The following is a 72,089-nucleotide window of genomic DNA, read 5'->3' as shown; positions in this document are numbered from 1 at the left end:
TTCTCTAGGATCTTTAAAATCCCATGACGCCAAGTTGGACCAGCACTGTCAAGAGATCATTATGCTTATTTATGAGCGCTTTGATTTTCAGGGAGGCTATCATGGTGCTGATGATAAACCTGATCTTGTTGATAGAGCACACTCTCAGGTACACTCAGGAGACAGGACTGCTATGGTGTCAGCTTGCTCATGGTGTTTTGTGAGCAGTCTGATCCCAAGACTGGAAGATTATGAGTTGTTCAGCAGATCAAGCAATCTCTTTCATCTATCATTGACATACCAGAGAACACTGAGACTATTACTCTTCAGGTGACTGATCAGTCTACAGACTGACAAATGACCTCTGCCTAGATTCCACAAGGAAAGTAATTCTTTCTTAGTTGTGGAGTCAGCCACCATTGCTTCCTAGATAGCATTATGGCTTGATCCATGATTAAACACACTAACTTCACTACTATTAAGGTAGTATCTCATTTGAGGAAGAGAAGACAAAGTTCCAAAGGTTGTTTTTGTCAGGAGAAAAGCTGTGAACCAACTATGTCTGGAAAAGATATGACCAGCCATGAATAGGAAAGTGGAAACATCTGTTGAAAAGAGGCATACAGTGGACCCACGTATTCACGGATTTCCCTATGAACCATATATACCCATTATTCGCGGGAAATTTATATATTCGCTGTATTTTCCTATGAGAAATATCCACAAATTACTGTATTTTCATATTAATTTAATGGTTAAATGCACTTTTTGCGATAAACCTATTTAAAAAACCAGGCAAAAGTATTTTTAGTGGGTTTTTCTTGAGTTTGAACTAACAAAATGGGCAGTTTGAATTGTTTTGATAGGGGTTCTAAGTATATTCACAGATTCTAGCTATTTGTGGTCCACTGTACTGTGCTTATAGCAGGGACACCTTAACTCCAGTCTCCAAGTTCATATCACTGAAGGGAACTGTGGCTAAGACTTTGTAGGTGACCATGCCATCTGTGCCTGGTCTAAGGGAGACGGTTCAGACCTCCTTGAAACCAAGGCAAGGACTAACAGTTCTTCAGCCTGAGAAAGGGCCATGAGTTCCAGCTAGAAGAAAGCTGTGACTAGTTTTGTGTCCTTCAGGATAGTCACAGATTACCTTTCATGGACCATCCCCTTTCATCTCTCGTAATCTCCCAAACCTCTGGCCTTATCAGCATAGGTGAGGTTAGTGATGGGGAGGAATGCACTGTTAGTCAAAGATGACATATCTCCTGACTTTTACAGTCTGCTTTTCCTGATAGAGAAGTTGACTGGGGTCTGGAGAATAGTCATTGCCTTCACCTTGTAGAATGAATTTGTACTGTAGGCACAGTTCATAATGGAAACAACATGCTCTCTGTTGGATTTCATCAGAGAACAATCCATTCTTATGATTTATCTGAAGGAAGTGTATTTTCAGTCATCCAGGAAGCTCCTGTTTTTTCTTTCTTTTGTTTAATGTATATATGTTTAAACTTTGGTGCTTTGGACTGAGTATTCCTCTTGGTTCACAGGAGTGTTCACCTTGATGTCAGCTTGGGGCCCACTTAGTGGGATCATGTTTTGTAATATCTGAGCAGTTGGGTAGTTCTCTCCAGAACAGAGGACACATTTGCCTTTGTTGCTATCTGATGTGTGAACATGGAACCACTCCAACTGCAAATCAAAGCTATTCCTGCAGTTGTTCTTAGATTATGTGTTGGGACCTTTTATGTTGATAAGCGTCAACATTACCCAAGTAACATACATCAGTAAGGAGGGGGAACAGCATCCTTTTACTTAAGTCAGTCAGGAAACTGGGCAGTTTGCCAAGCTGGTAAACTGTCAGCCAGGTACATTCTTGGTAGGAGGAATATTTTTGTGGGCCAGTTCAGCCTTGTATGGGGGATAGAGTGGTCCGTACACCCTTATGTGGCAGAAAGGTTTATCAAACTTTTGGAAACACCAGTGACTTGTTTGCACATGGCTCAGCAGGAAATTCCCATTGTACTTCTGCCTTGTTCCTGACCCCTGGGCTGCTCTGGAGGACATTTTCCAACACCTTTGGATAATCTGGATGTTTGTTTCTGTCTGCCATTCAAGTCTGATTTGCCAAATAACTAGCCAAGTTTTGTACAATTATGGTCACAGAAAGACATTGGTCTTGCAACCCCATCTTTAGGACTTTTGGCAGCTGCTCAGTCTTCATTAGGACAGCACAGTATCTCACCTAAGATTTACACTGATGCAAGATTGGTTGAGTGAAAAGTGATTGGTAAACTTTTTTGGGTCATATGCTGATAAGTAACATAACAGAGCTTCTTACCTGGGACGTATTTTTGTCAGTAAATGTAATCTCCCAGTTCTTCCTTTTAACAGTGTTGGGGGCATTTTTATCCAGAAGTATGCAATAATATGCAAACTTCTGGGAAGTCTTCCCATCCTATACAGGAAACAGGAAATTCTACCAAATGCAGTTACAAACTAGCCATACTCTGGCTTAGAGGGGCCTGTCAGCCATGGTATCACATATCCCAGGCAATATGATGTAGTCATCCTTCCCCTGGCTCAAATACCTCCCATCTAAGGAGTGAGTCCCCATATAAACAACAAAGGTTTGTATTCAGTTAGGAACAAATTTCAAATTCAGGATATGCATTTTTCCTAGATATATAAACCTGAAGTTGTTTCTTTTAAGCTTACAGGCAGTCCCCAGTTATCCGCAAACTCCAGTTATGGCAATCCAGTTTTTATGGCATTGTCTAGTGCCATAAAATCAGCAATTTATGGTGCCTTAATGGGCCAATTTTCAGTTATCGGCCCCATGGTTGTCAATTGAGTGGATGGTTTGCCCCACCGTCTTAACACCTGCTAGTCAAGAGCTTGTTACCAAGCTTAAATAGCCTGACTATCTCTTGCTGAAGGTAATCCACATAAAAGACTTTAGGATTGTATATCTATGAAAAATGCATATCATATTGAATTTATAGTGCTAGAATGCTCTGCTTCAAACCAAACCTCCATCTAGGGAACTCTTAGAACAAGATATCTGCTTAGATCATAGAATTCATACATATAGGGAGTTTCTCTCTTGTCTTCTTACTTGAATAGCAGTTCAGTCATCTTATTAATGGGTTGTAATGAACAAGCAATTTTTTAATACAAAAATGCATCTTCATTCTGACCCATTAACCATAACTATACCCAATCTGTGTCCAGTAAAGCACAATGAAAGAAGTGTACAGTACATGGAAACGGTGATGAAGTCCAGGTAAATGGAGCATTTGCATTCTTTTCAGGATAATGTTGTGACTGGGATTAGATCTACATAGAATAAGCCTTCATATGATTGATGGGTTTCTGTAAATATTTTGCATTCTAAAAGCATTACTCTTTATTCAATTGTTTATCTTTTCAGGCAAAATCTAAATATGGCAGAAAAGCCAGAAGATCTCAACCTACCTAATGCTAGGTCATCACTCGTTTGATCAAAGACTCGTTACCAGAAGGTATCGTAGTTGCCAAAGAAGCTCGTAGTGCTATTGCCAGAGCTGCTTCAGTCTTCGTCCTTTACACAACCTCCACAGCCAATAATCTGGCACAAAAAAACAAGAAGAAAACTGTCAGTGCACAAGATATCTTTAATGCCATGAAGGAAATGGAATTTGAGAAGTTTGTTGAACCTCTCCAGGAGAGTTTAGATTGTAAGTATAGCTTAGTTTTGTTTCATAAAGCTCAAAAGAATAGTTTTGATGGTCTTTGAACTGCAGTGGAATTGATACTAAAATATTCTATTTATATTTGGGATCCCTTTGTATTTATATTGGAATTCCATTGTATTAAGTTTTATGTTTAATTTTTGTCCTGAGAAATACATTAGAGAACACTAAAATATGTCAGGTGCTTAAATCTTCTTTTGTAGCAGAGATCAAACTGTTGAATAAGCAGATTGCCATGTTGGAACCAATTTGGAAAGTACACATAATGTGGGTTGCTTATTTTCTGAGAAATCCTGTACTTGTTCCTGGTTACCAAGTTATTTTATTTGGGATGAATATCACCTACTGTTAAAGATACCTAAGTGCATCCTGCATTCAAAATACAAAGTAGATCGCTCAGATGATCTGAATGAATGTCCAGTTCACCTGTTCTCTACCAAGCATGTGTCTTGAATATTTTAGTTCTTGTCACAATTCTTCTTGCCAGCTTTCATAATGGTGGTCAGTACAGTTGCTAGTTTTGCTGCTGACTTTTTTAGTGGTGTCGTAACTTTTTTGTCATGTTTGGTCAGCATGTCTTTGACTGATAACATGGATAAAACATGAAGTTTTTCAGGAATGAGTACCGTGTTAACAGCGTGTTCTACAGAATTAGATACACACTTTATGCTATAATGTTAGACACAATTTGAGGCTGTTTTCAGGAGTGTGAGTAAACTAAGTGTGAAGAGTATGCATAGGAAAAGGAGGGTCAATATTTGAAGATGCAGTTCATTCTTACAAGGATAGACCTTTTACTTCCCTTGTTACTTCCATCTACTCTCATCACCACCTCATCTGCCCAGACCTGATCCTTCACCCTTAGCTTTACCTTCTGCTCCCCCTCTAGTACTTGGGAAAGCATATTCTAAGGATAGAATAGGATTTAATCTTATTCTAGTTCTGTGAAAAGTTTGACTGAACTATGGTTTTTAGTAACCAGTCCACTTTCCCCCATGGTGTGTGTTCTTTTCACGGTTTCGTTTCAGATAGTGTTCCATACTCTTAGTGGTGTTACTTCGTGGCTGGACACTTGAAGTGCAGCGGCCTTTTGTGCCTTGCCTCCCTCTTGTGCCTATGGTTTTGTTTGTGTTTGAGGAGTTGGTTCTTCTGCCCTGGCAGACAAGGAAGGTGATGTAGAGGCGGTTGTCTTCTGCGTTTCGTTTATTGTTTAGCTTCCTTTTATTCTCACTCAGCTGAGGTCTCTCATCCGCAATTAAAGCCTGAAAGGCTTTACCAGTGTTTTTTTAGAACCTTGATGTAGTTTATAAATTTTGCCTGAAGAGCCATTTGAACCTTTAGAAATGTTTTCTTTAAAGTACGTAACTATTTAAACTTTCTTGGTACCCACTTGCAAAAGTGTAAACTAATTCCAAGTGCTTTTGCAATAGAGAGAGAAGTTTTATTCTTTTTGCTGTAGATTTATAGCCAGGAACAATTTTAAAGCATTTACTCTTACGGGTTTAGATGCCAGACTTGACCTCATTCAAGGCTGAAGAGATATAGACACTTTAAGGGATGCAACTTGGACCCACTGAAACATTGTTATTTTGTGGTTACTTCAAAATCTTATAAAGTTTTTCTTTCTCAACCAATTTTTTTTTTTTTTTTCATTTAAAAGCCATTGGAAAGATAATTTTTTACACAAAGATGTATGTATACAATTCTCTTATCATGTTTGTTTTTTATATACTGTATAGAATTTTTATTTGTATGATTTACTAGTATCTGTCATTATTTTCCATATGTAAAATTTTGTTTTAGTCAATAGATTATGTGCATAATGTAGGCTGTAAAATTAACTGTCTTTTCATGTTTGAAGGGCAAAAATTGGTTAATATTCAATCAAGTTATGTGATTTTGTCTCCACAAGTTTCATATTTTGAGAAATTGCTGCGCCTCAAAGTTTTCATATAGATTTACTTTAGTAAATTCTAAAGTATTGCACCTGAAGATTTGCAATTTTAGGGATGTTTAGAAACCCTTATATACTGTGAAATTTTTTTCGCAATTGATTGAATAGATTGACACAGCATTCTGGAACATAAAGATAAACTCTGAACAGCAATATACAATATTCTCATCTGGCTCTTTTTCTGGCCAAATTTTAACCTTTTGGCCCACCTATTTAGTTATCGTCCCTGACATTTCCAGTATAATCGTGACATAAACATTGTTACTATATAAACAAGCAGACAAAGCAATAGGCAGAACATGCCTTATAGACATGCAGCAAAACTTTATTTTTAAAAGCCATATTGTTTGTAAAGAAAATGAGGTAATTTATGCCTCAGAAAATGGAGGAAAACATGAGAATTGTATGGCAGACTAAACTAAATAACTTTTGCCTGTATGTATACTATTTAACGAAAAAGTTAATAATTACGTGCCCAGTTCAGAAAGGGGTTGGTCCCAGGATCTGACAAGCGTGAGTAAATATATATTAAGGACTTTTTAGCAACAAAAGTATAGTTTTTCCTATTAAAAGGGAAAAAAAACAACGAAAAAACTATTTGAAACATGAAATATAGATGTTCTCCTAGCCAAAAATGCAATAATCTGAATTTTCATAATTCTAAACCAGAGGTCAAAAGTCACACCCCTTGAGTTGTGTAAAGGCAAGTAGTGTAGTATAGTAAGACTAAAGCCAAATAGAGGCAATAATAATTTTGTGTAGATGAAATGCTTCTGTGTGTAAAAATACATTGTCCTTTTTTGTTCTTTTTTTTTTTCAATATTTAGTCAAATTATAGCATTAAAAGCTTAATATTCGTAATGTTATAAGCATATCAATATCATCGTAAAATGCACTTTTTGTCATATAACTTAAAAAAAAGACAGGTATAAACATTTTCAGTAGGTTTTCTTGAGTTTTAACTAACAAAATAGGCAGTTGTAAGCATTTTTACAGGGGTTCCAAGCATTCGCAGATTGTAGCTATTGGGGGGGGGGGGGTGTCTGGTACACATTCCCCGTGAATACGGGGTCCAATGTACTTGTGATATCCAGAATAGCTGGATCCCTCATAAATGGGACTTCACTGTAGATATAACTGATCTTTCAGCAGCCAAATTGTTTGGCATAGTTCTTCCTTTACAAGTTTTTAATATTCCATTGCCATTGTTTCACGTGTTTACCCATCTGCTTGCCTTTAATCTACAATAAGGTTTTTTTTTTGTTCTTCAATTTATTTTCAAGTTGTGGGGCTTTAATCTTTTAAAATTTTGATTCTTTAAGTAGTTATGATATGTATTTTTACCTGTTGTTTAATTTCTTTTCAAATCCAACAGTGTATAAGAAATCTATGCAGAATAAAAAAGAACAAAACAAAGGAAGCAAAGGCTAAAGCCAAAAAAGAGGAAGAGGAAAAGAAAGCAACGAAACCAGAAGATAAGAAAGTCACTGATGGTGAAACAGATGCTAGTAAATCACAAGAGAGTTCTGACGCTGGTACAACTGAAGAGGTCACCGTTATGGACACAGAGGATACTGTTCAAGAAGTCGCTGAAAATGGTGTTGAGGCGTTGTGATCTGCCCGAAAACATTTTTGTACTGTGTCTGTGTATTAAGAATTTGTGTGGATTGTATGCCAGACTGTAAATGTTTCTATACATATATTGAAATTATTTTTTTACAAGTGCAGCAGAATTTTGAATACCGTGTGGTGAAAATGTTTTGGATGATTTTTTTATGCAAATTATGGTGTCATTAAATTTCAGTTTTTATGCGAGTTCTCATGATTATTTTAGAGGTGGTATACAGCTGTATTTATTTTTGAAAGCTGTTTTTGAACCACAATATTGTTATATTTAAATTCATTTAATATTACGGGCATGACCTGAGTATTTCATTAGATGTATCTTCACATAGTAGATATGTACAAAATTCTGTTATTGAATTTTTAGAATAAAGACAAAAGCTTGAAAAATTTGTATATAATACTATCTCCTGGGAAAATTGAGCTTGTCAAGTCATTGAAATGTAGTCTCCAGTGTTAGGGTCTCCAGTTTAGTTCAGTGAAATATGCAATGATGCAATTGTTTCTGGTATTGTATTCTTTGAACACCATTGTGTCTTCAGGTGAGCTGAATAAACGTAAAGACAAATGGTATTGAGCTCGAAAAACTTTAGCTATTTAACAGATTCTAAGTTTTGAACAACAAAAACTAGAAATGTACATAATCTGGTTGTCCATATAATAAATAAACAAAGCTATTTTACTACTGCTCAACATAAAAAATGGCCAAGTAGCCAGATGTGCATATTCTTTCAAACTAATTCCTGGAATAGATTCCTGCTATAGTCACTAGTCATGTATAACAATTCCTATAGATTCTAATCCCTTTACTCAGTACATCCCAGTACAAACAGAAATGGGTAACATGGTGATCCATGATGTAAACAACGAATTATAAGCATTTCAGTTTTGCCAAAGGCTTTATTACCAATTTCCTTGTTCTTTTGTACAGCACATCATTGCAACTAACCTCACCTTCTTTTCTGGTACTGTCCTGTTTCTTAAATGTCAAAACAACTCTCTTCATTGGTATTTTACTGAATGCCTTTGGGTCTATAAGTGCTCAGTGAACTTGTGATTGTCTTCAACCTTCTTACCAGCAACGGTCTGAATATAAAAACAGCATCAACTGTACCATACCCTTCCTCTAGTGAAAATAATAAAATAGATTACTATTCCCCATTCTTAGTTTTTATCTCTTATCAAGTATTCCTAAAATCAACAAATGTTTTGTTCAGAGATAATTCACACAATATCTCTTTTGTTTAACCACATTATATTCATTTAACATTGCTGTGATTCCTCCTACCACATTACTGTTAACATTCCCAGAATTCCTTCTTCCCCATTGTGTCAAATACCTTCCATAAAAACCAGTTTGACCTGGTGCTTTGCCATTCTTCATCTTAGATATAGCTGTTGCCTCTCAAGATTGTATCTCAATCACTTACCCCTCAACATTCCCTACCTCCCCCCCCCCCCCCCCCCCCCCCCCCCCCCCCCCCACCCCCCCCCCCCCCCCCCCCCCCCCCCCCCCCCCCCCTGAATCCCCTCTTTCAGTTACTATTAAGAAACGAATAAGGTGACCTATCCCCATGGGGGTTAGTGCTGCCAGTGCACCTCATTCAGTGCAATGTAGGCATTACTCAAGGTTCTTTGTAGTCTGCCTTCAGCCCCTAGCTGCAACCCCCTTTCATTCCTTTTACTGCCACCTTTCATATTCTCTTCCATTTTGCTCTCCACCCTCTCATAAATATTGATTCATAGTGCGATTGTGCGGTTCCCCCCCCCCCATTACACCTTTCAGACTTTTTACCGTCACTTTCTGAAGGTGGGCACTCTGCAACTTTAGTCCACACCTCCGCAACTTGTGGAACCCGTTTTTAGTTGCAGACTTGATTGGCCGCTACCACGTGCCATAATTTTATTCCACAACCACTACCGTTCAAAAACGAAAAACTGAAAAATGTAATGAGACGTCTTAACAAGTTAACAATTTGCTATTTGCCTGTTTAACAGTTGACCATTGGTCGTTGCAGTCTGAGAGATGCAGGATTGAACTTGTTTTGATGGCGTGGTAGTACATGTGCGCATCGCAAAACCTGGCTGAATTGCAGGTCCAGGCCAACCTCAAGGAAAAAGTCAGTGTTCCACTATTTTTTGTTTAAATCAATAAATGTGTTAGAATGCCTGTTTCATTAAAAAGGCTATTTATTTTGAGTTGCACTTTACAGTAAAAGTAAATGTAGCAGAGGTGCGGGTAGCGGTTTCCAAAAGTTCAAAAAGTTGCGGAAGTAGCAGTAGCATCAACCACCTCTCAAAGTTGCGGGGTAGCAATGCCGCGCTCTGTCAATTTCTGTTTCAGTGCTGAGTGACCTCATAGGTCCCAGCGCTTGGCTTTTGGCCTAAATTCTATACTATTCAGTTCAACTCGAGGAGGGGACCTGGTTATAAAACTGATAGGAGATAGTGTATAAAGAGCAAAGCTGAAAACGGATTGATTTTATTATGATATTGAAAAGTATTAACAAAAAAATAGTTCTACAGTACCAGGTAAGGCATGTCTAACTTAACGACCAATATGTGCTGATTTGATAATAAGGTAAAGAGAAAAGATGAGAGAAGCAATCAGTAAGAGCTGGGTAACAAAGAAATGCAGATTCAAGCAAGAAAACAAAGACGAAGTAACACCACATAGAAAGCATACTAAACTGTGGCAAACTAGTGTTGTGTGAAATCAGCTTCCATGTTGTGCCTTCTTAAGACAAACTTTGGGGCCAAACCTTGATCTAGGACTACAATATCTGAGACTTTATGTTGGCTGGCAGTGAGAAAAACAAATGACGTAGGATCAACTCCAAGGTATATCTCAGGATGACAATAGGTGAGCAGATAGATGATCTCAGGAAGTTTGTTTAGCTTGCTGTACCACCAAACTGGTTTTGAGATCATGACATCTGCAGAGGTTATGGTTATATGTGAGATATACCATTGACAGATGTACAGTAGTATGTACCATGGTCCTAAATCATAAACTGTTTATCCTTATACAGCTCTGTATTATGCCTTCTCGAGTGAAAGGCCTTTGACGCATCCTTCATACATCATCATTTTCCATATTTAATCCCTTCAAACTTCAAGGCATACTTTGTAGTCTACTCATATACTTCTTGCCTCGATGGGTAGCCAGTGCAGTTCTTTGAAAACTGGTGTTATTTTCTCATAAGGTAAAGGACCCATTTTATCCAGTTCTTAATGTGGGTGGTCATCATGGACCAAAGACATTTAATCTTGCCTTCATGAAAATCACTAGTTGATTTCTTGTTATCTCCCATCTTCCTTAATTTTTCCTGTAATTTGAAAAAGTTTTTGCCATGTGGAACTTGCATATCATCTGTGAAAACCTTAGCTATCCCATGTTTCTTAAGTTGGTATGGCAACTAAGTCACGTAAATACAAGTCCACTCCCTTATGGAACTTCTTTTTTCAGCACTTCTGCTTTCAAAAAAAGTTTACCCATTTGAGTGCAACACTTCCTATTTTCAGATAGCTTTTTCCCCATATCACTTTTCATAGTTTCTAGATCCTTGAGGAGCAAGAAGTTATACAGATACACTAAAGTGTCAGAAATAGCACTATGGTCAAGGAAATTGAGACCTTGTGGATTTAATCTTGCTAATGTAAGGACAATGCTTTATCTCCAAATTTATTGTACATGTTCCTACAGTCGTGTTGCTCTTATGTCCATTCGAAGAACGTTCAGCGGGCTTTCCGCCAATGTATAAATCAAGCAACATCATACTTTGTATACTTTTATTTTTATGATTATATGTCTCCAAAGAAACACAAATCGGCTGTCGCCGACCCATTTTTACTCTCGGGGTCGGACACTACACTTCCGCCCGCATGTTGTATATATGAATATCCCTTACCTGTAATAAAGTCCCTACGGGCTGCTCTGTGAGCAAGAGCCCGTGCTGGCATAAAGCCAGCTTAATCAACAACAACAACAACAGTAATAAAGTCAGTACACTTCTACCTGCCTCTTTGTTCACACCCTCACAACTGGTGACCTCCCGGTTTGGACGGTGACCCAAGCGGTTTTGGCTAAGCCATTAAGGGACTAACTACTGTCACTCACCTTCAGAGTTCTTTAGCGGATTCACACGGCACCTCAGTTTAGATCTCTGAAGCTCCTGCCGCAGAAAGCCAACGCCTTTAACAGACTCAAAACGGCATACCTTCCTCCCCAGGTGTGTTCAGGTGTTCCTCAAATGGTTAGGCCCGCCATTCACAACTCCCGTCGACCATTTCTCTGAGAGTGGACAATGGAAGCAGACAGTTCCGCGCGAGCATCCCAGGGCCCCCTCAGACCCCTCTTCAACCTCGCGCACAGCCGCCGCTCAGGCTTTCAGGTTGCCCCCGTTTTACAACTGATGACCCACCCGCCTGGTTCTACCGGAGGGGCAATTTCGACTCGCGGGACTCTTGGACGAGGTGCTGCAGGCTGACCTCGTCATATCCCCCCTTTCAGGAGACGTATACAAATGAGTAGCCTCCTGGCTGAACACACAGACCAACCTGGTCACACTTGGCGAACTCGAGAAGAAACTCGTGAAAACCTATGCCACCCCCATCCCTGAAAGAGCTGCCCATGCCCTCGACCTTGCCACAAACTCAATGCAACGTGCCAACCTGGAAGATACCTGGGACACGGTGATGGGCCTCCTCCGCCTGCCTGACATAGGCCCCGACAGGAAGAAAATGGAGATCAGCCTCGGCTGCGAAATATTCCTCCGGCAACTGGCCCTAGATGTCTGAGGGCAGATAATCGGCACCCATACCCTCCCTGATGACGAGCTCGTGGAGAAACTGAAAAAAAATCTAACTGTATCAACCAAGGCCGCGAAGCTTGCCCCCCCCCCCCCCCCCCCCCCCCCCCCCCCCCCCCCCCACCCCGCCCCCCCGCCCAGTCTCCTGTATTCCTAGCAGCAGAGAAAGAAGAAGAAAGAGGACCCACCTCAGGAGATCAGTGCCAACCCCCGCCGTCAGGAGAAGACCGTAGACAGCATGAAGTCCCTTGAACTCTCCATCCTGGGATGCAACTACGTCTAGCCCTTCACCATTGCAGACATCAGGGTTCCCCTACTTGGGGCGAACTTCCTGGCGCATAACGGCCTTCTGGTGGACGTGGGCCGCAAGCGCCTCCTCAACACAGGGACATGCTGTTCTCTACCACTCTCAGTGGGCCCAGGCATTCCCACAATTTGCACCATCGCCTCGCACAAATACGGTAACCTCCTGCAGGAGTTCCCCGAAGTCTTCAAGCTGGAATTTCGTCAGGTAGCCGGAGCTCCACCCAAACACAGAATATTCCACCACAACACCACCACGGGCAACCCCCCCATGCACGCAAAGTTCCGACGACTCCCTCCAGGCCGCCTTCAGGACGCAAAAAGGGCATTCTCAAAAATGGAGCAAATGGGGATCTGCCAGAAAGCATCAAGCCCTTGCGCCTCTCCCCTCCACATGCTGCGGAAACCTGACACCACCTGGAAGTCCTGCGGAGACTACCAGACAACCTGCAGGACTTGACTTGGGCAAAAATCTTCACAAAAATGGACCTCTTGAAATCTTATTTTCAGGTTCCGGCACATCCTGAGGACGTTCCCAAGACCGCCATCATCACGCTGTTTGGCTCCTACGCCTTTCATTACTCAACCTACGGCCTGAGAAACGCAGGGGCCACCTTCCAACAACTGATGGACAGCATCCTTGGGGACCTGTCCTGCGTCTGCTACGTTGATGCTATTTTAATTTTTTCCAGGTCCCCGGAGGAGCATCTACATCACGTCCAAGCAGTCCTGAAACGCCTTCAGGAAAACGGGTTGGTCGTCCGATTTGACAAGTGCACCTTCGGTGCTGGGAGGGTGGACTTCCTCAGACACAAAATCTCCGCAGCAGGCGTGCATCCAGGGCCTCGAAGGTGGACGCAGTGCAGAAATTCCCGACCCCAACAACAGTCAAGGCCCTGCAAGAATTCATCGGAATGGTGAATTACCACCACCGGTTTATCCCCGACATTGCCTAAACCTTGTCCCCTTTAACACAGGTCCTGAAGGGCAAACCAAAGAACATGAGGTGGGAAGCAGAGCAGCTGCTCTGCTTCCGCAACATGAAGATGTCCCTCGCCAAAGCCATCACCTTGTCCCATCAGGACCCCACTGCACTCCTACACCTTACCACTGATGCCAGCAACGTCGCTTGTGGGGCCGTCCTTGAGCAGATGGTCCAGGGTGGCCCCCAGCTGCTCACCTTCTCCAGTAGAAACTGTCGTCCGCCAAGACGAGCTACAGTATGTTTGACCGTGAGCTCCTGGCAGTACACCAAGCAGTGCGCCACTTCCATTACCTCCTCAATTACCCAGATGTTGTGACGCCAGATATAATGCACAATCAATCAACCTCCTCAAGGGCACCCCCTTCATCATCAGGACAGTCCACCGCCCCTTGGTTCACGCCCTCATCAAGGCAGGCAACGCCTGGTCAGCAAGACAACGGAGAGACCTTGTAGCCATCACTGAATTCGGCTGCACCATCCACTACATCCCCGGCGAGAAGAACCCCATGGCCAACACCCTTGCGAGGATAGAGATCAACGCCGTCCACCTCAGGATCAATTATGAAGACCTCGCCCAGGAACAGGCCACCAACCCTGAGACTGCCACATACCGCACAGCCGTCACCTCCCTCAAGTGGGAGGACGTGCCCTTCAGAGCCTCAGGCACGACGCTCCTCTGCGACACCAGCACTGGCCGCCCTTGCCCACTGATTCCGGCCTCCCGCAAGAGGGCTGTATTCAATGTCATACACAGACTCTCGCACCCCTCGGGCCGGACAATGATGCGCCTCCTAATGGAGAAGTTTGTCTGGCACAGAATTCGGAAGGACTCCCGGGAGTGGGCCAGGAACTGCATCCCTTGCCAGTCAAGTAAAATAAGCTGGCACACAGAATTGGGCTTGGGGGAGTTCCCTCAGCCGAAACGAAGATTCGGCCACATTTACATGGACGTCGTAGGTTATCCGCCCCCGGCCGAAGGTGCCAGATACCTCCTGACGATTATCGACCATTCCACCAGGTGGCCTGAGGCAATGCCGATGTTGTCAGATGCAACCACCAAAGCGTGCACAGAAGCCCTTCTCTCCAGCTGGATCAGCTAATTCGGAGTGCCAGACGGTATCACGACAGACCACGGACCTGACTTCCTGTGGGAGTTGTGGACCTCCCTGGCCCACCTGATGGGGACATTGCTCTGCGCTACCACTGCCTACAACCCAGCAATCACTGAAGACGTCCCTGATGGCACGCTGCACCAGTGAAGACTGGAAAAATCAACTACTGTGGGTTCTTCTCGGCCTCCGGACCACCCCAAAGGCAGTCCCAGGCGAATTCTTCTAGACCAACGCCGATGACGCAGACGTGTCCATTGCTAAGCTTCGGGAGACCGCCAGAAAGTTCGCGCCCTGCCTCAAGACCTTCTTCAATAGACCCAAACACTTCCTTCCAAAGGCCCTATCATCCTGCAAACACGTCTTCGTCAGGGAAGACGTCCGCCGCCCACCACTGACGAGGCCCCTTCCGGTTCTTAAGAGATTGGACTCTGTTTTGGAGGATAGGTTTGCTGCCTTTTCTGCTGGGAAGGCTGACCAAACGTGTTGCGTCGCCTTCCCCCTCTCCTGCCAAGAGGTTGTGCTTTGCTAATGTGCTATATTCAGTATATTTTTATGGATAGGCTCTAAGAATGTAACCCTATCAGTCATATGTCTCTACGTATGTATACAGTTCACATTATTTCTACAATCTTAGGTGTATTTGAATTATTTGTTTTACTTGGAGAATTGTTGTATGACTAAGCTGATCTTATGCATTTTAAAGGCTCTTGCATGTCTGAGCAACCACTGATTTGTTTTCTTGACTGAGAAAAACTTTAGAGTCAGAAGTTAAATGATTAGTGTGACTCCCGATGCTACTTATTAGTCTCTGTGCTAGCCATGTGCAGAGGACAGTGGCATTCCTGAGGGGGCGCCGGAGGGGAGCTGTTTGAAATCGCCCACCCGGGCCCCAAAGTGAGGGGGGTCCCAAAATGCGAAATTTAACAATTGCTGCAATGACAGAACAAGCTAAATCCAGTGGCCTCAATATGGTCAAGGGCCCCATTTACATTTGGACCTGAAAGTTTGTGGCCCACTAAAGGGCCCCGATTTCCAATTTTGTGAACAAAATTGTAACAAAAATGTTATGTAAAAGAAATATGGCTCTCCAGGGGACCCCTCCCATCGTAGACCTTCTCATACGGATCGGAGGAGGGTCGGTAACATTGATTGGGCTAAGGGCAGGGCCAATCTGAGGGCCCCATAATGACTCCATTTGACCAGATAATTCACATTCAAATGATTCAGTGAATCTGGCCTTCTGCTTAACTCAGGGAGCCAGTGGTCCCATTGAAGGGTGCTTGGGCCAGCCCTGGATAACAGGATTTGGACAAGAGGTGTCAGTGTCATGTGTGAGAGAGGGAGAGAATTATGAAATATATAGCTAAGTCTGAAATTTTTTTTTACAAGTGCCTTTAAAATTACCCTACAATTACCACCACCACCCCCACAAGCTGCTTTGGCTCGCTTCCCGCCCCTAATGGAACTGTGGCCCCCGGGCCCCAGAATGTCTAGGAACGTCCCTGACAGAAGATTAGTGGTATAAAGCAGTTGTGGTACTGTATCTCTAAATCTAACACATGGCTGAATAGTACAGTAACAGCAGCAGATAGGATTCACATGCAGTATATATATATTTTTAAAATAATTGTTGAAAATATTTCAGTAAAATCGTTTTTGGAATTTTCCTTGAATTGATTTTTAATTGGTTAAAGAAATTTGTATTTAGATTTGTGTGTGTACAGTACAGTGCAGTATACATTTAGTTTGGAATTACTTATACGGTACCAAGACTCGAAGTTTTACATACCGTAAGTGGGAATTGTAGTGTAGCCTCTTTTTTTTATTTAAGAAAAATTTCAACCTAATCTTTTGTAATTCTTGTACCTTGAAGAAAATAATAAAATGGAATATAAGACTTCAGAATATGACCCATTGACAAGAGAATTATAATATTTGGATTTGCATTGGGTAATTTTGTTATTGTCATAATAAAAACATGGGAGAACTTCTTTAAGAAGCATTCACATCTTGCAGAAATACATAAAACATCATCAGAGTAAAAGGACAGGACCTCATAGTAATGGTAAACTCAAAGACACATACCAAGTGGAAGGTAAAATAACGCAGGATGGTATCTGAAGAAACTGTACAATTAATTATGGAAGAGACAGATAACCGTCTGCATCTGAAAGGACTACGTTATTAACCTTTGTGATAACTGTACTATTCTGTGCCTGTGGGCATTGTTTTCCTCAGGTGATGTCTAACTCACAGATATAGATGTAATTCACTCAACAAAAATGGCAATATTATCAAGAGAAATATATAATTTAAAAAATTAAACTATATAGAGAGCGTTCAAGAATTTGTATGGTTACCCTATTCGACTGAAAATGATAAGTGTACAGATACAAAATAAAATATATTTGTACAGATACATAACTGTGGATTTGTTGCCTAATTCGGAGACTCGTGCTGCTATGAGTGTTTTTAGACTATAAAAAAAATACTAGAATACAAAAGTTTTCAGTGCTAAAACAGGGTGTAACACAATGACTCCTGCTATACTTGTTGGAATTAGCTGCATATGTTGTTCGACAGTCAATAAATTGTAATATTCATATCTAGTTTTATCCCCCCACCCCCCCCCCCCCTTTTTTTTTTCTTAGGTTACCTATTAAATATAAAGCAGTAATACATTGACGATGCATCTGTAAACTAAAGAAACTGTGATCCTCATACGTAGGTAGGCTACTACGTTGCCATATTTTTTGCTTCATCTGATTTTGTATTTCATTACAAGTTTGGTTGGCTATGATTATCACACAAATGAACATTTTGTCAGTGTTGAAGTTTCATCTCTAATCACCACCGAAAGAATATTCAAAATCCGAATTTCATATTTAGCTAGGCAACACAAAAACAATTAGAAAGTTCGACGACACAGAGAATTCTCTCTCTCTCTCCTCTCTCTCTCTCTCTCTCTCTCTCTCTCTCTCTCTCTCTCTCTCTCTCTCTCATTATACTGCTTGTCAATTAATGAAAAACAACAAAATATAAATAAAATGTTAATTCCCTTACAGAATCTGTGAGGAATTCCTCTCACAACGATTTTATTTTCTAATGTTTTTATGTATTCACTTGTTCCCGTACTATCTGTCTCTTGTTTTGGTAATTAGTGTCTGTCTCATAAGAAATTATAGATTGATTTTCATTGCGTGTTGCCGTCTGTCAGATAATCGACAGACAGTAACTATATATATATATATATAATATATTATCTATATATATATATATATATTAATATAATATATTATATTAATTTTATATATATAATATATATATATGTGTGTGTGTGTGTGTGTGTGTGTGTGTGTGTGTGTGTGTGTGTGTGTGTTAATGTATTTGTATTCACGTGAAAACCAAAAATGTTCGCAATGCATGCCCATGTATTTTGTAAAAATATGTACGTCTATATTGCATGACATAATGAGGGTGGGTGAAGAATGACACTCTTAACATTATTTTATCTGATTTTGCTACTTTCTAGTACGTAGTCTCTGTGGGGCGGTTAGCACCGAAAAGATGGTTTTACACAAAGACGAAGTCTTTTGTCATAAGCGCCAGTAGACGTTTTAGTAACGCCGTATGATTACTGTCTTAGTTGTGACAATTCATTGATCCTTATATATATGATATTGCTCTTGGTGAATGTATTGCGCATACATATGGTAAGAGGTGAAGGTGTTACTAGATCTTGTTTGTGCCTCTCGCCAGAGAAGCCATTAGGAGAGGTCAAGAGATCGGGAATTCTCGGGCTTTCCATTGAGGTGTGAGAGATGTGTTTTTCTGGTGATAGAAGTTCACTCTAGACGTGGTTCGGAAATCACGTAAAGCCGTTGGTCCCGTTGCTAAATAACCGCTGGTTCCATGCAACGTATAGACACCATACAAAGAAGCAAGAGACATTGCCCAAAATTGTATTGGCTCACACAACCAATTAATTCACTACATTTAACAAATATGTTGAAATTGCACCCTGTTATATTTGGAATTTATTTTTGATAACTAACTTGATCATCATTATGAAGTTTTCTTTATGTTCATGAAAACCTTGCAAGTCAGTTCTGCATTCGTGGTAACTGTGTAACGTGTCTCATTTCCCCCAACAAAACCCAAATGCAGGACAGAACGAACAGCTTCTTGGTTTAACTTTTGAGGTGATCTGTCATCTAGTGTTGTGTAGCGATGTGTGTGGATTTAGAAAGGGCCATTGCCCTTATTCTTTGAATTTTGTTGGAGTTTGTTTTATGGAGGAGTTATGGAGTTCCGGGGTTTTGCAACAACGTTCCTTGGATGACTTAAGCGTCCCCTTGATGAGAGAGAGAGTGAGAGTGAGTAATTTTCGTGGTTGTTTTGCTGTTGAGATCGTGTAGTAATGTATTTGTGTTTTGGTTTTGGTGTAAAGAGAGAGAGAGAGAGAGAGAGAGGAGAGAGAGAGAGAGAGAGAGAGTGCGTGGATGGATGGTTAGCACTGAATTGGCTGTTGGTGAGTTCTGGGTTGTCTGCTGGTGCAGCTGGAGTTGGTTGTTATGATCAGAGTTCTGTTCTGTGTTTTGATTCAGGACAGGCTTTAGGCAGAACCTGTGAGGATCAGTAGTGTCGGCAGCGGTCTATGAAGAGTGTTGAAGGCATTGAATTCAGTTAAGCTGCGGGTTATTGATTTGATGTTTAGTTGTTGTTGAGTTTGATATTGTTTGCTTTAGAGTTGTTGTGTCTGTGTTGTTAGATTAGTTGTGCTTGTGAGTCTCTGTTGAGTTATGTGTGAGTTATAGTTGAGGGTTGTTGTTGTTGTTGTTGCTGGGGAGCTGTTGTAGTTTCTTGGTGTGGTTGTGAGTTGTTGAGGGTAGTTGTTGGTGACTTGTTGTGATTCCTTGGTGTTGTTAGTGGGTGTGTGTGTTGCCTTTTTGTGTTAGTGATTGTTTGTGCAGTGGTGTTGAGTTGTGGTCCTTGATTGTTGTCTTTGTTGTTGGTGGTGTCTCAGTGACCTCGACCAGCGGACAGCACAGCATATCCCGGAGTATCTGGAGTTGGGTGAGTACATGTGTTGTGTTTTTTGTTGTGTGTGTAGGTCTTAGAGGAATAATGGGAGGAGACGCCCCGCATTTACCGCGTGGCAGCCATGCCTAGGACTGGCAAAAGAGAAACCACACCATAAGGATAAATAGAAAAGCTTCAGTTACTTTTCCAATCTTTTATTTTCATAATGCGTCTTTTCATGGCATAAATGGAGGCGAAAAGTGTTAGACATTTTATCATTCTTTTAAAGAACAGTTAATTATTTCATCATACATAATACCTTACTTTATTACTCAGAAATATAATAAAAAAATTTCATAATCTTATATACATATAACCTATTACTGGCACAAATTTAAAGCTATTCTCTTTATGTCTGCTAATTCCTTAGTCCTTACTGTTTGTTATCGCCAACTATTAGGAATCTATTGGACCCACTAAAATGAATTAAACTTAGTATAATCTTGCGAAACTTTCCTGCGACCTGCGATTGAAGTTTAGCTGTAATCCGCTTACCAGCATAATTATATCTCACTTGCAAATATTTTTCAGTTATTGTTTTAATCAATAAGTACAAGTGATTGTCCAATGGTTGAGTATCATACATGTGATAATCGAACTCTGAAAATATTGTTTTGCCTCTTTAAGCTGCCAATACTGAACTAACTCATTTATGGAAGTTGACTCCCCCCAGTGTTTTGTTGCAGGACAACATTTCCTTCATATTTTTTCACATGTATTGCATATATCAATAACATCATTTGATGGATACACCAATTTTCCGTTGGTTTTTAATTTGATGAGGGTGTGACGAAAATTAGCGTCTGTTAATGTTAATACATCAATGCAGACCTCACACTGTAAAGACTTTTTTTTTTTTAACTTAAAAACAACAAAGAATCCAATATAAGCTACTATTCTATTTGAACATTTTGACAAGTGGTAATGGTTTGGAATATAATCATAATCATCTTCCTTGCCATCTGAATATGCTTCTTGAACTTCTAAAACTCGATGTCTTGAAAGAAAAGCATTTATATTCCTTACTCTAACCTGCTCTTTTATGCTGCTTGAAGCAGTTAATATGGGCACCGACTCTGATGGCAAGCAGTTGCCACAAATGATATCCATTAAGTCATTATGTACAAGTAGCCTTTTGTAAGCAGCAGAGAATTGTCTCGCCGTTGAATTATCATTATGGCCTCCCGTACTTCTTATTTGACCAAAGAATAGTTCAATATGACCCTGGCTGAATTTGTAGGTCATCAAAAAGATCTGATATATGTTTCTGCTTTTATTAGAAAATCTTTAATATCACTTGCATTATTCTTCTGAATTGGGCTTTTCAATCCTTTGGTATTTAGATTTCGAGAATTTGATATGTCAAATAAGGTGTTGAATACCATAATGAATTCAATAGTAGCTTCACTTCCCTCAAATTCATTTATTTTTTCATCAAGGCATTATAGTTTCAGTAAACGTGTAAGCTGTCTGCGGATAAAATGAGAGTACGAAATTATGTGTACCGTAAGCAGAAGAGTACGCACACAAGAAAACTAAAAGAACGAATTAAAATAACATAGCGTATCAAAAATAAAAAGTATGACACCTTAGTCATCGCAAGGTCGCGTACCTACGGTCGACCCAGTCCCAATATGGCGGCCAGCGACCTGAGTGGCTTCACTTATCCCGCAGCAAGGCGTCTCAGGTGGCTAATTGCCCTGCGTATATTCCGTAGTGTAAAGAGGAAAGTGTGACTGAGAGTGAGTTTGGCAGCCGGATTGGTTAAGTTTATTTGGGGGTATTTTGCCACTTGTTTGTTGAGCTTGTGATTTCGCCACAGTTTCATTTGAGTGCCATTGAGTTATAATTCCCATTGAGTGATTAATGTCATTTTTTCTTGATATTACTCTTGATATGTTTAACCTTTAGTTATTAAATTAATTTTAACTTTAAATTTATCAAATGCGTTTCAATATCCCTCCATTTTATTTCATTTTTCCTGTTTCAGTTCTATGGATGGTGATTATAAATTGATATGATAAACTTCTAGTGTTCATACTTTAAGGTTACGCAAATAACTTTCAGAAACGAGGTAAAACAGCGGTCCTCTAAGGTCTGAAAATCAACCCGTGAGTACTCGCAACATTTCGTTATTTAATGCTTTTAGCGATTTTTGACCAAGTAACAACATTAAGCATACGGTCCACTAAGTCCATCTTTTTCACCACAAAACCCATTTACTATATAATGTTCTTAGATCCTCTCTCTCTCTCTCTCTCTCTCTCTCTCTCCTCTCTCTCTCTCTCTCTCTCTGTGTGTGTGTGTGTGTGTGTGTGTGTGTGTGTGTGTGTGTGTGTGTGTGTGTGTGTGTGTGTGTGTGTGTGTGTGTGTGTGTGGTAAGCCTATATCGTATCGTATCGAAAAATAGTGGGTTCGTTAACCATGTCATGATCCTACATTATTGTAAATGGCAATTTTGAGAGAGGTAAGAAAAGATGCAGAATAAATTGTTGAAAACAAGCCTATTTTATTTTTATATATTTTTTATTATAATAAACGCTCGCGCGCTTGTGGTCTTTCGGCGGTAGCTCTTACCATTGTTATATACACCTATCAAAAGTATATAAAACTACATTGCTGGGTAGTTATTTTATAATCTAAAAATAATATATAATACAATAGAGTAAAATCATCTCTAAAACACGGTCTTCCAAAATTAGAAAGTAAAATTGGTATTATGAAAGGTGTTAGGTCTTCCTATCCCCCCCATACCCCCACGTGCTACTTTCCCCCTCCGTCCCTCCCACTTACCTGAGTCTACGGCGTTTGTTTTGGATGCTGCTGAAAGTCGCTGCTGTGGGAGACATCCTCTGTTTTGGGTAAATTTCACCATTTTCACTTAGTTTATTCCTGTTTAACGACTTTATTTTGAATTGAAACCGCGTATTATTGTTGAGGTGCGCATTTTAAGGTCATGTCATTCGAGGAGTTTGCTGAAAATAGGCCTCGAGTTGAGGCCAGGTTGGGTTTACACATGTTTGCTTTGTTTGGGCGGAAGGTGGTTTCGAAAGGTGGGTGAATTGAGCCTTATGCCCGTCGAAAAAATTGCATAATACGCAGAAAACCTGCTAGTGATCTTCCACTAAAAACAGGGTAGATCTCGATTAGAAATATAAGAAAGCAAATCATATAGAGAAATAAAAGAAGATAGGTACTACTCAAGAAAGACTTTGTCAGATGCATCGGCGTTGACCTACCTTCCAGAAAAAGTACTTTAACACATCCTGACGCCGGAGATGGACACCAGTCACGATTCATTGGTGGTGGAAGCAACACTTGGAGACCTCTACTGAGTTTTCCCCTAAAGCACAAAATTGGGGAAACGACCGCCTTGTATCCATCGTGGAGCGACTAGGGTAAACAATCACAAACAATCCATCGTCATCACGCTGGCCTGGTCTTATTCACTCGATATTTAATTGATGAAAAAGAATACAATTACAACTTTAAGCATACCATTCAAAAGATTGAAGTTTCCTTAACATAATGTGGTATATGAAACCGCCATACGAACTATGATAGGCTCGTGAGCTCTTCGTAAAATGTTTTCAAGGCACTTTTGAAATCCAATATGGCGGCAATCGTGTGGCTGGCCGGTCTAACCACAGACAATCCACCATACTTCCCAGCCTTCACAGCACTCATTTGAACAATGTTAGGATATATATGTAAGAGTTATTGATTTTACTCAAGATTGCAGTTGTAATCAGCACAATAAAACAACATTTTGTTGCCCATATTAGTGAAAGTATGAAACTTTTTAGGCGCAGGATATTGGTACGGCAGCCGTATGGCAGTGAATTGCGCATGCGTCAATTTCAGACTTCCTGCCGTACAAATAACATAGGGGGAAACACCAGCGACTACCAACCCTTATCACGGTGGACAGGTCTTATTCACTCGATATTTAATTGGTGAAACAAGAATACAATTACAACTCCAAGCATACCATTCAAAAGATTGAAGTTTCGTCAACATAATGTGATATATGAAAGCCCCATACGAACTAAAGTAAGCATGTGACGCTTTTCGTAAAATATGTTTTCAAGGCAGTTTTGAAATCCAATATGGCGGCTACCGTGGGATGTACAGGTTCTGATCAGTGATGACAATCATCTTTCCCAGCCTTCCCAGCAATCATTTGAACAATGTTAGCGTATGTATGTAATGTTTATTGATCTTACTCAAGATTGCAGTTGTAATTAGCACAATTAAAAATTTTATTGCCTATATTAGTGAAAGTATGAAACTTTTTATTCCAGGGGTCATGGTTTGAATTGATATTCATTTTTACCTTGTAATTGGTGGTTTTATCTTTACTGCCATCACAACTGAAATTCCACAGTGCTTATTTGATTGTTATTATACATGTTTTGGTCTTAATTCACTCCAAATTGCACTCTAACTACGTTGCGGTTCCTGGTTCCTAAGCGCTCTCTCCACAAACACAGTTACGGGCAGCAGACGACTACACTCTTTATGAGGTGCAGAGCTTTATTCCCTTAATTGTTTACTTTACTCATTATTTAGTTTAATTAACTTTTCTTTGTTACTTCAAAATCTTTATTTAATTCATGTCTATTATCCCTTTTTTGCAACCAAAATAACCCCCCAAAATTACAAATATTTCTGATGGTGGATTGTCTGTGGTTAGAACGGCCAGTCACTCGACTGCCGCCTTAATGGATTTCAAAAGTGCCTTGAAAACATTTGTTCCTTCCGATACGTAATACAAACCATCGGTCCTTTAACAATAGGAAGTAGCTAGCGGCAGCTGGAACGGTCGTAAGCTTCGACAAGGGGGGGAGAACGGTAGTTAACTGCTTGTCCGACAGTCGCGCGCCGCGCGACTGGGAGGTAAACAAATCACTTTTGCTTTCGGGGCCGCGGGTGTGAAGGACGTGTTCGTCATCGCTCTCTCCCGCCCTTCATCATCGTCGTATGCTTTGTTTATATTGTGTTTTCTACTAATGGTTTGTTTGACTTGAAAATGAAACTGTAAGTACACTGTTTTCATTTTCATTACTTAATTATGAACCCTTGAATTATGTCTCGGTGCCGAGGGCGGGCGCGCTCGCGCCGAGTCAGTATTTGGGTGGCGAAAGGGTGTAATTGAAAAATGTAAGTACTTTTTCATTATATTTTTTTGCCCTGTGCGTTCGTTTACCGAGAGTGTGAGTGCGCTCGGCACGAACTTTTAATTTTGTATATAGAATGCAATGAAAGTGGATTCGCAAAAATTGCAATATTCTTTTCATTTTCATTTATTGATTGCATGAATTTAATCTGATCAATTTTCGTTCTTACCCGGGAATTGATCCTTACACGATTTTTTATGTGAATGAAATCGCAAGTGCAGTATTCTGTTTCATTTTCATATATATTTTATGATAGCTCATATTATTGGATCAAGTTTCCGTTCTTACCCGGGAATTGATCTTTTCTCCTTTAAGTTCTATGAAGTGAATCGCAAGGGCAGTATTCTGTTTCATTTTCATATTACTTTTCACTGCGGTGCGGGGGTGGGGGAAGCGAAGGTCTGCCAGGAAGTTGGTAGCCGATTCTTCGTCTTCCTTCCTGCCCCCCTGCCTCAGCTTCTTCATTGTATTTTGTATGTGGGGGCTTCCTTGCGTTCGGTGGGGCATGTCTTTCCCCCCGTGCGTGAGGGAACCCCTCTTACTAATCTATCTATGTTACCGCAGGTGCTACATCGTGGGAGACGACCTTGAATGTAGATGTAGATCCTCACGAGGTTTGTACTCGTTGTCGGGGGGGGGGGGGGTGGGGGCGAGAGTGCTCCCGCAACGAGCCCTGTGTAACGTGTTGCATTCGTCAGAGGCGCAGTGGTGCTGTACGAGGACACAAGAAGTCATGGCGGAAGTCCAGTGACTCCTTTGGTAACGGACGTCCAGTTGTACTCGGGGTCTTCCGTCCGCTCTGGGTGGGGTTCTCTCCCCCCAGCGGCGCGAGGAAGCCCCTCTAATTAACCCGACTGTTGCTTCCGCAGGTTTGCCATCAGCGAGGACGACCTGGGACAGGTGAGAGTCGCTGGGACTGCAGGGGTTGATTCAGCGGCGGTTGGCGGGGTCGGCAGTGGTCACTCATGTACTAGGTAACCACTACAACAACCACAATCTCGACACCAGCATAGAGATGTCACCGCACCTGGGTGTACACACCACATGTCATGTCGGTAACACCCACGGCTGCAATCCAGAACCAATTCCTGCCGTGCCAATCAGGACGGTGCCACCGCCACCTGGGTTCTTTGTATTGCCGACCCCACCCGGACTGCCGCTGCCCAAAGAGTACCCCCTGGGACCTGCCGCCAGTGCCGAGGATGACGGTAGCTGCCGACAGGACGCCTGTCTCTCCTGTGGTACCTGCCGTGCCTGCCGTACCTGTTGCTGTCCCAGCCGCTCATTCCCTTTCAGATCATGGTGCCTGCTGCTCATTCACTTTCAGATGTTCCTGCGGTTCCTGGACCTGTTCCTGTTGTTCCTGCTGTTGGTGATGCTGTCACAGTCTCAGGTCTTTCCGGACAGGTGCAGTCGGGCCCTGTTGCTTCGGCAACTGCCCCGGCTCCCTCCTGGATGGAAGACCTGACGTCTGTCCTGCGGAGCCCTGGCGAAGAAGAAGAGAGAAGAGGAAGAAGGTGTCGTCGTCGTCTTCTTCGTCGTCCGCTGCCCCTCCTCCTTCCCCTTCTTCGACTTCTAAGGCCAAAACAGCCGAAGAAGAAGAAGGTTGCCTCCTTCTCCCCCCTAAGAAGACTCCTGCGGGATCTTCTAAGGGGCCCGGCTCGCTCAGGCGAGCTGGGGAGCTCTTCTGCTGGTCCTCCTGTTCCTTCGGGAACGGGGCCCGTCTTCGCTTCTTCTGCAAAGAAGAAGTCGACGGGGACCAGAGGGCACCAGCCTCGGCTGGTGCGTCCTCACCTGGTGCTAGCGGGTCTGCCGCTAAACCAGGTTCCGTCTCGGCCGCTTTCTCGTTCGTTGCGAGAAGCACCGAGTGGACGCTCTTCCAAGAAGACGTCCAGCCAAAGTTTTTGACGCCCGAGCTCGCTCGCCGTCAAGACAGCGGCGCGGAGCAGAAGACTGGCGAGAGTCGTGCACACGACTCTCGCCAGGCCAGTGGACGCTCCTCCGCAAGCGATCAACTGGCTGCTCGGTCTAATAACGTGACGGTCGCTGATCAGCCACGGGTTGAGGCGAGGAAGGAGTCCCCGCGGCCGCCGGTACCAGCCACGGCTGGTACCAGCGACTCGACGCGCCCGAGAGGACGCTGGCCGTCTCGACGCGACACAGAGCCTAGCAGGTCACCCGTCCGCCGCTCCCGATGGGGACCGGGCGGAGACGGTGACCAGCGGCAGCTCGCCTGACGCTAGAGATCGGTCTCGACGTTCTCAGCCGAGCGGTAAGGCTAGGCCTGCTGCTCGACCGTCACCGCGGGTTTGACGATCAGCAGCAGCCCTCCACGCACGCTGGTCCTGCCAGCGAGCGAGGGGGGAGCGTCAGGTCTGCCTCTCCCATAACGGGTTGAGGCGAGGAAGGGGTCCCCGCGGCCGTCGGTACCAGCCACGGCTGGTACCAGCGGCTCGACGCGCCGAGAGGACGCTCGCCGGTCTCACCGTGACAGCGAGCCTAGCAGGTCACCTGACGCCGCTCCCATCGGACCGGGCGGAGACGGTAACCAGCAACAGCTCGCCTGACGCTAGAGATCAGCGTCGACGTTCTCAGCCAAGCCAACCTCTCGCCTCAGGCGAGCGGCAAGGCTAGGCATGCCTGCTCGATCGCCACCCGCGGGGTGACGATCAGCAGCAGCCCTCAATCCACGCTGTCTGGTCCTGCCAGCGAGCTAGGGTGGAGCGTCAGTTCTGCCTCTCCTGTACTTCAACCTCCGGGCTACGCCCGGGAGGAGCGATGGTACATATGAGTGATCGCGAGAGGTGCGCCGCTCGCGACCCCGCTATGACGCCGTATGGCCAGGCACGGTTCTAGGATCGACCAGGACATACGCGCAATTAGCTGGAGGCGACCGTCAGGGGTCTGCCGCTCTTCCTCCTTCTGAAAGGAGGAGTATCTAGGGATCTGTTCTTGTTGGAGGGATGGACGGTCCTACTCCGCAAGACGCGGTTACTCCCGAGATACAGAGGAATTTGCAGAAGTCATTAAGCTGATTCGTCAGCATAATGACCCTGCGGAAGGATTGCCGCTCCCACCAGCAGAGCCCCACGTCTCTGCTCGAGAGTCGTTTTGGGGCCCGAGAGGGAACCCAAACCGACGGTGGGTCTGCCGCGATCGGAGCTTGCCGATTCTGTCTCGAACCAGTGTCTCGTCTCCGGCGAAGAAGGCTCTCTCAGTTCTGGCCGGTCGATCAAGCTACTTCCACCTCCTCTACTGCGACAGCGGCTTTTTGTTCTACGTGTCTTCGGACAGCCGTATTTAAATACTCCTTCGGATCCTCCTGAGAGGTTCGACCTCGACGAGGACTGGAATGAGTCGGAGGACGGTATCGGCTCTCTCCTGTCAGGTGTCGATCAGCCCCACCCAGACGACGTTTCACAGTGGCGGCAGACCCTTACCTACAGTGAGAGTTCGTAACCCTCCGCGGGAAAACGTTTTCTCCTGACGATACGTTTTCCCAGACTCTGAGAGGCCATCGCCGCAAGGCGATGGCTGCTCCTACTCTTCTCCAACTGCTAGTTCCACTGGGAAGGCGAGCGAGTATCCAATTCCTTCCCCATTCCCTCTCTCCTTACGGCTACGAGGGAAAGGGGAAGGTATCCTACAGAGATTTCTTTGTAGGATCCCCCACGTTCGGGACTGCGCTACCGGGGGGACCTTCGGGTCCTACCTGACGTAAGCCCCGGTCGTTGAGGAGGAATCCTGCTCCATTCTCGATTTCTACGGGAAATCGAGAGGACCACCAGCCGATATCGTTTGACGAATTCTGGTGGGGGTTTTCGCAGACTGCTTAGAATTCTACGGAATTTCTAGCGCATTCAGAGTGTTCGAGTTTTTATTACGATCTTCAAACACTTACGCGAGATCACGTCCAAAGTGAGCGAGACGAGAATCCCCGCCATATGTTACACGATAATCGGGAACCTCGCCTATGCTCGAATTCCTGGAATTTCTAGGCATTGTGAAGAAGACTGCTGCTGAAAGAAAAACTATCACAGTAGGCGACCAACCTGAATAGAGGAGATCGGACGGGAATATCCAGTTTGGCTTGAACTATCGTCTTAGTATTCTGTTCACCATTGAAGCTTTCCTTCGAGGAAGACTTCTCCTTCACTCTCTTTGATAGAGAACGAAGGTGGTCGATCTCCAATCCTTATTTTGTTTTCTTGAAGGAAAGAATTTAGGATGGAGATCGTTGTTCAGAATCCTACAAATATACTACGTATATTAACCTCGCGACCTGAGTCTGCTAAGCAGTTGAAATTGTCCGAGGGGTAGGCGCATATCCTAGTTATTCTACGGATTGCGACTTAGACGAGAAGTATTATAATTGAACTGCAACTCGGGGTTGCCTGCAACCTCCCAGGAGTTTTCAGTTTCAATTTTATATACTTATGGTTTTGTCACGACAACACCATTTCAACTTTTATATTTACCGAAATTCGTTTCGCCTAAATATAATTGCCCGAGCATATATTTTATGCTCGGTAGTTCTAGCCGAACGCATTCCTTCGTGGAATAATGGATTACCTGGCAACTCAGGATGACGAGTCAGCAGGCTCAACCACTGCGTATTGAACTGCCTGATATAAGCAGCTCAGTATCAGCTGGGCCTCCGAGATTCACGGTCATGTATGTCTCTCTCTCCCCTGCTTGATTGACTACCGAACCGTATCTCTGCTAACAATCATGGACTTAGGTCTCTGATTAACGGGGATTCTCGCAATAATGAAGGACCATCTACTGCGGTGACGCTAGATTCCATCGCCTTCGACATTGCGAGAATTTTCAACAGAGATATCTCTTGGACTCTTTCATCTTTTCTGTTTACCGCACGGTAACAGAAGTCTGTACAAGTCTCCCGCTGCATCGCACTGCGATAATGCGAATGATTTGCAGACATCTGAGTTTGTCTTCAAAATATCTCGTATTCTAGGTGTACAATTGTTCATTGTTCAACCGAATACAAGATGTGTCAGAAGACATCGCCTACTCTCCGACCTGACAGCTCTACCTCCAAATGTTCAGCCCATGAGAAGCAGTTCTTCAGGCGGCTTTCACCTGTGTTTTCATTACTGAAGAACGCCCCGCTTTCATTGCAACTACGACTTCTCACCGGACAGCAATGAAATAGCGGGTAGCGTTTTCAGTCATTGTAAGCACAGGTTATGAATCTTGAGATCCTTCTCTCGATTCATATGTGAAGACGTAGGTTGCATTCAATATCTACCTTCGTCTTCAACGGTACATAGTTGTTGTTTCTCCTTAGCTGAGATTCAACAAACATGAGATGTTTTACCTTCAGGGACCTCGGTCTCTAGAAGGCAATTTGACTTTCGCCTGTTGGGTACATGCCTTAAGAGAATCATCACCTCGCTGTCCGGCAATGGTGACAACAAATACATCATTGGTTTGGTCTCTCGGCGGCATAACCCTTTAAAGGCGAAGGTCACGTGACTTACTCGGATGCTTTGACAACTTGCCTCCTACCGAACGCAGTCGGTCGGCAGCTGTCAGAGCGCCCGAGTCAGTTACGAATTACGCTGTTGACTTAGTTCGGTTGTTACACAGCAACCATTACTTCGTTTTAATAGCTTGTCACAGTACCCATACCATTGACACCCACCATGGAGTGTCGGTGTCCTATCCACTACCGAGAACTTCGCTGCATGGGGATAGGAGGATGCGAGAGACTTCGTTGCTAACGGACAGACCAGTATGGGTACTGGACATCACCGAAGTAGAGAAGAGGGATAGGTCATGCGACTATTTCCTTCTTTTCCTCTGAGGAACTGCATGACTTCTCCTGCGAAGTCAGGCACCCAGGGATGGGGATCCGTGACGCTCGATTTCGTACCGAACTTCGTAGCGAAGACTCAGAACCCTTCGGTCCCTGACGATTGGTTCGAGTCGTTCACAATCCCCTCCCTAATGGACTTCACCGCCTTCGATGCGAAGGAGATGCTGCCTTGTCCACAAGAACTTCTCCTTGGCGCAGGTACTGAAGGCAGGGGTCTGGTCCAACCAGACCACATGCCCTTCCTTCTACCTTTCGGGATATTGCCCACAGGTCCTTGGATCTTTTTCCTTGGGACCCGTGGTGGCTGCTCAAACACTTTGTGTAGCGAACCCAGACCCTCGCAGGCTGAACAGCATCGAGTCCTGGTGTGACCGTAAGAATGGATGGTGAATGAGATGTGACTGGCTCCTCTTCCCATCTTTTTCTTCCCCTCTACCTGTGGTTAGAGGGACACGGTCGTCACCCTGCTGGATAAGGACAAGATGCAGGTGAGCTACTCAACAGAGCCCCATCCTATCCCTTTCCACTAGGGATAGGAGCGATATCCACCACAAATTCCTCCAAAACAAGGGGGAGGGGGAGGAAGTGGATGCCAGCTTGAGACAACCCATACTTTATGTTGCCTCTTGCAAACAGGAACAAGTTCTTGCTTGCTGGTACGAAGAGATACGCTTGCCTCTCTTTTAGTACTCGGCCCAGAGTCTGACCATGATCCTGCGGTGCACACCCGATCAATCGGACAGAGGCTTGGATCCCTCCCCTCGCTCTTACGACCAGGGAGGCATTCCAGGGATGGACGAACACCAGTCTGTTCATCAAAAGACTCAGATTCCTCCCACCAAGAAGTGAGTCTTCCTATTGTTAAAGGACCGATGGTTTGTATTACGTATCGGAACAAATGACAATTTGTCGAAAATTGCATTTTTCCTAACTATACAAACCTGAGGTCCTTTACTATAGTCCCTCCTCATGCCACACCTCACTCTGCGTATTTTGCATGGGCCAAAAGCAAAAGTGATTTGTTTACCTCCCAGTCGCGCGGCGCGCGACTGTCGGACAAGCAGTTAACTACCGTTCTCCTGCCCTTGTTCGAAGCTTACGACCGTTCCAGCTGCCGCTAGCTACTTCCTATTGTTAAAGGACCTCAGGTTTGTATAGTTAGGAAAAATGCAATTTTCGACAAATTGTCATTTTACAAAGACCTCACACGCTTTTTTAGTTCGTATGGGGCTTTCATATATCACATTATGTTGACGAAACTTCAATCTTTTGAATGGTATGCTTAAAGATGTAATTGTTTCACCAATTAAATATTGAGTGAATAAGGCCGATCCACACGATGACGATGGATTGACTGTGGTTGTTTACCCTATTCGTAGTTAATAAAAGTAAATCTTTTTATTTTCTAAAGCGTCTTGGAGGTAGTGTGGCGCTGCATAGAGGACTGACTTTTTCTTATTAAACTTTGTTTAATCTTAAAAGTTGACTTTAATTTCTAACTTTGGAGAAAATACTTACTTCGAAAGGAAAGTAGAGGTTTTGAGCTCCTGCTCTCACCAACAACTTGTGACTGATGCCCATCTCCAGGGTCAGGACGTGTTAAAGTACTTTTTCGGAGGGGGGCTTCACACGCGGTGGAAACTGGATCAGCTAGTCCAGTTGGTTGTTTCCCCTACTATGAGATTCAAGGCCTCTGTAACACGGTTTTTTCGCAATAACTTTTTATCTATGACATTTCATAAATATAACGCTTATTCAGAATACATATTATAACAACACATAAATTTTTTTAGTGTATTCTGTACTACGTAGGTTGAATAAAATTTGGTACTTATAATGTAAAAGTGACCTTTTTTGAAGATGGGCCAACTTACTCAGAGAAAAGGTTTCGAACGCACTCGTTACGTAACTTATGACAGCATTTCTTCCCTCTTTCTCGATGGATGATTGGCTATACGTAACGAAGGCTAAACCTCTGGCAACAATGACATACAAATTTAAATACAAGCAAAGCAGTACACCTTTATGAACTCTGGAACCTCTCCACTGCTAATTGTCATAATGAAACAAACCAACAAAATATGTTAATAAATACAAAAACGCTTCGATTATTAGCCTAACTCCCAAAATAAGTTTCCAGAGAAATTACAGTCTACTTTATAGGTCACAATCAGATTGACAAGATGTAGGGAATAGTTGGTAATTATCAAAAACATAGTAGACAAGCTTGATTGATAACTGGTATATCCAATGTCAAGCAATTTTTATTTTTTGGCTATCTACCTATTTACTGAAAAAATAGCCGGTACCGTTATTGGCTTTAAACCTTCACCAATAATTATCGTCAGAATGGTGACTTTCATGAGGCTACCCACTTTTTTCGCCTCGTTATAATTCAGGATAATACTGAAGGCTACCATGGGCATTGTTGGATTAGAAAATTTAACTTCTGGCTATAAAAACTAATTTCTCGAGTAGTTGTAAGAGTGCTAAATGATCCTCAAGGATCCCAGCAGTTGGTCTAAACGGTTTAATTCCTGGTGTATTACTTGCTATACTGTTGCGGGCACTACTGCTACAGTAGTATTGCTCATGCTAGCACTGATACCTCACCCACATCTATGTATCGTTCCGCCATTCAATAAAGTCTTGGGTTTCAAAGCCAATGGAGTTTCTGTCTGGTGGATGGGCGGGGCAACATTTAGTCAAAAGGTGTTTGTTTACCTTGCTTACGTAATGAATGTTTTTCGACTCTTGGCTCGTAATCATTGGCCATGGCGTTCGGCTAGATCATTTTTACTCTATAAAAATTAAAACTATCGGGTTTGTTTTAGGTTTATTGATAATGCTGGCAAAATTTGTGTGTGGTTGTAAAATATACATATGTCAACTTTCAGCTACATCCGATGCTTTGACAAGGAGCAAAGTCCAAAAAACCGTGTTACAGAGGCCCTGAATCTCATAGTAGTTGTCTTAGTAATGCAATAATGATAAAATGCTCTAATATGTATATATACTACAAATAGATACGCTAATTTCACTTACTTCCCCAGTTTTGTGCAAGTCTTATACCCAGTTTGAAGGTGTAAACACATACTAATTGGCAACACTTATAAACAATAGAAGAGGGCGAACAACACCGTAGGTACTATTCACAAGCAAAACTGTTGATATTTGAGTCAGGAATCTATTTACTTTTTCAACAACAAATATTTTCATTTTAATAATCATGAATATGTAAAAAATTTATGCAATGCATGACCTTTTACTGATGTTTAACTATTTATTTAAATAATTATCTAGTGCATGCTTCTTCTTTATTACGAAAAATCGTGATTTTCCTTGGATGTGCCAGACTGTTGGTGTCATTGTTGACGATTGTTGTGAAGAAATTGCCCCAACGTCTATGGGTACAAGTGGTGTGCGGATTTAGCACATGGAATGGAAAGTTTGACACAAGACACTCCACAAACAACAAGATGGCGTCAATCTTCTACATTTTTGGTATTTTAAGTAAAAATTTCGGAAGTGTCATGGAGGTATGTTTGCACTGCGCATGGCTGAGACTTTCATTAACTTCTGTTTAATCTTGAAATATGACCTTTATTTCTAACTTTGGAGAAAATACATATTACTTTGAAAGGAAAGTAGAGGTCTCGAGCTGTTGCTCTCACCACCAATGACCATGACTAGTGCCCATCTCCGGTGTCAGGACGTGTTAAAGTACTTTTTTCTGAGGGTGGATCAACAAACGGCCAAGACTGGATCAGCTAGTCCACTCGGTTGTTTCCCTTAATGTCAATTTAAGATTAAACAGAGGTTAATGAAAATCTAGCCATGCACAGTGCAAACTTAGGTAAAACTTTACAAAGCTTGCGCGGCCTATTTAAGGTGAAACACCGCTGTGCGGGCAATTGCACGGACAAATGAGCCACTTCTTCACTCATATTTAATAGGTGAAACAAAGATACATTTCAATATATAAGCATACCATTCAAAAGATTGAAGCTTCATTAACAAAATGAGATATATGAAACCGCCATACGAACTAAAATAAGCATGTGAGGTCTTTGTAAAATGTGTTTTCAAGTCCGTTTTTTAATCCAATATGGCGGTGTATCGTCTTGTACACCATCCATCATACACTGGCAGACACATCCCTTCCCAGCGCTCATTTGAACAATATTTGCGTATACAGGCAGTCCCCGGGTTACGACAGGGTTCTGTTCTTGAGAGGCGTTGTAACCCGAAAATCGTCGTAAGCAGGAACATCACCAAAAATCCTAAGAAAACCTTACTTTTAATGCTTTGGGTGCATAAAAAACTATGTAAACTGCATTCTTATTGCATTTTGCATCTTAAAAAAAAAAAAAAAATATTGATTATTTTGCATTTTTGGCGTCATATTTCTTCTGCCAGATGAGCGTTGTAGGCGTTGTAACCCTGGAAATAATTTCGGAATGTCATAAGCTGAACCTGTCATGGGGGGTTCCGTTCTTGAGATGCGTAGTAAGCCGAAAATCGTCGTAAGCCAGAACATTGTCAAAAATCCTAAGAAAACCTTACTTTTAATGCTTTAGTGCATTCAAGACTATGTAAACTGCATTCTTATTGCATTTTTCATCAAAAAACCTTTTAATATTGATTATTTTGCATTTTTTGTGTCATATTTCATCTGCCAGATCAGCGCTTGTAGGCGGCGTAACCCTGGAACATGCGTCGTAACCATGGAAATAATTTCTGATGAATATATAATTGAAAAGTGTCGTAACCTCGGAACGTTGTAAGCCGAGACCGTCGTAACTCTGGGACTGCCTGTACAGTGTTCCCCCCGTATTCGCGGGGGATGCGTACCGGACCCCCCGTGAATAGTTAGAATCCGCGAATGTTTGGAACCCCTATAAAAGTGCTAAAAACAGCCTATTTCGTTAGTTAAAACTTAAGAAAAACCACTAAAAATTTTCATACTTGGTTTTTTTAATAGTTTTACACAAAAGTGCATTTAAGATGAAATTGATCACAAAAACCAGGAATTTGTGGATATTTCTCATAGAAAAAACTACCGCGAATGTGTGAGTCCGCGAATAAGGGGGGTCCACTGTATATGTAATGTTTATTGATATGTATTACTCAAGATTGCAGTTGTGATCAGCACAATAAAACATTTGTTCTTGCACGATAAAGGGTAATGCATCGCTGTGCTGACAGGCGGGAACACATGTACCTCTGCGTGGACACTTTCCCAAAAAATAACTTTAGCCACTTCCAGTTTCCTGAATTAGATGCCAGTCATAACCCAACCAGTGTGGAAACAACAGATCAAGACCTCTACTTTCCTCTCAAAGTAAGTGTTTTCTTTCAAGTCACAAAATACGTAATGCCATAATTTCCGGTTAAACACAAGTTAATGAAAGTCTAGCCATGCGCAGTGCAAACTTACCTCCATGACGCTTTCGAATATTTACTTATAACACCTTATGTGTAGAAGATTGACGCTATCTTGGTGTTTTTATAGTCACTTGTGTCCATAAACTTTCCATTTCCTGAGCTAAATCTGCACACCACTTGTACCCATAGACGCTTGGACACTATTCACAACAATTTAAATGACAAGGTGTATCGGGTCTGGCCGGGAAAACGTGTCGATTGCAGTAGATAGCATATAAGTAATTATTGTTTCTACACGTTATACAAACCATCTGTCCTTTACATAAGGAATTACTTTCAGTGCCAGGTGGAACTTGGTTGTAAGATTTTATAACATGGTAGTTCGGCAGTAACTGCTTGCCTGATAGTCGGGAGTCCTGCCCCGATTTGATGTAAACATTCCACTTTGCTTTCGACCGCCGTCATGTGCAGACATTCTCTCTCTGCCCGCTCCTGTCGTGAGATTGCCAATTTCTTTCTTATTTTTCCTTTTTGATATAATTGTGATTGTTTGCCTATTTGTGTGGTTGTATGTCACAAATGCAAGCCCATGAATCATATAAGCCTGCTGTCGTCATCTTCTGCCCCCTCCTCCACTTCTCCTTCCGAGGCTGCCCAGCCGAAGATTAGGTCTTGTTCAGGGACTTCTAAGGGCCTGTCTCATTGTCCCGGTGAGACAGGTAGGCCTTCCGCTGGTCCTCCCGTTCCTTTTGGAACGGAAACCACCTCTCCTTACCCCAGGGAAGAGCAAGGCGGGGCCCACAGAGGTACCAGCTGTTGCTGGTACCTCTGCTCCCGCCTCTAGAGGTTCCGCCTCTGGACCAGGAACCATCTCAGCTTCTCGCCAGCAGTTTCTTTCTCCGAGTGTACGGTCACCTGCTGGTAACCATGCAGCCAGAGTCCAGGGCGCTGAGTACGCTCACCACCAGGACTCGCCTAGCCGGTGATCGTTCACGTAATGATCATCCGGTCCCCAGGGTTGACATGACGGTCCCACTGGACCGTGCACGAGGAGAGACTGGGAGGAGGTCCCCCGGTCCCCACGACCGTCGATCACACCAGCGGGATCAGACGGTTCGGACAGCCGATAGCGGTTCCCCTGACGCGAGAGATTGATGCTATCGTCGTCGGACCAGCACTCCTCCATAGGGAGACTGCTGGTCTACACCTGCAGACCAGTCATCACCATGGGTTGGTGATTGCCTGCAGCCCTCTCTGTCCACCGGTTCTGCCGGTAGACAGAGCGGGAGCGCCAGATCTACCTCACCTGTCCCTTCAACTTCCTCGGGTACACCAGGAGCGATGAAAAGAGGTGATCCTAGTAAGGCTCCGTATAGGACACACAAGATTCTCACATGGTCACTTGATGTCAACACCACATGCTGACCCAGTGAAATGTAACAATGTCAAACACCCATGACAGTACAGCATTTGCTTGTTGAGTGCCCAAATTGGACCCAGCAAAGATCTATTTATCTGCGGAGTTCGGAAATGGAAAGTATTCTTGCTGAAAGCAGGGAATTTTCAATTAATAAAATCAAATTTTTTAAATAAGACTGGTTTCTTGAAGATTTTTTTTTTTTTTCTCCTTTTTTTTCTCAGGATTGATCCCTGAGAACCAGCCGGAGAAGAGTCTACTTGAGACTCAGAGGTCTGGAAAAACTAACCCCATTATTAATAATAACACCAGGAGCGGCGAGGCGACTATGGGGTAACGTGAGGAGTGCGCTTCTCACGGTCTGTCCACGAGAATGTTATGTGCCCGGTTCGGCCCTAGGACCAGAGAGGTCATACGCTCAAGTGGTCAGAGGAGATCATAGGGGGGACTGACAAGGTTCTTACTTTGAAGGAAGTGTGTCTCGGGAGGGGGCTCGGCCTGGATGGACCAGCAGTCCATCACCTCGGGACGCAGTCACCCGAGATACAGAGGTCATCGCTCTGATCCATCAGCACAATGACCTTGGGGAAGTATCGGTGGTTGCCCCCTCTGACTGTCCATCATGGTTAGATGCGTTCTTGGGTCCAAAAAAGGAACCCAGAGCGTCCGTAGGGCTTCCATGGTCTTCCTTGGCTGACAGTGTGCTGGACCAGGTGAACTCTCTTGTCTCAGGACAAGAAGCCTCGCTTAGGTCTAGCAGGTCGGACAAGTAGCTTTCCACTCCTCTGCCTTGTCAACGGCGCTTCTACATGCCTTCGCTGACCCTTTGCCGACCAAATAGGTTGACCCAAAGTTAGCCCACCTAACTCCGGGCTTGCCTCTGCAACATCTGCTGTCGGAGAACCTCTGGTTCACGCAGCAAGAGGCAATGGCCTTGGAGTCTACCACTATGGCAGCCTTCCAGGCCGTCTCTTGGCTGGATTTGTGGTCCCTTCCTCCTTCGCTTCAAGAGGTGAGCATCAGCCCCCCCTCTCAGCCCCCCTCCCCACTTGCTGCTTAAAGGTGGGGGGTGCCTGGCGAGCCATTGGGCAACATGTCAGGCACTATGGAGCCGAGACCTGGGTAATAGATGACCTTCAGAAGGGATATCGTCTCCCCTTCGAGTCGAGGCCACTCTTCACTTCCCACCCAGTCCAACACCAGACGTACGTTTCCGGTTCTGCCAGGGACGTAGCACTCAAGGAGGAATAGCAGATGATGCTGAGCAAGGAAGCTATAGAGATCATGCAAACACTGTCACCAGGGTTCTACAGCCAACTTTTCTTGGAGAAGTCTATGGAAGCTGCAGACCGGTGATAGATCTCTCTCATCTGAACCGATTTGCTCACCAGACTTGGTTCACAATGGAAACGATATGTTCCGTGCTTGATTCTATCAGGGAGAACGATTTCATGCTTTTTTGGCTGGTGAACCTGAAGGATTGAGTATTTTCAAATAGTCCTCCAGGAAGTAACTCCGCTCTATCCTCGATGGGACGGTGTTCTAATTCAGGGCACTTTGTTTCGGACTCTCAACCGCCCCTCAGGTGTTCACGCGAGTGTTTCAATCTGGGTGTCTGCCTGGGTCCATTCGGTCGGGATATGGCTTCGTGATAAATTTAGAGAAGTCAGATCTCGAGCCCAAGCAGAGGATAAAGGACTTGGGCATGCTGATCAATGTGGTAGCAGCACGAGTTTTCCCCCACAGACTTGCCGATCAGCAGGTTCAGGGAGGCAGCTCGACGGTTTGTCACGACAGGAACAGCCAGCTCATCTTTGGCAGGTCATGATGAGTCACCTGTCATCGTTAGAGAAGCCAGTCCCTCACAGGTGTCTTCACCCGCGGTCTCTGTAATGGAGACTGAAGGAGTGTTGGTCACAGGCGCAGGATCCGCAATCCTTCCTGATTCCTCTCACGAAGGAAATTAGGAGGATTTAACCTGGCGGGTGGATCTTAATAGGAGTGCAGTTGCACACCCCCTACGGAGATGCTTCTGTTCTTGGATGCATCGACTGACGGTTGGGGTGCACACCTGGAGGAGCTGCTGGTTTCAGGTGTGTGGAATCGACATAACGAGCACCTTCACATCAATGTTCTGGAACTCAAGGCAGTGTTTCTGGCACTCCAAGAATTCCGGGAACGAGTGATGGGCACACTGTGGCTTTGATGAGCAACAACACTATGGTAGTGGTGTATGCAACAAACGGGGCTTAGTGTCCCTCCCGTTGTATCAATTGATGGTGCAGGTGCACAAGTGAGCAGCAGCTCACTCGGTAGAGCTGTCAGCCTGGTACATTCCAGGCAAGAGGAATGTAGTGACAGACAAGCTCAGCCACCAGGATCAGGTGATTGGGACAGAATGGTCTCTACACCCAGATGTGGCAGGAAGGCTCTTCGACCTGTGGGGGCATCCAGTGGTGGATCTGTTCGCCACCCAGCACAACAGAAAACTCCCGGTTTTCTTCTCCATCATGCCAGACCCATGGGCAGCTGCAGAGGACGCGTTCCAGCACCTGTGGGACAACCTCCTTCCTCGAGGTTAAGGTTAATCCTGAAATTATATATATATATATATATATTATATATATATTAATGTATTATATATATAATATATATATACACGAAGAGAGAGAGAGACCCAATTAAAATTTTCATTGAGCAACTCGAAAAATGTACAAGGTCCAATTATAAAATTAATAATATTTTGAAGTCTTGTGTTTTGCTTCTGTACCGACGAGGGTCGGTCAGACAATCCTCTTAATGCTGTGACCCTTGGCGATCACTTCCCTTAATCATCCATATACGAAGAAATGGCAGCGTCGCTCAAAAATTCGAGTCTCAACCTTTTGTAGCCAGAGTATAGTGTACATCTTTCCCCCATTCTGTCTTATTCACAAGGTGATCAGCAGGGCGCTGGTCACCAGCAACCTTCAGATGATTTTGGTGACTCCCAAATAGCCTCAGGCTGTTTGGTATCTGGACCTGCTGGCTCTCTCTCAGATGCACTGCAGGAGATTCCCCCAAGGCACAACCTGGTGTGTAAACCGCACATGGAACGGTACCACCAGGCAGTACATTCTGTGTCTTCACAGCTGGCAGTTATCCACCATCTCTTGTGAGTGAGAGGCTTTTCTCGCCAAGCAGCAACAGATGGCTGGATACCTCAGACAGTCCTCTGCAGCAGTATACCAGGGAAAGCGCCCGTGCAGCAGTATAAAAAGCGGCCCGTCTTCTGCTCGCTCTCTGTTTCTGCAGTTAAAGGATATAGAGCCGCTGGCTTTAGTCCTTAAGCTGTGAGGGGTGGATATTTCCTCTTCTATGGAAATATCCCTCCTTATGAGGAGCTTCGAGAGGTCTTGCCCACCCAGGGAACTCGGCCCCCCTGAGTGGGATGTGACTCTTGTCTTAAGGAGTTTGACTATTAGACCCTGCGAGCCTCTCCGGGAGGAGTCAGACAGGGATCTGACCCTCAAGATCATCTTTCTGCTGGTCCTGGCATTGGCGAAAAGAGTAGAGGAACTTCATGGTGTCTCTTAATGTTAAACACTCGAGGGGATGGGGATCAGTTACCCTCTATTTCATCCCGGATTTTGTAGCGAAGACTCAGAATCCTTCGGTCCCTAATGATAGGTTCGAGTCCTTTATGATCCCCTCCTTAAAGGATTTTACTGGTATTGATGCAGAAGAGATGCTACTTTGTCCCGTTAGACTGCTAAGGTGCTATCTGAAGAGAACTTGCCATCCCAGGCCTGAGTGTCGACGCCTCTTCGTTAGCACCAGGGTAACCAAGAAAGAAGTGTCCAAGAACATTATTTCTTTCTGGCATTGTGAGGTGATCAGGAAAGCGTAAGACTCCAAAAGGAGTTTTGACACTGGTACCTTTCATCTGGTAGGTGGGTAGGCCTGCCTGCCCGCCCGGATGTAAACGCCCCACTTTTCTTTCGGCCGTCTTCCGATGAAAACATATCTTTCTCGGTGGGATCTTTAATTTTGTATTTTTAAATGAGTATGTATACAGTGGTACCTCGAGATACAAAATTAATCTGTTCTGAGGCGGCCTTCGTATCATGAGCTTTTTGTATCTTGGACCGCATTTTACATGTAAAATGGCTAATCCATTCGAAGCCCTCCCAAAACACCCCAGTAAATTTCATAATAAAGCTAAATTGACCTATGAATAATGAAATACTACAACAATTTGGACCATTCAATACCTAACTTAATACATACTGCTAATATACCTGTAAATAATGTGTATTAGTGTACATGGTATACAATAAATACTGTACGTACATACGTACGTATGTAGTAAAATGTGGAAGCTTACATTTTGAGTGAGGTTATCTCTGAAAGTGGCGACAGGAGGACAAACGGCAGATACGTATGTACACTTTACTTTACGAAACAAAGAAATGTAAGGAAAACATACATAAACTAACTTTACGAAACAATTTTTTTTTTTTTTTTTTTTTTTTTTTTTTTTTTTATACAAAATTTCAACTTCTTCACCACTTTCAACATTCTGTTTTTCAGTATCACTTGGTTCTTCCTTTTTGCTTACTCCTGCTAGTACTAAAGGCCTCTTTAAAAGATAACTATCCCAAGGAAGATTGCTTCTGCCTACTTTTGACAATGTTCCTGAAACGACTCTGGCAAACATCATCGAACTGTGCAAGCATATGACCTGTATAAGTCTTTTCGGGGTGTCTTTTCTACTAATGATTGCACCTTATGAATAGCAGCTAGAACATCCTTAATTTCTGCTTTTGTCATAGGGTCCTCCTCCTACTCCTCGCCGCTGCTAGAGAACTCCTCTTGAACGGTGTTATGTTGCATGGCCTCCAACTCCTTCAGGTCATCCGTCGTAAGCTCCTCTTGGTGCTCCTCGAGAAGGTCGTTGATGTCGTCCTTGTCAACGTCCAGCCCCGTGGACTTGCAGAGTGCAACGATCTTGTCAATATCTGGTTGCAAAACAGTTTCAGGATCGTCAACTGTTTGAGTCTGCAGCGCCAGCTTCGCCCACGTCGAATCCCTCAAAGTCTCGGGCGGATACGTCATCAGGCCAGAGTTTCCTCCACGAGGAATTCAAGGTTCATCTCGAAACCTTCTGCCAAGCTTGGTCGATGAGTCGGATGCATATCACAACATCGAAATGCTCCTTCCAAAATTCACGCAAGGTGAGGTTTGTGGTATCGGTGATGTCGAAACATCTCTTGAAAAGATGTTTCGTATACAGCTTTTGAAGTTCGATATCACTTGCTGGTCCATGGACTGGAGGAGAGGGGTGATGTTAGGCAGAAGATAAAGAACCTTGATGAAGGAATACTCCGCTAGGATATCTTCCTCGAGGCCAGGAGGGTGAGCAGTGGCATTGTCCAACACCAGCAGGCATTTCAAGAGGGAGACGCTTCTCTTCCAAGAATTTCTTCACTGTCGGGCCGAAACACAGATTTACCCACTCGGTGAACAAAAGCCTTACCCAGGCTTTCGTATTAGCCCTCCACATCACTGGAAGCTTCTCCTTAAGCACTTTGTGGGCCTTGAAGGCTCGAGGAGTCTCAGAATGATATACAAGGGGCCTCACCTTGCAATCCCCACTGGCGTTGGGACAAAGTGCAAGCGTAAGCCTGTCTTTCATAGGCTTATGCCCGGGTAGCTTCTTCTCTTCCTGTGTGGTGTACATCCGACGAGGCATTTTTTTTTCCAAAAAAGGCCAGTCTCATCACAGTTGAAGACTTGCTGAGAACTGTAGCCTTCCTTGATCATCATCTCGTCGAACGGTTTTTTAAAGGCTTCGGCCGCTTTCGTGTCCAAGCTGGCTGCCTCCCCATGCCTCACCACCGAATGGATGCCAGTCCATTTACGGAATTTCTCGAACCACCTATGCGAAGCCTTGAAGTCTGGGGTTGGTGTTGATTTCCCTTCTCCGTTGTCTTTGGCCTGGGCAATCAAATCGCCGAAAATAGCGCTGGCCTTGTGGCAGATTGCCGTGTCCATTATCATATCGCCAGCAATTTCTTTGTCTTTTATCCAGACAAGGAGAAGCCTTTCCACCTCGTCGTGCACATGGGTCCTCTTGCTGGACAAAATAGTGACGCCCTTGGAAGGTGTAGCTGCTTTGATGGCATCCTTCTGCTTTAGGGTGGTGCCTATTGTCGACGGATTTTGGCCGTATTCCTTGGCGATCACACTCAATCGCATTCCAGCTTCATACTTCTTGATAATCTCCATCTTCATCTCCAAAGAGAGCATCATCTTTCTGTGAATTCAAGTTTCTTGGGACCCATGATATGTATATAATGTACGTATAATTAGGTTATGTAGTATGTATACGTATGGAGTAAAGTTCTCACACAACACGATGAAGTATACTACAACGAAATCATTAACGAATTTATGTTAATAAACGAAATCGTTAGAACGAACGAATACCGCGTGCGTACGATACAGATGATGCCGTGCAGTGGGCAAAGCACGCCGCTACGTAGTAGATGCATGATGGGAGGGATGCTGACCAATAGGAGAGAAGGATCTCATGGCGGTGACTAGCGCCACTTGCTACAGGTAGGTCAGGTGATCTACTGGCCTGCCCTGGGTGGCAGGACTAGGAACCATTCCCGTTTTCTATCATATTTTCTGTCGCCGGTGGTATCAACATTGTTGTTACTACCTCCTGACCTGAAATCTTATTTCAAAGCTTTTGATCGTCGTTTCATCGAACTTTTGGTGACGTACCTGGATCGTGGTTTTGGCATTCGCTACTGTGGACTGAATTTGGACTTGCATTTTTATTTTTCTCAGTATGTCTGATTCAAGTGTTAGTGTGAGAATGTGTGTGAATGTAGGCTGCAAGGTGAGGATACCGAAGGCTTCGGTTGATCCTCACTCTGTATGTGGTAAATGTAGGGGGTTTGAATGTTCTTCAACTAATACCTGTCATGAATGTGAGGGGTTGAATGCTGAAGAATGGAAGACTCCAACTTCTTACTTGAAGTTAGAGAGGAATAGAGTTAGACGTGCATCAAAGGGTGTGTGTACAAGGCCTATTGAGCCTTTTATTGAGTCTATCTCTCCTAATGTTAATGTTAATTTTTTTATTCTCCCTCTGTGTCGGGACATTCACAGGCTTTGCAATCAGAATCGGCCTCTGAAATCGCCAACCTGAAGGCTACTATCCACAAGATGAGGTCCAAAATGGCGGCCTTACAAGGTAAGGATAGTGACAATGATGTGTTCAGTGAAGTGAGTGCTCCCAGTGTTGTGGAGGGGGCGTTTGATCGTCTCTGCGATGCTCCCAGGCCTAGACCGCTTCCAAGCTCCCATGCCCAGAGGAGAAGGAAAGTCGAAAGCCTTAAGGAGGTCGTGGAGAATCCCCAACGGTCCGACTCCCTTCATAGCAGCTCTGTCTCGCATCAGACTGCTCAGGACCGCTTTAGGAAAAGCGTCCTGCGAGAGTGTTTCTTCTTCTTCTCCCTCTCTCACCTAAACGAGGGTGGAAGGACTCGGATCTTTCCAGGCCCCTGAAAAGGCATTGGAAAGAACCTTCTTTGAACTCGAGCCCAGAGTGCTTCTCTGATGAAGCTCCCTCCTCGATCAAGAAGGCGAAGGTTGTATCGACGTCTCCCTATGTGCACGTAGCGGATCGTTCTCCTTCGAGGTCTCCCTCTCCTCCCATTGAAGAGGATGCGGGAGAAGCTTCTAAGAGGATCCTACTAGCTGTTCAAGAGCAGCTAGCCTCCTTGGTAAGAGTTCTGGCTAGAGATCCTCCTCGCAAGAAGGACGTTGCGCTTCCTATCAAGAAGTCTCGTCTTCTTTCCCCTGTCAGGCGCGAGGCGCCTTCCAGGCTTGAAGCTTCCTCTTCCAAGCATGTAGAAGAGGACATGCATTTCAGAACAAGCGCAAGAGAGGCATATGCCAGGCGCGAGGCTCCGGCCAGGACGCCAGCCAGGCGCGAGGCGTCATCCAGATGCGTGGAGCCAGCCAGGACGTCATCCAGCGAGGCACCAGCCAGGATGCCAGCCAAGCGCGAGGCGTCTTCCAGATGTGAGGAGCCAGCCAGGACGCCAGCCGGACGCGAGGTGTCTTCCAGGCGCGAGGCGTCATCCAGATTCGAAGAGCCAACTAGGCACGAGGCGCCAGCCAAGCGCGAGGCGTCTTACAAGCGTCAACTGTCAACCAGACATGATGCGCCAACCAGACGTGAGGCGCCAACTTTTGTCAAGAGCGACTCTGTACACTCTCTTAGTCCCTCTCCTATCAGGAGTTTGTCTCCCTCAGATAGAAGACTTCCTGATTTTGCTGCGGATTCTCCTTTGGACCCTGAGATAGACGAGAATTCAGAAGACGAGGCTCGCGGTAGAGAAGGACTTTCAAGCTACAAAGTCTTGACAGCCCTTCTTCTTGAGGAATATGGGGACGCGTTAACACCTGCTGCTCCTCCCTCTCCTCGCTCTCTGTTTTCAAGCGCAAAGGTGCCTAAATCTTCGTCTTTCCTTAGAATGAGGCCTACCATCTCTATGAAGAGGGCTCTTCAGTCTCTGAATGCTTGGATGGATACGAAGAAGGGGCTTCTCAGGATGGTCTTCTGCATGCCCCCATCGAGACTCACTGGCAGAAGGGGCATTTGGTACCAAACGGGAGAGAATATGGGTCTTTCTCTCCCGTCCTCGGCTGAAGCAGACTTCTCTACTTTAGTGGATGCGTCTAGAAGACACGGACTGAACTCTGCCCGTGTGACTTGGGGCATTTCGGAACTGGATCATCTCCTCAAGGGACTCTTCCATGTTTTGGAAGTCTTCAATTTCTTAGATTGGTCCCTTGGGGTGATGTCCAAGAAGGCTCATGACGCAGAGGGTCTCGACCCAGAAGTACTCCTTTGTATACTGTCGTGCATCGACAAGGCAGTACAAGATGGCTCCTTAGAAGTCTCCTCTTTGTTTGGAGCGGGACTGCTTAAGAAGAGGACGGTTTTCAGTGCTTTCTTGACCAAGGCGGTCTCCCACTCTCAGCACTATTGTACTCTCCTTTATCTGACTTTTTGTTTCCTTCTCAGTTGGTGAAGGACTTTTCCCGATCACTAACTGAGAAGGCGACTCAAGACCTTCTCCTTCAGTCATCAAGGAAGAAGAGACCTGCAGCAACGGTTGAAAAGAGAGGGCCGAGTACGTCTCTTCAGCCCTTTCGAGGAGGCCCTCCCTCCAGAGCGCCCTCAAAAAGGAAGGCTCCTGAGAGGAGAGGTAGATCTGCCTTCCGTCCCTTTAAGAAGGGAAAGTGATGCTACTCGCCTCCAAACACCAGTAGGTGCCAGGCTCCTAGGATTTGTGGAGGCCTGGGCAGGTATCGACATGGACACCTCATCAATGTCTGTGATAAGGAAGGGATACCTTATCCCCTTCCAGGACAGTCCTCCCCGACTTCAATTCCGCGGGAACTGTCAGCCAGATACAGGGACCCTGTGCTGAGGGATACTCTTAGACTGATGGTGGATCAGATGTGGGACAAGAGAGCGATAGAACTAGTGCTAGATCAAAACTCCCTGGGGTTTTACAATCGCCTTTTTCTGGTTGCAAAGGCCTTGGGGGGGCTGGAGGCCAGTACTAGACGTCAGTGCTCTGAACAAATTTGTTCAGAAGGAGAAGTTCTCTATGGAGACTTCGGCCTCAGTCCTTTCGGCTATGCGCCAAGGAGATTGGATGGTGTCACTGGATCTCCAGGACGCCTATTTTCACGTCCTGATTCACCCTTCGTCGAAGAAGTACCTCCGTTTCATGACGGAGGGAAGGATCTTTCAGTTCAGGCCTTGTGTTTTGGCCTGTCCACAGCTCCTCAGGTCTTCACAAGCCTGATTAAGAATGTGGCGAGATTTCTTCACCTCAAAGGTGTAAATATCTCTCTGTATCTGGACGACTGGCTCATCAGGGCCAGATCAGAGAGGCAGTGTTTGGAGGACCGTATTCTGACCATGAACTTGATCAAGTCATTAGGATTACTTGTAAACCTCGAGAAGTCGCAGCTGACCCCCAGACAGAACTTAGTCTATCTGGGGATTCAGATGGATTCTCGGGGTTTTCGAGTATTTCCTTCGCAAGAGAGACTCGTGAAAGGCTTGGAGAAAGTCTCTCTTCTTGGGGAAAGAACGGACGTCAGCTAGGGAATGGTTGAGCCTTCTAGGGACCCTTTCCTCGCTCGAACAGTTCTTTCCTCTAGGAAGACTTCATTTACGTCCACTTAATTCTTCCTCAAGAGGTCTTGGAGTTGGAAGACCGGACATCTATCAGACGCCTTTCCCATTCCAGTGGAGATAAAACCTCACTTAGAATGGTGGTTGCCCCCGTTGAAAGAGAACAAGGGAATCTCCCTGAAGGTTCAGAACCCAAGCCTAGTGTTATACTCCGACGCGTCGGAGAAGGGTTGGGGAGCAACATTAGGCTTGAGATAGGTGTCAGGCATCTGGGAAGCAGCACAGGTGTCCTGGCACATAAACTGCAAAGAACTCTTTGCCGTACATCTGGCTCTGAAGAACCTAGAACCTTTTGTATCGAACAAAGTAGTTCAAGTAGCAAGAGACCTACTGCTTTGGACTTCCCAGAGAAACATCTCCCTGCTTACGAGATTTATTCAGGGAGAAAGGAACGTAAGGGCAGACAGGCTCAGCAGGAGGAACCAGGTCCTTCACACAGAGTGGACCCTCCACTCAGAAGTGTGTCAGAGTCTCTGGTCTCTTTGGGGGACTCCTCATGTGGATCTCTTCACCACATTCCTCTCCAAAAGGCTGGAAGTCTTTTTGCTCGGTGGTAGAAGACCCCAGAGCTCTGATAGTCGACGCCTTCCTACTAGACTGGTCTCACGTAGACGTCTACGCTTTTCCACCTTTCAAGATCCTGGGACTAGTTCTGAAGAAATTTGTGGCTTCAAAGGGGACAAGGATGACCCTGATAACCCCCTTTTGGCCGGCACAGATTGGTTCACAGAGGTGGTGGAATGGACAGTAGATTTTCCCAGATCCCTCCCAAGAAGGATGGATCTTCTCAAACAACCACACTTCCAGAGGTATCATCAAAACCTCCCCGCTCTCGCTCTGACTGCCTTTCGACTATCGAAAGACTTGTCAGAGCGAGAGGGTTTTCTCGCAAAGTTGCAAGCGCGATCGCAAGAGCCCGCAGAGCCTCCACTAGACGAGTATATCAGTCCAAGTGGGAAGCTTTTAGAAGGTGGTGCAAGTCTAAGAAGTTGTCCTCCTCCACTACCTCTGTGACTGAAATCGCCGATTTCTTGCTGTTTCTAAGGGAAGAATCTCATCTATCTGTATCCACATTAAAGGGATACAGGAGCATGCTTTCGGCAGTCTTCAGGAATAGAGGACTAGATCTGGCAGATAATAAGGATCTCCACGATCTCATAAGATCCGTTGAAACTACAAAGTCTAGGGAACCGGCTCCTCCTAGCTGGAACCTAGATGTAGTGCTCAAATTCCTGTCATCTGCAAGGTTCGAACCTCCTCATCTGGCGTCTTTTCGAGACTTAACTAGAAAATGCTTATTCCTATTATCTTTAGCTACAGCAAAAAGAGTTAGTGAACTGCATGCTCTAGAGGATAAAGTAGGATTCAAGGGGGACTCAGCCATTTGCTTGTTTAAAGCTTTATTTTTAGCTAAAAACGAGAATCCCACGAATCCCTGGCCTAAGACCTTCGAGGTTAAAGGCTTATCAAGTCTCGTAGGTAAAGAAGCAGAAAGATCTCTTTGTCCTGTAAGAGCGCTAAAATTCTACCTTCAGAGAAAACACCAGATGGGGGGCTCTAGACAAGGTCTTTGGTGCGCGGTAAAAGACCCCACAAGACTGATGTCTAAGAATGCTCTAGCATTCTTTGTGAGAAACATCATTACAGATGTGCATAAGATTTGTCCTGACGACGTGTTTCGACTTTTGAGAGTGAAAGCTCATGAAGTGAGAGCAGTAGCGACGTCTCTCGTTTCAAAAGAATATGTCACTAAAGAACATCTTGGAAGCGACATTTTGGAGATGCAACTCAGTATTTGCATCTCATTACTTGAGAGATGTTCGTGTGACCTACAAGAAATGTTTTTCTCTAGGTCCTTTCGTGTCTACGGATACGATCCTGGGTTTAGGAGCTAACACCAATCCTTAAATTTGTACATACCTTCTATTAGATATGTTCTAGACTTTCTGCTGACAAAAGTGCTAGATGTCGCACTGGCGGCCAGTCACTATTGTTCAGTAAGGAACTCTTGTGATATCTTATTAGATGAGTATTATTATTTTTTTTTTTAAATTTATGTATGTGTGCGTAATGTGTTTTTGAGTTATGGTTGTTGTGAAGAGTTTGGGGATAACTCGGAACAATCTTTAATACTAACATGGTGGTTAGGATCAGGTGGTCGGGATCGGTTGTGTGCTCCTTCATAAGGTGTATTGTCATATAAGTGGATCAGCACCCATTGACAAAGTCCTTTCAGGCTCTGCCGAGTAAGCGGATAAGACCCATCGGGCATACCCACAAGAACCTCTTGGCCATAGATCATATATCTCGCTAAAGTGTCTTGAGGTGATGCAGACTCCTGGGCAACAGCCACGAAGTCTACCACCTATCAGGTAGGAACCAATGTTTATTTATACCTACAACATATGTTGTTTACCTGTCTATTCCATAATTAGCTTTCTCTTACCCTCCACCAAAGGGTGCCAATCAGCTAAGTATATATCTGACAGGTAAGTTGATTGTATGAAAATGATATTGTTATGATATAATAAAGTTTCATACATACTTACCTGGCAGATATATACGATTAATGGCCCACCCAGCCTCCCCGCAGGAGACAGGTGGAAGAGAGAAAATATGATAGAAAACGGGAATGGTTCCTAGTCCTGCCAACCAGGGCTGGCCGGTAGATCACCTGACCTACCTGTAGCGAGTGGCGCGAAATTTGAATTTCTGTCGAGGACGACGGAGTCTTAGCTAAGTATATATCTGCCAGGTAAGTATGTATGAAACTTTATTGTATCATAAAAATATCATTTTTCGTAATTTGAGCCTTTTGTATCTCGAGGTACCACTGTACTATACTGTGTTTATTAGTGATAATTAATTGAATATAATAATTAATATGGAAACCCACTTTTTGTGATAGCCTTTCTACTTCGTGTTAAGGGTCTGTGGCAAAGATATGTCAACGTCTTTATTAGTACATATTTTCACCCTTTAACGTTAGGACGAGACATGTATTCATCCGAAATTTACCCTTACACTTTGGGAATTACTGAGGAGAACTTCAGAGGTTTGACCTTTGTTTCTTCTGATAATTCCTCTTCTTTTTTGTCCTTTTGCTAGCAATCAGGCGAAGGTAGAAGAGGGAGCGTGTGGTGTTGGTGTTTGGAGGATCTCTCATTTTGGAGTGTGGTGCCTTTGGAAGCGAGAGGAGTACATATCCTTATTACTTTAAATCCTATTTTCTTTGTAAATTGTATTTTTCCTAACTATACAAACCTAGGTCCTTTATGCATACTGCCTACCTCAGGCCACCCCTCAATCTGTTACCTGGGCCGAAAGCAAATTGAACGCTCAACCCCGGTCTTGGCATAACCAACAACTGGACGGTAATTAACTACCGTGCTGCCTTGTTTGAAAATTCAGCGGCCGTCTCCAGGCTTCCCCTTAAGTAATTCCTATTGTAAAGGACCTAGGTTTTTATAGTTAGGAAAAATACCATTTACTTTAAAAAATTGTGATTTCACCACATCAAAAATGGTGCGTTTGTGCCTGAAACACTTGCATATGATTATTAGTTAGGTTCCAATGAAAAGGTTGTGCTGTTGTGAATTTACGCAACTCGAATTGCTTGATATTTTTGTAAAGCGTAAAGTACACTCTGATATTTCTTGTAAAGTATAACGTATACACTGTACTGCAAGTACAACAGTAACTGTTTTTTGTTTTTTATTTATTTATTTATTTATTTTTAGGTTTAGACATGGCTGAGGACTGTTTGAAAGCCCTGCAAGAATTTGGGTCTTTGTATGTAAGACATTTTCATCCAGGGTTGTGTGCTAAATGTTTAAAAAGCCCTTACCATGTAAAACTGAAGCATTGTGCACAGTGTCAGTTGGTCTCGTATTGTTCCAAATGTTGCCAGAAATCTGACTGGAAAAGTCACAGGTAAGAGTAATAATAAAGATTATGTAAGATTTATAAGATATGTTTGATTGTATTTGTGTTCTTACAGTTTAACTAATCTATTTTTATGAAATTATACAGAAACATACATAGCAGACAAGGAGACAGTGTGATGTTTGTTCAGATTTTAAATTAGTTTGTTGATTATTTCACTAGAGAAATTTTAAATTGATGGGTGCAGTAGCAGCCACTAGGTGAATCAAGCCATTCCAACCCCACTACTGGTCCCAAGCAGTGGATATGTATTATTAGGGTCTCCTCTGACAGTGATGTGCAGGAGCCAAATGGGAACCAAGCCCGAAGAGGGAAGAGAAGGAAGAGAGTAGTATTGCTGCGAGTTGGAACTTGGAATGTTGGGAAGATGACTGGAAAAGGAATGAGAGAGCTAATTTGATGAACAGAGGAAGGATAAACAATTTTCTATGTGCAATAGATTAGATGGAAGGGTGATAAAGTGAAAAAGTTGGAATGTACATATACATAGAGTAAAATGTTTTCTATTGAAGCAAATAAGGAGGGTAGAAATGTAGCAGGAATAGTTTAATCAAAAGCCTACAAGACCACATAAGTGTGAAGAGGATAAGTGACAGAGTGATGGTTTTGAAACCTTTACATTCAAATGTAGTGAGAATTCTGAGAGTCTGTTCAAAGAGAGGTAAGGCATGTATGTTTTCTGGTTGTTATGCCATATTCGAGTGAAACACCGATGCTCCGAGAATTGCCTCGCGTTCGTTAGTTTTTTCTACTAGTAATTCACCAAACAGCTGAACCCCAGTGCCACTGATTCCTTTCATTACAATTTTAATTGTTTTTACTGGTTTCCAGGCTGGTGTTAAAAGATATACCTTTGTTAATGCTGCAGCTTTGTTAATTAGGAAAAATACAAAATTATAAATTAATGTTTTGCATGAGACCAATTAATGTCCATTTTTTTTAACTGTCTAGCATGAGCCCTTAAACTATAGTTTCCTTTGATTTTTTTCAACAGGCAGTTTTGCTTGGCAAATGCTGTGAAATGTGGAAAGAATGTCTTTTCAGAAGCCAAAACAAAAGTTACAAGTTTTAGGATTTGGACACAATTCAGAACATCATTGGTGGATGCAGTATCAGTGAAACATGACCTGGAACAGAATGAAAGGGAAGCTCTTTGGTTTCCAAAAGTTTGTGAGATTTGCAAGGATTCTGATCTTTCCAAGCTATTTCCATGCACAGTATGTAATTCAATTTTCTACTGTTCTAAAGAACATCTTGAGCAGGATATTGACGAGCATAGGCACTGGTGTGGTAGGTACCTTACTTGTGTCAGCGTGGATCATTTGTTTTGTACTGCAGAGGAATTCGGCAGGGGACGTTGGTTTTTTATTTTCATAACATAAAGGAAAACTTTCAGCCTCTACCAGTTGATATGACACAGCTATTGAATTCAGAGACAGGCCTCAGTCAAAAAGTGACATTAACAGATGCAGAAATGCTCAAAAAAGTTTTGACAGATGTCCGTTTTGCTGATGAGCTTACCGTCATGATATACAACATAATGGTGTCAGAAACTGTGACAGATTCTATGACACTGTTATATGCTCTTGAGCAATTATATATTGGAAAATATAAAAAGAAAATCTGTGATATTGCAGAACTAAACATTCATGTGGTAGGTGCTGATGGTATGAGAGAACTTCTGTATCTGACTCATTGGGAATATATTGCTCATCGTTTGCCAAACCTGAAGAAATTTAGAGTATCATTTGTAGGTCCAGAAGCTGTTCCTCTTATGGATGATCCAGTTCCAGAGGATGTTGTTTATAGTAATGGTGAATTCCCTGTTTGTAAAGAGTGTAAACAGAGTGACAGGGAGTTTGAGTATAGGTTCTGTAATGTGCTTTATCACCAGTATGTCAAAAAGAAGCATTTTTTCAAGCCTGATGCAGTTATAGCATACAACTGTGGATTTCATGCACATTCTGAATCAGAAATGTACACATGGCCACAGAGTCTGAAGCTCATTATCTCAGATCCTGATATTCCTCTGATATTTACATCCTTCTCCAAGGAAGAGGCTGATAAAGAACTTAAAGTTTTGGAGCATTTACAAGATATAAACATTACGCTTCCTTCTCACCCTAATCCATTTAAAAGTCTGAGACCACTTCGTGACTTTAGTAGGGATAACAACTGCCATGTGTATTATGTCAATAATTATATTACTTGTGTTAATGGAGAGAAAATATGTAATTAGTAGTATTTACATATTGCAGGAATATTGAGTACAACATTGTCATGATAAGGCAAAAAGTTCTGAAACTACCACTTGAAGCAGGCAATTAGTACCTGAGTTAGGTAACAAAGCAGAGTACAAAAAGTTATAGTAATCTATTTTTTTAAGAGGAAATATTTATAGTACAATAAATACTGTATCTTCTTCAATCTTGTACTGTTAGAGTTTGTGTCTTTCATGCCACATTATTCTGCAAACTGTATTTGGTTTTCAGCAAGCAGGTACAATGTTTGACTTAGTTTTCTTTCAAACAAAACAGGTAGAATATTAGAATGTAGTTTAGACTAGTGTCAAAAGATATTTTAGTTGCATTTTCAAATGATAAAATGTAGATGTAATTGCAAACTTAATGGTTTTCATTATTACAATGTTGTTTTCTGGGAGCGTCCACTCTAAAGCAAACAGCCTAATTCTAGTACCCATATTACATTAGTACAAAGAGGAAATTGCCTTAAATTTTCTTATTTTATATTTTGTTAGTTAACTATGTTAGACAGGCACATACAGCCAAGTTATCGTGCCCATGTTATGTTAGTACAGAGGAAATGGCATTTAATTTTGGGTTAACTATACACAGTGCAATTGAAACTAAAGATTTTTTAAAGACGTGGCATTTAGGCATGTGACCAAGTAGTACTGTAAATTTTGTGTGAATGTTGTAGAGATATATCTAGCAAGATATTTTTATCTTGCAAGTGAATCTAATGCAAGTTACATTTATATATCATTCACACAAAATTTACAGTACTACTTGGTCACATGCATAAATGCCACATCTTTAAAAAAAAATCTTTAATTTCTTATTTATTAAGAATCTAGTATAAATGTTTCTTATTGGTAAAATGTATGTGATTTTCTTTTATTTTATTAAAACTTGTCCATACAATGTGTTTATTTTACTCATGCCTAATGTCTAGTGCTGATGTGCTGCATGTCCATACAAGAAGTGTATTGTACTCGTGCCAATTCTAGTTACTGTCATCTCAACACAGAATAAGGCCGATTATGATTCACAGGTTTCTGTACAACCAATGTTTTCCAAAACCAGAAAAAATTACTATCATGGAATACACATTTATGGGATCCAATACAAGTAATTAGTTACAAAATAAGGGAGATTAGCATATACATAAATTAGCAAATTCTGTAGAAAAAAATATCCAACACATCATCCCTTTCCTCATTTTTATTACTTTAGCATGGGAATCTTTCTTTAGTCACAAAACTAAATTCATACATTCAAATTGTCACGAGACATTACAGTTCTGCTTTAACACCTCAACACTGGTGGAGCGCCTCAGTGGTGTGGTTGGTATGGTATTAGCGTCCCACCTCGATGGTCGCAGGTTCGATTCTCGGCCATTCCATTGAGGAGAGACGTGTATTTCTGGTGATAGAAGTTCACTCTCGACGTGGTTCGGAAGTCACGTAAAGCCATTGGTCCCGTTGGTGAATAACCACTGGTTCCATGCAACGTAAAAGCACCATACAAACAATCAACACTGGTGTGTCTGAAACGAACTTGAGAAGGCAGGTGAGCTTGTTCAAGTTCCATTGCCACTAAGATTTCAATTCTTTTATTTTAGTCTGTTCACTAAAGCTTTCTGGAAGACCAAAGTAACTAACGTACTGGATAAGGGAAATCAGTCGTACTGATGCATGATCACAACAGTCAGGATATGAAGTTGAGCTTTCTAGCAAGAAGCAACTGTGTTGTGGAGGGAAGGCAGAGAAAGAAGTTATACAAGAGCCTAGTATGCTTATAAAAAAAAAAATGACAGAAGCATTTGCTTACTTGTAGTGTGAAGATGAAGCAAAAATGAACATCACCTAGGCAAAACTAAGAAATGAGCAACCCATCAACTCAACAGACTTAAAAGTAGTATGTACATACCAGCTACATAATTACAGAGATTTTTTGAGGGCTGCTGTTTAGAAGATTCATTTTATAGAAAATTTTGAATATTACATATTCTTAAGTATAGTTTAGCTTGGAAACTGTAAGGCTATGGCTCTGTTACTTACCAGGAAGCCAGACCCTCAAAGCATTTACTTTTCCTTGCCGTAACTTATTTACCATAATGTAAAAATTCCATTGGTCGAATCAATACTAGACAAATCTTGGGAAGCCTGCGTCTGTTTCTTAACCTTGAAGCAGTGAATCTGTGCCTTGTACCTTCTTCTTATCAGTATACTTATGAATCCTCATTATAGAATCTGAAGACCCTGCTACTGCAGCCATCTCCCCAGGATCATCTTCCAACAATTACCGTAAGTAAAAATCTATGCTATACAACACTGCTCTTGGGCAGAGTTGGCTAATCTGGTCCAAGCCAACTTCAGTTCTCATGCTCTCCCTGCATTACTGCATTCTGGCTCAGTATATATATTAATTAGCGTTATTTGGAAAGAACTGTGGGCTTGAATCTCCTGAAAAATTTATTTGAGAAATATACGAAATGGAATGCCGATATATTAAAGAAAAGGAATGGTTACTTCAGGTAACCATGAAAAAACAGTCCACCACCTTTTTAAATATAAAAGAAATAAATGGCAGAAAAATAACAATAAGAAGTCATGAAACAATAAATTATATCCAGGGCACAGTTATTTTACCCAACATTGAAGGACTTCCCTCAAAACAATTGATTCTTGACTCCCTAAAGTAAGATACATTAATATACATGATTTAGAAATCTATTCAATTCCAAGTAGGAAAGATAAAAATAAACAAAATAATATTGTAAAAATAAAATTTACAGGCAAAGATCTCCCACTCAAAATCAAAATTCTTGAACAAAATAGAGAAGTGCTTCCAAAACCACTTAAGTGTACTTATTGTTCAAAGTATGGGCACACATACAAAAAATGCCATAATAAAGCAGTATGCGCAGTGTGTGCATCAGACACTCATACTACTAATTAAAATGTAAATCTCCAAAATGTATTAACTGTGGACAATCCCATCACGCAAAATCGAAGGAATGCTCCTTTTATCAACAGGACACAGAGCTCCAGTTTTTTATGAAAAGAACAGGAATGTCAGTCAAAGAAGCTTGCTAGACCCGAGCTAAAAGTAAGAGGAGTCGGTAATCCATCTAAAAGCCACTTTTTCGCAAATGTAACGAAAAATCTAAATATCAATCACGTTAAGAACAAACGAGCGCCTCATTGACATGGTTGGTATGGTGTTGGCGTTCCACCCGGTGGTCGCAGGTTCGATTCCCGGCCATTCCATTGAGGAGCCAGAGATGTGTATTTCTGGTGATAGAAGTTCACTCTCGATGTGGTTCGGAAGTCACGTAAAGCCGTTGGTCCCGTTACTGAATAACCAGGTTCCATTTAACGTAAAAGCACCATAAAAAAAAAAAATAACGATAATATGTATAAAGGTACAAACTAATTCTCATATCAATAATGCTGAACCCCAAAACAAGCAAGTTGATATATCCGCCAGCACCACTAATAACAGAAGATTCAGATATCCATGGAAAAGAACTTCCAATGGAAGAGGAGTCAAATAATAATAATAATCGAACTGACCAAACGAAAAGAATACGAGAACGAACTCCACCTAAGGGAAAACAAAGTGAATATTGAAAATTACAATCAATCCAAAGATACTCCAGCTACACCAGGAGTACAATTTAAAAAAGATATTGTACTAACCTCATCACAAGTGGAAATACATAATTACCCTCAATCCCTATCAAACAGCCAACATATGGACAGTAAAGAATCAATTAATCTTACCATCAGACCAAACCAAAATGTAATTGTCACTCCCCAACCATCCACAAGACCCAAATATTCTATTAACAACAACAAAACAAATAACCCCGCAAACCAACAGTCCTTATCACTACAGAAAAGGACCAATAGAATCAAAACCAGAAATTTCTCAAGCTAGATCAAATACTTCTGAACCAATAATTAACATTACCAAACATGCTTCGTCTTGTGGTTGTAATGAATGCTTTGTAAGTACCTGCATATAACCAACTAACTACCAAGACAGGACAATACGAAATTGTATAGACAATTTTATTAAATTAAGGAAATGCCCTTTGATACACCAACACGGGAACGAATTATGTTCTGAATCCTTAAAATACGAAAAGGATATTATAAAATCAAAAGTAGACTTATTAATATTCAATTATGAAAAACAAAACTGCTGAATCTAATAACCAACATAAAAATACAACGATTAAAAAAACAAATAAATTCAAATGCATATAAACTACGAGGCAATGTAAAATCAGCAATCAATTTACAAAATTTAACACCAATTCCTCCCAATAATGGAATATAAAATTATTCAATGGAATATAAATGGCCTCTTAACCCGACTACGTCTGGGTGAATTGCAAAGAATCATACGAGACCACAACCCAATGTGCTTATGTCTACAACATATAGGAAGTAACCCTACAAATATCGAACACTATAAAATTGCCTGTTATTCACCAACTGACGCTGGAAGATTAGGCACAGCTATATACGTTCTTAATAGCTTAACATATGAACCTTTCAACATACCATCTATGCCATATCAAATAACAACTATTAAACTGTATATGCCTGATAAAAGTAAAATCACTTTGTAATTTATATAACCAGCCAAATTTTAGTGATATTTCTGAACTTATTAGCAAAAGTATACACGAACCCCTACTTATAGTTGGAGATTTTTATGCACATAATCCTTTATGGGATACTAATAACCCCACTGACATACCTGGAACCAACATAGAAAAAACTATAATGAAACACAACCTGTGTTGTCTCAATGAAAGTGAATTTCCAACATATTTTCCAAATACACACCTAACCTTTTCCTCAATTGACATTTCATTATGTTCAAATGATGTAGCCGAGAAATTTGAATGGAACATCCTAGACGATTCATACACAAGTGACCATTTCCCAGTCATTCTGAACTACTTAAAGTAATGTCAAAATATTGCCACCTACAAGATATAATATCCAAAAGGCTAATTGGGATAAATATTTCCTATACACTCGAAACATACCACCATTCCCACATAACGAAGATCACAATACTACATGTGAATCCTTCTCAAACTTCATAATAAATGCTGCAGATAAAAGTATTCCAAAAACCAAATCACATTCCACAAAGTCCCCTGCCCCCCCCATGGTGGAATCCAACCTTAAGTAAAATAAAACATATACAGGGTCGCAATCTTGACAGACTCAAAACTCGCCTTAAATCTCAACAAAATGCCCTATAATATAAACATGTTAAACAAAATAGTTATAACAAACATAACAATTGACCACATTAAACCACTATATAACAAATATACACCCAAATTTAGAAAAATGTGATAGCTGAAAAAATCGCATCATGGAAAGAATATGTCTCAAACATATCTTCAAACACATCCACAAGGGATATCTGGCAAAAGATAAGGAAAATCAATGGACACCCTATAAAACCTCCAAGAAGTGCAATACATTTAAATGGAAAAATATACCACGATACTTTTGAAATATCAAATATAATTGGAAAGCGTTTTGAAAACATCAGTGCTTACTCTAGCCTAGATATACATTCTCAAAATATCGGAAAGCAAAAAGAAAATATAATACTGAATTTTGAAACTCTTGAAGACCTGGAATATAATTATATTTTCAACATGGATGAACTAGATAATGCCATCAACTCTTGTCATCCCTCCGCACCAGGATATGATAAAATATCATTTGAAATGATCGAAAAATTCGCTCCTATAGCTAAATCATATTTATTAAAATTTTATAATAGTATCTGGCTGAAACGCGTCTTTCCTGATAAATGAAAACATGCCATAATAATTCCAATAAATAAACCAGGAAAGGATGCAAGTAATCCATCCAATTATAGACCGATATCCCTAACAAGCTGTCTATGCAAAATCTTAGAAAAAATGTTTAATGCACGATTAACGTATGTAATAACCAAAGAATCCATTTTAACACCAACACAATCAGGTTCAATAGCTGGTAGATCAACCCTAGATCCTTAACTCATTTAGAGGATCGTATAAAAAAAGGCGTTGAGCAAAAAAAAATTAACAGTAGCTATATTTTTTATATAGAAAAAGCATACGACACAACATGGAAACATAACATCATGCAAAAAAACCACTCCAAGGGACTAAGAGTCCACTTACCAATATTTATTAAGAACTTTCAAACAAACAGAACTTTTCAAATAAGAGTAGAAAATTCCTACTCAGTAACTTGTAAACTGGAAGAAGGAATCCCTCAAGGTAGTGTCCTGAGCTGTACATTGTTTTCTTTAGCAATTAATAACATTACTATAAATTTGCCAAGTGGGGTAAAAAAATAAAACAGTTTATATGTTGATGACTTTGTTATTTACTATACGAGTAGCAATTTGAGACATGTTCAGAGAGTTCTCAATACTGCCATTTCAAATATATTTAGTTGGACAAATTCAGTTGCATTTAAATTTTCAACCGATAAAACAAAAGCAATCATCTACAAAGACAAAAGATGGCTGAAGAACCAAACAATCAAACTTCACCTTTATAGCACTGAAATACAATTTTGTACAAAAATCAAATATCTAGGAGTGATATTTGATCAAACATTTAAATTGGAAAGAGCACATCAAACACATTAAAGACAAGGGCATCAATGCCCTTGCAATATTGAAAAAGTTATCACACACTAATTTGGGAACAAAGCGAGACATTTTATTAATGATGTATAAGGCAACAGCCTTATCCATAATAGATTACTGCTGTTCAATATATTCATCCGCCTCAGAAACTGCATTAAAAACTCTCGATGCAGCGCACTATGAATGGGTGCGATTGTGCACAGGAGCATTCCGATCGTCCCCAACAAGCTCGGTTCTGGTAGAGGCAGATGTGTTACCCTCGAAGCATCCCCGTAATTTAATAACAATACGAAGAGGTCTTTCACTACGAGCAGGATCGTCTCCTGCAGCTGACTGCTTTCAAAATTATAATCCAGAAACAGAAGTTCATAGTACTAGCTCTTTCCCAAAAAGAGCTAAATACCTAATGAACTTACATAACATAGATCCAATTTTTCAGCCACCTATAGAATTGTCACCACCATGGATGTTAAAACGAATAAAAATATGTGCCTCCCTGTCTTACTTACTTAAAAATCAAATGACAAGTACAGAAATGTACCGCCAACATGCTTTGGAGCACATTAGAAGAAAAGGAGACAAATTCAAGGTATATACAGACGGCTCCAAAAATAATGTTTGAGTAGGAGCATCTGCATATTCGAAAAATTGTTAATCAAAAGAGGCTTACCTTTAATATCATCAATATTTACTGCCGAAGTCACAGCCATACAAATGGCTCTTGATATGATATCTGAGGAAAAAGCAAGCGTCTTATTTTCAGTGACTCACGTAGTGCTATAGATGCTATAAGACAGTATAATTCACTAAACCAGATAGTACAAGAAATACAAATAAAAATTCATCAACTCCTCCAATCACGATTATCAATAGAAATTTGTTGGATTCCAGCTCACGTGGGAATAAAAGGAAATGAAAATGCAGACTCAGCTGCCAAATTAGCCTGCAATATCCCTCCAACAATTACACATGCCCCAGTGTCAGACTGGATAACATCTATCAAACCATTGATATACCATGATTGGAGAAGAGAATGGGCTTTAGTGCCAACCACAAATAAACTTAAAAGCATAAAAACTGAAGTGTATGCATGGAGGACATCTTCACAAAAAGAAAGATCAAAAGAGGTAATCCTAACAAGGCTCCGTATAGGACACAATTCTCGCATGGTCACTTGATGCTGACCCAATAAAGTGTAATAGATGTCAAGCACCCATGACAATGCAGCATTTACTTGTCGAATGCCCAAACTGGACCCAACAAAGATCAATTTATCTACGGAATTCAAAAATGAAAAGTATTCTTGCTGAAAGCAAAGATTTTGCAATTAGTAACAACAATTTCTTTTAAATAAGACAGGTTTCTTAAATAAAGTCTAATTTTATTTTATTTTTTTATTTTTATTATTTTTTCCCTTCTTTTCCTTCTTCTCAGGATTAATCCCTGAGAACCAGCCCGAGAAGAGTCTACTTAAGACTCAAATGTCTGGAGAAACTAAGCCCTATTAATAATAACACACATCCAGCATTTAAATCTTAGCAATCTGTATATACATAAGACAACCATAAACTTCCAGTTTCAACATGGAGCCTTATCAAGAGACATGATGCCTAAATAAAAAGATATTTTGGAACGATTTTTGTCCACTTGTGCAGCCCCGTATACGTCTGAAATGAAGGATAGAGAAAATTTTCAATATAAGTCCTCAATACATCTTCCTGATACTTCAATTTAAAAATCTAGAACTTTACCAATCATAGCAAAAAAAAAAATAATTGAGTTGGTAAATATAGTATCAGTTCAACAGAAGTGTAATACCAATTGTTACACGATGGGCCATTTCTGCTACAAGTAGTATGTCACTATTTTTCTACTAACTTGCTTTTCTGGTGTAGACATCCTGTACTTAAGAGACAATCTTTGGAGCTTTGCTTTAATATAATGTTATTTTTACTTGGAATTGTTTTATCTCTGATATCATCAAAAGACTAACTTTGGTTTAAGTCGTTTAAAAAATGGCAATGATAATTTACCTGACATTGAATTTTTGCTGTTTCACATTTTAACGTCATTTGCAACAAGTCAATACTGTTGTTATCCACACCCCTGGGATGACATTTTCTAAGAATCATACTCTAATCATTAAACTTTAGTACAAACATGATGATCAGCGCCTCAGCGGCGTGGTTGGTATGGTATTAGCGTCCCATCTCGGTGATCGCTGGTTCGATTCTCGACCATTCCATTGAGGAGTGAGAGATGTGTATTTCTGGTGATAGAAGTTCACCTCGACGTGGTTCGGAAGTCACGTAAAGCCGTTGGTCCCGTTGCTGAATAACCACTGGTTCCATGCAACGTAAAAAGCACCATACAAACAAAGAAACATGATGATCAACAAATAGTTTTTAACAGTGCAGAAATGTATCTAGGTGCACAACAAAAATATTTCCAATAAGAATGTAATGCCGATTGCTAGATCCTTCTGAATACACTACTATTTTCGTTATACTGACAGGATTTAATTTTCAGTATACAATATTTCCATTTCATTCTTTTTTTGTGTGCAATGTGGTTATATAACTTCAGCCAGCAACCAATGTGTTGGTGAATTGTTACTGTGTGTAGCTTACTGCTCATTTAATTTTTTGCAGCTATTCCCTTGCTCATGATGTAACTTCTGTCATTATAATTTTTAGTGCCTATTTATTTGCTTTGCTTTTCTTGTTCACAGAATTTCAAAAGTGGGTTTGTGCTCACTGTACTAAACTGTTCTATGAACCTGTCTGGTGCATCTCGTATAAATTTTGCACCCTGGCCTCCTTTAAGCATGTCAATCAACTTCATGCTCTTTTAGAGTTTCCTCACCCCAATCAATGGTTCTGTCTCTCAATTGCCTCTGAGTCTCCTGTGTCATGCTACAGTTCGCTGATCCTGTCTTCAGCATGAAGAATCAGGTCATCTGCTTCTGAATAAACATCAAAAGATTTGCTGAACATAAGTACTGTATTCCACTTTTCACTGGCTACAGGTTACGTGGGCATTCTGATGTACCAAAGGCGGACCTCACCCATGAAATCCATGCCTTTTTATCCTACCTGAAGTTTACAGATTATTTGGAGCTCTCTACCATCCTTACTTGGAAGGGGAAGGAGATAAAGAAGATAACATCTGTTATCAAACCCCTGTTGCTAAGTTTTATCTTTGTTATGTCGCTCATAAGACACTATTTGTAGGGGCCCATTGTCACACATTCAGCAGGGAAGGGTTGAATCAATCACCTTTCTCATTTTTATGATTAATTCCTCAGTGGTTAGGCACAATGGATGTTTTTACAAATTTTCTTTATACTCCTTATGGTCAGTGAGTGTCCTTCCACAGCAGACCCACTACTTGCAGAAGAGCCTGCCCTTAGATTCTTCTATCACACACTCATTACTGTTACAAGGGCTCCTTTTGGCCTTGGTTTCAGATATTCCTCCACGGGACTGGACTTCTGAGAGCTGTCTTCCTTTCTTGGCTTCACCTGCTTTGTCCTCCCTACATTTGGTAATTAAACTATTCTATGACTAATGGATTTGTTCATAAAAGTGAAGTTTTCATAATAAAGCTAATATTGTAATACTTACCTGACACCTGAATTAGCCCTGGTCACTGACCAGCCCGAACTATATCCCCACAGATTTACCCTCTAAGTGGGCAAGTTTAACTGTCAGCGTTACCAAGGCTGCAGGTAAAATCTAGTCAAATGAGTTCCCTGTGTTACCGTTGGCAATGCTGATGCAAATACCGGCCCACCAAAGGCCGTCTCTTCAATTGAATCATTCACTATCAAATTGAAGTGGGGAGGAGGGTGGGGAATCATTCAGGTGTTCAGGTAAATATTACAATATTAGTTTTATTATGAAAAATTTCATATTGCAATACACTTCCTGAACACCTGAATTAGCCCGATTAAAAAAAATTTTTAAATTTTGGCTGGAGGTGGGATCAATCTAATTCAGCCCGACCTGTCCACAGTGCATACATAGGTAACTCATGTCAACCTACCATGTATGAATATATGTATCCTCACCTAGTTATCTAACTCGGTAGGTGAGGATGTTTGCAAAGAAAGTACAATAACGTCAGTGTTGAGTCTAAGGTACCATCTGAGTCAGAAGTATCTTCCAAGTGGTAATCTATACTCCTTATTTATGGAGGTAAAAGCAAATCTCCTCACCTGGTTGTCCAACTCAGTCGGTAAGGACTCCAAGGTATCGCCCAAGTCTGAAGAACCTCCCATGTGGTATACCTATCATGTATGGAGGGGAAACGGTGAACCTCCCATGTTTGCTATCTTGACTCTCGTGTATGGAGGAGAAGTGTGTGCAGACCTTCGAGTTCTCTACTACTCACTGACGCAGATGACTTGTGCTGAAGTTGTAGTTATTACAACATGACCACCGGGACCTGCCTAACCTCAAGGGCCTAAAGGAACAATACACTCAGTCTAAGCTTGACCAACAGAAACTCTAGTTATTCTGACATGTTATACAAGCCATTGGTCCTTTACAAAAGGAATTACTTTCAGCGCCAGCTTGACCAGTCCTTAAGATTTAATAACAAGGTATTGTTTTAGGTAGTAACTGATTATCTGATGTTGGGAGTCCCGCCTGACTGGATATGAACATTCCACTTTGCTTTCGACCGCTGTCGGGTGCAGACGTGTGTTGACCTCTCTGCCCACTTCTGTCGTAAGATTGTTAATGTTCTTTTTGGCTTTTAGCCTTTATCCTTGTGTATTAGTGTGTACATCTGTAAGTATTTCTTTTGTTTGTTTTGGTATTGCAAAATGCAATCCCATGATTTGGATAAGCCCTCGCGCCCCCCATCCAACTGGAGATTGTGCCCTGGAGTGGGAGGACGGAAGTGTGGTGCTTTCCGATCTAGTGAAGTGGTGGATCCTCATGCCCTTTGTACAAGGTGTCGAGGGCCTGAATGCAATCGTTTATTGACATGTGCTTGTTGTGTCTCTTGGTCGGAGGAGCAGTGGGAGTGGTACGAGAAGAGGAAGAAGCCACGTAAGTCAGCGAAAGGTGTCGTCGGAAAGCTCTCCTTTGACACCTCTGGTGACGGACACATTGTCTTCTTTCCTCCCCCCTCGTCAGCTCCCTCGTATGGCTCTCCCCCTCGTGGGCAAGTCTCTTTCTGCCTCTTCACTCGATCTGTCAAGTGCAGAGGAGGAGGGAACCATCCCGACCTTCAGCTGTACTTGGGGTCTTCTGTCCGCTCAGGGGGGGATCTTTCTCCCGCTGAGCAAACAGGAACCCCCCATTAACCCGACTGTTCCTTCCTCAGGTGTGTCTGCCTCTGTGGGTGGGGATCTACAGCAGGTGTGGCGTTCGCTGAGTCTTCCAGGCACTCCGAGTATCCAGGGACTCCTTCTCCATCCCCCTCGAGTAGGTTCCTTCACGTGGTGAGGGGGTAAGGGATTCTGCCTTCAAGTTTGCGAAGGCCGAATCCTGACGGAACGCCTACAAAACTTTTGGCATTAATTTGCGTGGACATTTCCACTTTCAAAAAATTTTTCTGCTTGGGTGAGTCTGGGAGGGGTTCGTGGTTTGGAGGGGGTTTGCATTCGAAGCTAATTGTGGTAGTTGTGGTGGTGAGTCGCCACCCAATACGGTTTGGACCCAAGAGATGGTGATGGGATTTTCCCATTGTTATCTTAAGGGCGGAACCATCTCCAGGGATCAGCCCATCGGAATCCAGGGGGGGCTGGTTTTTGGGATGGGACTCCTGGCTTTTGTCCGGAAGCCCACCAATATGTTTGGAGTGGGGAGTCTGTCCCATTAGTGGGGGTAGACTCCCAGCAGGCAGATTGGCTATACCTGGGCCACTGCAAGCATATTGGTGCTATACCCGAAACCAAGGGTAGGGTATGGGGCAGACCGTGGGGAAGCAACTTCTACGTGTGCCATTGGTGGAGAATGTCGGACCCTGTCTAGTCCGCGATACCTTGTTGGTCTTCCACAAGCAGTTGTTGGTGTGTGTGTGTATATTTCCCCCCCCCCCTTTTTTTTCCTTCAAACTAACATGGATAATATGTCTAGTACATTGTCCCCTGGATCCCCCGACTCTTTGGCACCGTGACAACCTTAGGCTTGGATAAGGACCTCCCCTTTGCATCCCCAACCTCCTCCAATGAAAACATCAAAGATCTTTGATTGTTACTACAAGCCCTTATGTAGTTCAGAACAGAGGAAAGAATAGCAGATTTAATAATAGAAATAAGAATGCTAATCCTGATATTGGAATTTTACTTGGATCTCAAGAACCTGAGACTTATAATAAATACCTTTCTCTTGATCTCGACAAAAGCATAAAAGAACTGAATATATTTGATGTCCATAGAGATATTGTAAAATGCATTGGCAGAGAACCAAAGATAGCCTCTCAAGGTGAAGGAAGCTTACTTGTGGAAGTTTCATCACCAGATGAAAGTAGAAAATTACAGTCTATTAGTGCTGTAGAAGGAAGCACAGCAAAATGCACTCCTCACAAAACAATGAATCAGTCTAAAGGAGTAGTGTATAGTACTGAAACTCCTACATTATTCTGAGGACACTCTCCGGAAAGAATTTGCTGATCAAAAGGTGGTAGATGTGAGACGAATCAAGAAAAAGTATTGGGAATATTACATCCAACACCTACTCTTGATACTCACCTTTGATTGTTTGAGACTCCCTAAATTTCTGAAAGCTGCATGGCTTCACCTGCCAGTTAGACAGTATATTCCCGCTCCCAGAAGATGTTTCCATTGCCAAATGTTTGGCCATTTGATAACAACATGCAGGAAAAAAGAAGGAATGAACCAGCCATATGCTTTAACTGTGGAAGAAAGAGCATGGGAATTGTGAACTTACTCCATTGCTCGCCCTAATTGTGGGGGAGACCATAATGCAGCACATAAAATCATGTATCAATATCTCATTGAAAAAGAAACACTTTGTATCAAGACTCAAGAGCGCATTACCTTTAAAGAAGCAAGACAAAAGACTTTGCAGAAATTCAACACCAGAAGTCATTTGTAGATGCAGTAAAAGGAAATGAGGAAAGACAAAAAGAAATTGAATCTCAAAAAGTGTAATGAAGATAAAGAAGGAAAAATAACTGGATGCTGGGAAAAATTGTCAACAAGAGGGCTTTAAGTGAAGAGTCTGTAACAATGGCCTGAATCAAAAAGTCAAGCACCTTAGAGAAAGGAGATACATCCAAGTAGAAAAAGTTGATTCAAAACAAAAATGAGTCAAACCTTCACCATCCTGTGGTTCAGCTGACCCTCATAGAACATCGGAATTAATGGAAAATAGATGAGTCGTATCCCACTACTATCTTATCATACACACAGCAGCAACAAATGTAGAACCTAAGGCAAACAAAATGTTAAACTCAGTTTCAGCTTGGTTAGACAATAAAATTAGACTAGCTGAAAATGATAAACCAGATACTGCAAGGGTCGAAGATAATACTAAAGATACTGCTGTTTCAAATACCATCATAAGTGATCACTTGGTACATTCAATGACCCTCTAAGTACTCCTTCGCATCGGAACTGTACCAAAAGTCCGTCACAAAACTCAGATTGTTCATCTTCGAAGAAAAAACCTAATAAACGAGTCTTGGACAGGGGATCATCCTCTAGAAAATAGGTACTTTCTCTGCTATACTACAATGGAAACTGCCAGGGACTTCGCGCCAAATATGAAGAGCTACTATGTTTTGATTATACTTATAATCCAGTATGCTTAGCACTACAAGAGACTATGCTAAGCAACAACAAAATGCTTACTCCTAAAGAGTTTTTTTGCATTCCACTCCCAATTCCCTATACTACAGGGAAATTCGGGTGGAAGTGCTCTTCTTGGAAAGACGAGATTTTGCTCCCTCAAAATACAGTTGCAAACTCAATTACAAGCTGTAGCTGTCAAAATTCACTTAAAAAAGACTTACACAATTTGTTCATTGTATCTCCCTCCTAATAACCCAATACTTGAACGAACAGTTAACACACTTGTATGAACAGCTACCCGACCATTTCTGATATTGGGAGACTTTATGGTCGACATGAACTTTTGGGGTGACATTTTAAACAAATCAAAGAGGAACCTTATCTTATCATCAATAGAAAATTCAGATATGACCCTTTTAAATACTGAAAAACCCACCCATTTTCACATTCAGACTGGTGCATTTTCATGTATTGACTTATCTATCACCAGTTCTGATACATTCATTGACTTCAACTGGGAGGTTGTCATCAGAACTGAGAAATATGAGCCAGTATACAGAATGCCTAGGTGGTGTACCAATAAAGCAAATTGGCCCCTTTTTCGAGGAACTCAGTTTATACTGAAACTAGATGCAAAAGAATAGCAACAATAGGAGAAAGCAGTGTTCTATTTACAATGATTTTACGTTTGCAGCAGAAAAGGCAATCCCAAAAACCAGTGGAAAATTGCATCGGAAGCCTGTTCCATGGTGGAATGTTTCAATGCAAAATAAGACATAAAGCCATGAGAGCAGCTTATACTAGGTACAGAAGACATCGCTGTGAATGCTACTTTGATCTCCTTTAAAAAGGCTCGAGCCAAATTCAGATGGCAAATAAAGCATGCGAGACGAGAATCATGGGCACTTTTTATATCAACAATTACCTGAAAAAAAAACACCTATGAGCAAGATCTGGACAGTTATTAAGAAAATAGCAGGAAAGTTACAATCCTAGTCCCCTTCCAGTTTTAAAAGTAAACGGTGACTTTATAACAGACTCAAAGGCTGTAAGCAATGTTTTTGCAGAACATTTTGCAATGATATCAAGTAGGGATGAAAATTCTCCATTCTACAGGGAGAGAGTGTTAGCAGAGTCTGAAACAATTGATTTTACCTCTTTTAAATCTGAATCATATAATATGCCTTTTACATGGAGGAATTTTTATTTGCTCTTGGTAACGGTAAAAACACTGCACCTGGACCTGATGAAATTTTATATGAAATGATCAAGAATACTTCAAAGGAAACTAAATTTTTTATTTTAAGTATTATTAATAGAATTTTTAAGGAGAGTGGTTACCCTAGTGTTTGGGAAATAGCAACAGTTTTACCCTTTGTTAAAGCCAGGGAAAGGAGTTCATCTGTCCCTACAAGCTATAGACCAATAGCTTTAACTTCCTGTTTTTTGTAAACTTATGGAAAAAATGGTAAATTTTAGGTTGGTATGGTTTTTAGAATCAAAGAAGATTATATCATCATCTCAGTGTGGCTTTCGCCGTATGCATTCTTGCACAGATGTATTGATACGTTTGGAGAATGCAATTTGTCAGGCATTTGCTTCCAAGCAGCATTATGTGGCGGTTTTCTTTGACCTAGAAAAGGCGTATGATACTACCTGGAGGCATGGAATTATGAAAGTCTTGCATGAAATTGGTCTGCGTGGAGAACTACCACTTTTATTAAAGTGTTTTTAAAAACCGTTATTTTAAAGTCAGAGTAGGTAGTACTCTGTCTAATTTGAAAGAACAAGAGGAAGGAGTACCACAGGGAAGTGTGTTAAGTGTCACTCTGTTTGCCTTAGCCATAAATGGGATAGCCTCAAAAATTCCAAAAGATGTAATGTCAACAATGTTCGTTGATGATTTATCTATTTCGTGTGCTGCATCTAAAATGTCTGTTGCAGAGCGAAAACTCCAGTTGGTAATAAATAAAGTTAACAGTTGGGCAGCTGAGCATGGTTTTAAATTTTCCTCTGCCAAAACAGTTGTTATGCATTTTTTGCCGTATCAGAGGGGTTCATCCAGACCCAGATCTGTTTTTAAATGGACAGAGACTCGCATGTGTACAGGAAACAAAGTTTTTAGGCCTCATCTTTGACAGCAGGTTGACATGGGAAGCTCATCTCAGGAGCCTCAAAGTCAAATGCATGAAGGCCTTAGATGTTTTAAAAGTCTTAGGTCATACAAATTGGGGGCTGATAGAAAGCACTTGTTACATGTTTATAAAGCAATAGTTGCTTCAAAATTGGCATATGGGTCAGAAATCTACTCATCAGCTACGACAAGGAGATTAGATACTTTGAATGCAGTTCATCATGGGGGAATTAGAATTGCAACAGGAGCCTTTAGATCCTCTCCAATATCTAGTTTATTAGTGGATGCAGGTGAACTGCCCTTAGATCTGATAAGAAAATTTACCCTGTTGAAAATATTGGTACCGCATACAGAGAACTCCTGAGTCCTTAGCTTACAATACTGTTTTTAAAGGCAATTTTTGTATTTATGAAAAATATGCTTCATATCCAAAGCCTTTTGGATACAGGGTAAAATATGCATTAGAGGAGCTCAATGTAATAAAAGGAAAAGTAATTCCAGCAAAATTTTCAAGATTCCCTCCATGGAAGTTGCCCTCTGTGAAATATTGTAAATGGTTTTCTGGTTGCAAGGCAGACTGTTCAGGTGATATTCTTAAGCAGAAATTCCTTTGCCATGCTGAAAAACATGATAACTCAAGGCAATTCTTTACCGATGGCTCCAAATCCAGTGCAGGCGTTGGGTGGTGGAGTGGTATACCCTGACAGTAGTGTTAGTGGTGCATTACCAAGTGTGCTTCTATTTTTACTGCTGAACTTTTTAGCATTTTAACAGCCCTAAAGAAAATTGTAACTTTAGAAAGGAGATAATTTTACCATTTTTAGTGATTCCAAGAGTGCCTTGGAAGCTTTGGCATCTTTTAATCCAGTACACCCTGTGGTACTGGAAATAACAGAGTGGTTGTTTTTATTAAAACAAAAACAGAAGGTAGTTAACCTCTGCTGGGTTCCTTCACATGTTGGTATTGTTGGAAATGAACGAGCTGATGAATTGGCTAAGTTAGGTACATCAAAAAATCCAAAAAGTATAGCAATTCCCTGTTCAGACTACATTCCTGAAATTAAAAAGACTGTAGAATCAGTTTGGCAATTCTATTGGACAATAGAGAGTAATAATAAAATGAGAGAACTCACTGATGTAATCAACCCCTGGCTTTATATGTTAGAAGACCGTCGGAAAGAGACTGCATTATGTAGGTTACGGATCGGCCACACACGGATTACTCATGGGTTTTTAATGAACAATGACCCTGAACCATTTTGTGAGGATTGTCTTGTTCCCCTCACAGTAAAAACATTTAATAGTAGAATGCCCCAGCTTAATATCAGCAAGGAACCGTCATTTTAACGTAGTTGGAAGAATGGATCTTAAACTAGATGCCATTATAGGCAGAGATTTTAATGAGGATAAGCTTTTTAGTTACCTTCGAGAAGCAGGTCTTCTTGAAAATTTAGGTTAGTTTGGTCAAGATGTTTGAGTTTGTGTATGTGTTAGTATGGTGTCAGTGTATATCATTTGCTTTTAAGTCTTTTTAGATCAGGAAATTTTTATGTACATAAAATTTACCTCCAATTGATATATCTATTACCATATATAATGTTTTAGTACTTTTAATAT

General features: G+C 42.1%; 3 protein-coding genes across 3 annotated transcripts; all 3 read left to right on the top strand.

Annotated features, from left to right (window-relative positions):
* The first annotated feature begins 3,422 nt into the window (after positions 1–3,422).
* Positions 3,423–7,431, top strand: LOC135217743 (DNA polymerase epsilon subunit 3-like). The gene is given in 4 exon segments (XM_064253739.1): positions 3,423–3,461; positions 3,464–3,695; positions 7,040–7,077; positions 7,079–7,431. Coding segments are annotated over 4 exon segments (510 nt in total). The 3' UTR covers positions 7,280–7,431.
* A 15,105-nt stretch (positions 7,432–22,536) lies between these two features.
* On the top strand, positions 22,537–53,013 carry LOC135217535 (uncharacterized). Its single transcript, XM_064253501.1, has 3 exons — positions 22,537–22,633; positions 51,427–51,619; positions 52,626–53,013. Exons 1-3 carry the CDS (start codon positions 22,537–22,539, stop codon positions 53,011–53,013), a joined length of 678 nt encoding a protein of 225 aa, XP_064109571.1.
* Positions 53,014–53,042: 29 nt separating this feature from the next.
* Positions 53,043–53,870, top strand: LOC135217534 (uncharacterized). Its single transcript, XM_064253500.1, has one exon. The coding sequence runs from the start codon at positions 53,043–53,045 to the stop codon at positions 53,868–53,870; it is 828 nt and encodes a 275-aa protein (XP_064109570.1).
* The last annotated feature ends 18,219 nt before the right edge of the window (positions 53,871–72,089 follow it).

This window comes from Macrobrachium nipponense, chromosome 7, assembly GCF_015104395.2.
Source record: "Macrobrachium nipponense isolate FS-2020 chromosome 7, ASM1510439v2, whole genome shotgun sequence".
Taxonomy (NCBI): Eukaryota; Metazoa; Arthropoda; class Malacostraca; order Decapoda; family Palaemonidae; genus Macrobrachium; species Macrobrachium nipponense.
The sequence above is the reverse complement of the archived record's forward strand: the minus strand, read 5'-3'. Positions and strand labels throughout refer to the sequence as shown.

Excerpts from the sequence above, each read along its gene's own strand:
- LOC135217535 (XM_064253501.1), top strand. The coding sequence starts at position 22,537 with ATGTCATTCGAGGAGTTTGCTGAAAATAGGCCTCGAGTTGAGGCCAGG. Across the intron at positions 22,634-51,426 it reads GCGGAAGGTGGTTTCGAAAG|GTTTAGACATGGCTGAGGAC; the intron begins GTGGGTGAATTG and ends ATTTATTTTTAG. Across the intron at positions 51,620-52,625 it reads TCTGACTGGAAAAGTCACAG|GCAGTTTTGCTTGGCAAATG; the intron begins GTAAGAGTAATA and ends TTTTTTCAACAG.
- LOC135217534 (XM_064253500.1), top strand. The coding sequence starts at position 53,043 with ATGACACAGCTATTGAATTCAGAGACAGGCCTCAGTCAAAAAGTGACA.